This window comes from Papio anubis, chromosome 8 (genome assembly GCF_008728515.1).
Source record: "Papio anubis isolate 15944 chromosome 8, Panubis1.0, whole genome shotgun sequence".
Taxonomy (NCBI): Eukaryota; Metazoa; Chordata; class Mammalia; order Primates; family Cercopithecidae; genus Papio; species Papio anubis.
In genome coordinates, this window is record NC_044983.1 from 108947022 (window position 1) to 109019110 (window position 72089).

The following is a 72089-nucleotide window of genomic DNA, read 5'->3' on the forward strand; positions in this document are numbered from 1 at the left end:
GAAAGAAATTTATTCTGTATTACCCAAAGCCTTGGAGGATATACAGGGACTGTCAGAAAAAAACAGGTTAAATCTTTAATAGTTGTAAGTTATGAGTACACTTAAGGTCCAACTCCATAACGTATATTCGTATAACCAGACCATTCAAAATATTACTTGAGAGTATGCAATCAGTCCGTCAAGATAATTTTATATAATAATCACTGAAAATATAAATCTCATAATACTTTCTCTGCATATTAAACCCTACTAATATTAAAAGCATAAGATGATAATTGTTTTTAAAAGAGATATAAGAAATATAATGCATGCTGAGTGAGTTCAATATTTAAAAGTCATGAGACAAATGAATTTTGAAAAGCTCGTTCTAATTAAGTCATCATGTATCTATGGAAACAACCATTTATTAGTACTCAGAATAGAAAATGAGGTTCACAATTATCTATCCAGAATTAGCCCAAAGGTAAACCTGATGTTGCACATACACACTGACTTTCATAATGTGATTATGTAAATCGTGGCCAGTTCTCCATTTATGGAGAATAGTAGAAAATTAATTTCATTTGGACATTCCAGGGTTTAATTATATTTTTAAGAAATGGGAGATACTACATTATGAATACTCACATTTACCAATCTGAGATTATTTGAAAGTTTGGAGTTTATATGTGTAATGTAAGATTATACCAAGTTTTCTCATAAAACCTAACTTTGATTTATGTCCTTTCATTCGTATTTAATGTTTGTTAGAGATCACAATCACGAATAGTAGGTATAATGGCAATATAAGTACCTTATATCATGTCTATTTCGTACTGATTAGGTCTTAAATTCTCACAAAGCAAAAAATTAACATGATTACAGATAAAGTCATATGAACAGAGGATATTTCAGAATGTTACAAAGCTACTACGTACTGTAACAAGGATGCATGTTATTCTTTTCTAACTCTAAAACATTTTGTACTATTTCAAATGGACAATTATGTACTCAATACATTATATTTTATTTTCAATTAAAACATGAGAGTCATTCGCCAAGATATTTACCCCAATATGGGAAAAATATATAAATCATCAAAATAGTAATATTACAACAGCACGAAACGTTTAAAATAATTATGGATAAACAAAAACTATGCCAATGTTTTCCATTAAATTTTGATCCTCACAAATTTGCCTTAATAGAAATGCATAAATGAGTATTGAAGAGAAAAAATAAAATTCCTAGCTCTTTGAGAAGCCATATGAACAATGCAAACTGAATTATTAAATTTGGCTTGGGAAAACATAGTACTGGTTGACAAGAAAATGTATGTAAACATTTCAATGTATATTTAAAACGTTGATAAAATTTGACATAAATGCATGTTACAACTCTTAATATGTTAGGATAAGAAAAGACCTTTTTAACCATTTAAAATATTTATCAACAATATTTATGACAAGCAGCATTGGACACAGAAAATATTAGAAATTTGTTTTTATTTCAAAATCAGAGCTAACACAAGGATCCTGCCATTGCTACTTTCATTTAACATCTATTTGATGTTGTAACCAACCAGTATGGTAAGAAAATAGAGTAGATACTTAGAAATTGTAAAAAGGAAAAAATAATTATCATTTTGCAGATGTTGTATGTTTCTATGTAAACTTTTACATAGAAAACAAAATTATTAGAAAATATGGAACAATTTAGACATATAAATGAATATAATAAATGTGAAAAAATCAGTTACATTTTCTTATACCAACAAACATGTAGAAAAGATATTTGAAGAGAAAAAATAATTTGCAATAGTATTCAAGACCTCATAATCAATATAACAGATGGATAAGGTCTTTACAGAAAAAGAATAAAACATTGTTCATGAATTAAAGAAAATTAAAGGAGTAAAGTGATAGGCTAAATTTTATAAAAAGTTATGTCTAGTCTTTCTAAGCAGATATGTGGAAACAATGAAATTTCAATTAGAGTTTCAATTTGTTTTATGAAACTTGTTTATATGGGAGAGGCTAAGGGCAAGAAAAGCAACAAGTCTGAGGGATTGCAGTATGACCCCCAATTAATATGATTGCGTATTGTTAAAGAAATCCTTCTCCATTCTAAGGGTTAAAATATATTTCTTAAGCAATAAACAGGATTACTAATTAAAATTAATAAATGTGATAATTGTTAAAATTAAGATATTTTGTTCTTCAAAAGACAATTAGTAATCAGAAAAATGCAAATCAAGACAAGAAAGAAATACTTTTTGATGCTCATTGGCCTGTCACTGCATCATAAAGTTGAACATTTATATATCCTGTGACTCAGTAGTTACCAACCTAGGTATATAACTAAGATAAACTTTTGCATTTTCTCTTTATGAGATGCATGTCAGAACATCATAAGGATGCCATACAAAAAAATAGTAAAAGATGAGGAAATAATTCCAATACTCTATAATAAAAGAGAAGATAAACTGGGATAGTAATAGATTAATACAATAGTATAAATCAATGAACTGTAATGTTGTTTACCAATGCCTAAAACTCAGAAGCACAATTAATTAAGTTCTACCAAATTACACATTAAAGATGTCATTCTAACAAAATTACAGCAATCAAAATTAAATCTGTAGGTCAATTTACTTGTATATACTTCTTAGACACTTAGAGCTAAGATTTTTAAAAATACAAAAAGGAAAGTAGGAAAATAACGAATAGAAAATTGATGGGGGTGGATAATTTGGGTGAGAGGAGGCAGAAGCATGTGATGAGGGAGGACCATATGGTAGATGAAAGTCGTCGTCAAGGTCTTGTCCTGTGGTGGTTTCATGGAACATACTGATTTGTTGTGAAGATGGAAGGAAAAAAAGAAGGAAAGAAAAGAGAGCGGGAGGAAAGGAGAGAGGAAGAGAAGAAGTAAGAAAGAAAATGAATACGTTAGACAATGAAAATGTGCATATTAATGATAAAAATACGTTGATAGAATACTCCTAAGATTATTACTGCTCTAGTTCTGTTCACTCAAGGGTGATAAAGGGATATACCCACCCTCCCCCCACCAATACACACACACGTACAAGTATGTAAGAAGCTTTGGTGAGTAGTTATCAGGCATGCAAAAGCCTTAAGATATTTGATAATTTCTGAAGGAAAACATTTTTTCCATTCAGTGATGGAATATTTATTGAGAATCTACACCATAAGCTAGACACCATGCTAGGTACTGAGGATAAAGTCATGTAAGGTTTGAACATGGTCGTTGCCTTCATGACAATGTTCCCATGGTTTCTATATCTTTTAAAATATACTGCAGATAATTTAGAGATCATTTATTTTCATTTTCCATTTGAGAATGGTGATATTCCATTTATCCAAGGGGACAAGGTAAGGAAATTATTCATCTCTTAGGCTTGGGTGAATCCTCCAAATAAATTAACAGCACTTCAATTCTCACATCAAAACATTTAAATAAATAATTTTAGAAATAATTTTACTTTTTGTAACAGAGGTTAATTTTTGAAATCTAATATGCCTACCACCAAATTTGATAAATTGTATGTATGTCTAGCGAAATTAGAACTTTGGGGCATTTTACATCAAATTAGTCTTAGTGAATAATAAAAATCCTAAGTGCTCTTGTCTAATGGAATATTAACTTTTTAAATTTGAGGTGATCTATGATTTGTAATAACCCAAAGTAGGCATGCACGGTTGACTCTCATTTTTATTTTACATACATTCATTGCTAGTTACCTTTTAAAAATATATGTATATGTATCTCAGACGGTTGAGTGAGACGTGTATGTGTATGTATTTCTTTCTGTTTGTGTGTGTATGTTTGAGAGATGTAAGCAGATCAATAATGCAGTTTTTTTCCTCCCAGGACTATGTTGCAAAAGATAATCAACGTACTGTGATTAAAGCTACTGGAGGTTTTGTGAATGTCTAGTAGGACTGAAATGTCTTACGTGTTTTCCTTACACTAATTTCATAATTTTGCACTATTTTAGATACCAATGACACATTGAATTTTTTAGCATGTAATTATCTTCAATAAAATTGCATGCAATTAAAAGGCAAGTGTAGTCATCACATTTCCTGGATGCTGATGACAAAAGAATCTCTTCCATAGGTCCCCTAGAGGAAAACAATTAGCCCAGAATCCCTTTTACTTTTTTTTTGCCAAAAACCCCCAGCTGTTTGATGACTCTTTGGCTTAGTTTAGAACATTTCACAATTTTTATTTTCTTCAAGAGAGTAACAGGAAACAGATGCTTCATTTGACTCTTCTATAGAGTGAATCTTTCATAAGGAAATAAGTGTTAATCTCAGATGCTCTCAAAAGTCATGGCCTTTGAACCTTAGTCAAGTGCTGGCATTTTGTTTACTTCAAATTAATATAAAAAATCACTTAAATGGTTAGCACATAATTTTGATGTGTTATGGTGAGATTTCTTTTTCTTTTATTGACTCATAATTATTTTTAACAAGAAAACAGTTTGGATGGTACATGTTAAAGACAAAAAATGTGGAAAGTTTTTACATATAGCGAGATGCAGGTATGTGCAGATATCCCCTTCTTCACATGTAAACAACAGTAAGTATTTTTGAAAAGAAAATGTCTTGACAACCATTCATATTTCCTTGGGCTGCCATACTAATCAGTGAGAACATTCCTTGATAAAGTTCATATTATCAACAAACCGTCTTAAGGTCTCTATTTTTTCATGTAGTTTAACTTGTGTCTCATTTATTTTTGTTTATATTCTCTTGAAAGGCAGAAAATATTAACAATATGTTCCAGTGACGGTAAGATGAGCTTTTGCCTGCCTTACCTTTTTCCAATGATAGCTACTTGAATTTACTATGTTTTAAGATTTTGCAATATAAATGTTTGTTGAATAATGAATAAAAGAGATTGTTCTGTGGTAGAATAATGTATCAACATATTAATTGATATTGTTCTCACTAGTATAGTTCATCACTAGAGGGGATTTTTTGTCTCCTCTGTTTCAAAAGGATTTCTAATTATTTCAACAGAGAGTGATCCCTCAGTCTAAAAAGGGGTCTTGTGCTGTGGAGACTCCATTTTAATACAGTGAAATAAATTTTTAATTCAGGCATTCATTTTAACAATATACAGGCAGACTAAATGAAGCTAGTGATAAACCTAGAAGGGAGAGGTTTACACTGCCTAAGAAGATAACAAAAAAGAGAGTGACTCAGAAGGGGGCAACAGTGGCAGATTCTGTGAGTGGCGTGAGGACTGTGACCTGCATCCTGAGCGGTAGGACCTCTGATGCGATGGCAATGGATTCCTGCAGGCTGAACACTAACAGCAGCTGCTCTTTGACAACGCTGAGCAGGGAGAAACTGGAACTGTCATATACAAATGACCATACATGCTTGGAATCAAGTTCCAGTGGCTCCCCATCATGTACTGCAGACTAAAAGCCTCTTCTCCATTTTCCAGGCATCTCATAGAGCACCTCACCGTAAGAATCCTTCTGTGACCTTGGGAAGCAAGAAGGACCACTCCTACTCCACATGATGCAGAAGCACTTCCCCATCCTCTCTGATGGGGCAAAGCTAAGTCAATATTTTTTAGCCTTGGAACCAATAAAATAATGTGAAATTCTTAAATCTCAGCACTGCTCAGCAGATTCTCAACATCACACAAAATCTGTCTGGCATGCTGGAAAAAGAACAGTATGATAAAGACCATATTTGAGCTGTCATCATATAGCAGCAATGATCTATATCATAGCAGTTGAATCATAGGCCTGATTGATCATTTTCATGTGCATTCATCAAGAAGGACCGTAAAGCCTCACTTCACATCTATTATTGTCTATTTTACCTCTAAAAATCATGTTTCTTTTTTCTAGGTGACAAATCTTGGATCAGATTTTTTCTGTAATTAAGATTCAATGTGAAGGGGAAAGAGTACTTACATACAAAGACACATGTAGTAATACAAGGAAAACATACGTTCTGATATTTAGAAATGTCCTTTATTAGAACAAAAATAAGCATCTAAATCTACGTTTTTAAATTTCAAGTTTATTAAAATACAAACTATGCAAGATAAGTGAAAATCTTTTAGGGAGTATATGGAGTGTTTTAAAAAGTGTTTAGAAAATTTAACCGCGGCCAGGCACGGTGGCTCATGTCTGTAATCCTTGCACTTTGGGAGGCTGAGGCGGGCAAATCACGAGGTCAAGAGATCGAGACCATCCTGGCCAACATGGTGAAACCCCATCTCTACTAAAAATATAAAAATTAGCTGGGTGTGGTGGTGCACACCTATAGTCCCAGTTACTCAGGAGGCTGAGGCAGGAGAATTGGTTGAACCCAGGAGGCAGAGGTTGCAGTGAACCGAGATTGTACCACTGCACTCCAGCCTGGCAACAGAGCGAGAATCCGTCTCAAAAAAAAATAATAATAATTTAACAGCATTGTATGCTATGTGTTTCTGATCTAAACAGTTGAGTCTCCCTCTATTCATTAATGCATGCATTCACCATTGGTTATCGAGTGTCTTTTTGATAGGTACATTGCATCTCTTGATTGAGAGGCTGCTTCATATCTTATAGAAGAGAAATTCAAGGTTTATTTACCTAATGATAAATTGTTTGAAATAAGAAGAAAAGAGAAAAGTACAGAGATTCTTAATCGTCTTGAGGCATATTTTAAGCAGTGCATATTGATATAGTCCATTTAACTTCCATCTTGCTTTATTCACATTGCATTTGGATTGTGGCCACAATTGTCAAAACAGAACTGCTTCCTGGTGAGGATGGTGCCAAAAGATGGGAAGAACCAGGAGAGGCTGGAACACCTTGGTGCAGTAGGTCAAAAATAAGTGAGGCTTTTTGGCTGCAGAGTGGCCTCTGGGATTTACAGAGCAATAGAGAGATGATTATTCTCATTTTCAGCACCTGGCTTTGGGGCAGGGAATTGGCATCTTTACAGAAGCTATAGGAACCTACTGCGTAGGAAAGACTAGCACACAAAGTGCTGTGTTGACAAGAATAGTGATGGAGAAAGGGATGTGTTGGCAGAAGTGGAGAAGCAAACAAGGTTGGCTTTGTTCTGGCCTCTGACCCAGGAGGGTGTCTGAGAGATACTGGCTTAGTGCGCAGCCCAGAACTGTTGGAGAAATAAACTTTTCCCATAAAGTGCCAGGCTGTTGTAACTACAATGAGATCCTGAAGGGTGATGCAGGGGTTAGATTATGTGCCAGGGCAGAAGCAATAACAATAGCAATGAAAACTACTGTAGATAGTGAACCCAGATGCAGACTCAGAGATAGTATGTGGAAAGTACAGAGGTTGATGCTACTGATGGGTATAGTGATATTCATGCTTAAATGCCCCAAGAATCTTCCTAGAGCTAAAATCAAGAATGAGGGAACTGTTAGAGCAATCAGAAAGGCAAAACTGAAAGTTATGGCCACTTCAAATTCACCTACAGTCCCCTTTCTCAGGCTGAATGTTTAAAGAAGACCTTGTTACATATGAGAATTCCTGGGCTCCTCCTCCGAGGACTTTAACCCTATTAATTATTGTCAAAACCCCACAGTGGCTTTTGAGATGATGCTACCACCCTTAAAACGTCCGACCTTCTGCCTTCTGTGTACATGTGTTTGCCTTTGAGCCACACTCATCACACAATTTGCACTTCCATAAGCTTATTTTTATAGACTCTTACCAGACCTTGCAAATGTGGAGAGTTGTAGCCTAACTGTCTTCATGGTGTCACAAGCGAGTTCATCCTTTATCCCACCACTTATACTAAGCCCTCTGGTCAACCTGATCCTCAAAGTAGTCAACGAGAAAGCACATTGTCCTAGTCTGTGCTGTAATATTTAATGAAGAGAAGGTAGGTCCTGTTCCCAAACCACATCAGAATGAATAGTTATTCTTGGAATTTGCCACAAGAACAATGCAGGTTTTTCCCTTTTAAGACAGTTGACATTCAGACAGTGTCTCCACTCAAGATCACATACACATATTTTTGTAGAACTATCAGGGAGCAGCTTATCCATACACTTTCCTGAGTAGGGTGGATTGCTTCTTGCATTTCTTCCTTGATTCCTTGAATATTTAAAGTGTCTCTGTACTTGAACTCAAAGCAGAATCGTGACAGGTGCCTTAGCAGTATGATTAAGGCTTACTATCAGCTAGTTTTGGGAAGCTGTTTTTGAATACATTGGTTCTGTTCTTGTGTTTCCCAATGTCAGTGTAAAGTCTTGTGATGGTATCTTTTCTGTTACTTCCCTGCATTTTTGGACCCCTACAACTTTATAAGACCCATATCTACTTCACAAGAGCAGAGTTTCATGTTCACTTGACTTGAAAATAACAGAATGCCTCATGGCCTAGTTCAGAATTGGCTTTGGAATAGTTCTTATTCACCAGGAAAAAGGTAGAGAAGAGGACACACCTTTGTTCTCGCTTCTTTATTATTCTCTTAGATTCCTGATAATCCCTGCCTCCTGCTACTGCCTTAGCTTCCATTCTCATGTACCCCAGGAGAGAAGCCTAATGCAACTCACAGCTGGAGGGAGACCTTGACTATTGTAAATGGCAGTGTGTATACAGCTATATTAGAGGAATCAAACAGCCTCCTATGTCCAAAATTTCTATATTTGATTCTCCAGAGATCTGTTTGCTCTGTGCTCTAAACAGATCTTTGGAATATGATCTTTGGGTATTAGGCACTGCCTAATATGTAAACAAGTGCAGAATTTCTTGAACATGTGCGTTTGGGTGTCTATTTTTTAAATCTGTTTTTCTAGTTTACAGTTGCCTATTTCAGTTCACCAGACAGCAGGTGTTTGGATTCCCTGCTGCCATTTAGTCTCAGCACATGTTCTGCCCAGCTGAGTCATTCTTTTTTTTTCAGCAGGCGTTCCTTCTAAGCATCAGTCAGAGCTTTCCTGGGTCAGCTACCCAATAACAAAGTCAACCATGATCTCCCAGAGCCCTCTGTCATTTAGGTCTCAATGTGGTGCTTTCTATGACCCTTTTGTTAAATGTCGCATATGAGAATAGCAAGAGGTTCATATTGAGACCTCAACTCTTTATTAATCCTCCCTATAGATGTTTGATGTTACACTTTGTCAGTTACTGGACAAAGTGAATTTTAATAGCAATGATGTTGAAAATGTATTTTTTTTTTAATGTGGCTAATCAAATAGTCACCAGTCAGCAGCAAAAGTCAGAGCAAAGGAATGTAGCTTCACGTTGGAGGAAAGACAAAAAAGGAACAGAAAGTCATATAAATCAAGGAAAATGGTAAATTACATCTCTTTTAAGTTACATTAAAATGTAATTCATAATAGATTAACTTTGTTAAGAATTATTCTCATGAGAACTCACCATCAATAAAGACATCCCTAGGCAAGATTCACCTGTCTGTAACAGATGTGTGTTTGTATTAGGAAAAGAGCAATGGGAATTAGGAAGAGAAAAGGAGTGAAGTGGAGAGCATAAAGGAAGTAATATTTCTCAAACTCAGCCTTAGGAGAAATAAAACTGAGTAAAAACAGGAAAGCTAAGTAGAAACCTCCAGGGCTTCAAATATTTTCTTGCCTGTTAGCAAAAGAACGAATATGAGTTGTAACATGTTTTGCAGGTTTCAATTTTTTGCTCAGGAATCTTGCTTTGTAAGTTGATTATTCCTACCTGTAGTTTAAAAGGGTTTAACCAAAATGAAAAGAGCTTTTGGGAGGGTTTTATATTCAGTTTTTTTTTTTCAGTATAAATGTAGGAAGCAATATATAAATGAAATTATATATTTTCCTTCAAAAGAGAAAATGACTAATTATGATTCTCCTGGGCACTTTTTCTACTTTTCCTATTCCACATAACTCTGTGACATGTGTTATTCATTTAAAATATAATTATTGATTAATTTTTATTTAAAAATCCAATCTTAATATAAATCTATGTAAGATTATATAAGTTGGGTTTTTGTTTTTTAGTGTTTTTTATAAATATTGGATTTTTCAATTTTTGTGTTTCTAACTTCTCTGGAATTTTGTGCTCTAGTGGGAATAACAATAGAGTTGGTATTTGAAAACTATGGTTCACATTACTGTGTTGTGCCATTATTGTGAACTCTGTGTGAAAGTGTCCATTTCCTCTTTTATAAAATGAAGAAGATTAATTTTATTTTCCTCCCCCAGCTTTCTTTCCTTGTATATTTAAGAGTCAATGTCAGTGCAGTTATTTCCAAACTGAAATATCATTCTCTGTTACAGGCAATCAGCTAAGAATGCTATAATGCTATTCTTTCCCCTCAGGATGTTGGAAGGAAACCATTAAGTCAAGTGGAACATAGAAATAGATAGCTATTACTTTTTAGTAATGCACAGATTTAGCATTTCTAGGAATAAAACCAAACATTTAAGCATATTCACAGGTATGCATCTAAACCCAGTTATTTGACTAACACTTGCAAAGAAACTTGTAGTATTTTACAGGTGCATCAGTCTCAAGGACATTGTCTGTCCAAACTGCCAGATGGTCAAACATCAGAGGCATCTCTGTACCTGTAAAATGACTATACGTTTATAAACACTGCATTTATTATGCAGGTAATTTTAAAACTTTTGATTTATTTATGGCAGTGCTTTCTTGGTATGTGAATACTGCACATACATATTTTATATTGTTGACATGACTTAACAAGTACTGTCATTTTATATAGTTTGGAAAATACAACAATCAGGCCAAAAAGTATGATTTTCATCCTCTGTATCAAGATTTTCAGGTGCATATTTTATTTCTTGGATTTCTGTGGTTGAAATTATTAAAATCCACTAAGTTTATATTATATTTAACGAGTTATTGTAATTAGAAGTTTTCACAGTCAGGGCTAAGGAGGTACATTCTCAGATATAAGACTTTTATCTTCTTGGTAAAATTTTTATTTTCTTGGGTTATTATAGGACCATCTTAGACAACAGGACACAAAGAGAACTTCTGTGTCTCCCAGAACAAAACAGCATAGGTCTGAGCCATGACCATTTCAAAGGCTCCTAAAGAGGTCAAAACAAATTTGGTATCAAATATAGGAGTTTGTATTCATTTTTGTGGCAGTGTGAAAGTTTCAATAAAAAGCAATCCAAGAATAAACACAAAATAGGCTGACGAGAATTATTTATAACATATATAACTAAGGGTTAATATTTCCAATATGTAAGTCGACAAAAAACTCCAAAAAAGTCATATTTAAAACCATCATGTTGGAAAATATGACAAAATATTGATAGTGTCCAGCATTGCTGAAGATATGAGATAAAGTACTTCTACATGTATGATCAGAAGATGATGAAAGTGAAATTAGTTTCAATTTTTCTTAGGGAAAAATTTTTCCATGAACTGTCAAATGTAAATTAGTCCCACAGTTTGATACATAACTTTAATTATTCCATCAGAAACAACATCCACTAGATTACAAATACATATTATATATGCATATATGTGTATATATTGAACAAGTACACAAATATTAACATACTAAATTAGCACATTCAATGAGGTAATACATTTAAACAATTTAGACAATACAGGCTACATAATGAGTACTCAATTCATATTTGTTGTATTTGTATTAAAAAAAAGAAAACAGTCTTATTCTCTGTGGTTATATACACACACAAAAATAGCCTGGAAAAACATTCTTTAAAATTTTAACACTAGTTACACTAGAAGAGTAGAAATTGGGAGAGGAGTGAGGTAGGATGCAAATTTTCATGTTTTTTTTTATTATTATGAACTCATGTTTAATAATTTTCAGAGAGCATTTGTGGATTTTGTAAATTAAAAAGTTATGATGACCCCCATGATGGTGATGAGGTGATGATTATACTCTAGAAATTCAGGAACTCTTTGCTAAGAAATAACTAAATTTAATTTTAGATAGAACTTTAGATGGAAATGATTATCCCCTTTCTTCAAACCAAACTGGCCTTTTCTACTTCTTCTCTACTGCCCTACACAGAATCATAGCAACATATTATCCCATTTAAAACCCAATAATCTGGCTCTAAAAATGAAATAGGTTTTTGCTATGCAAGCCCTCTGGGAAGCAGAGCTTGTTGAAATTGTATCAATACATACAAAATAATTTTGTTACATATAAGCAGTAGAAAACAAACCTTAGGAGAAATATCAGGGTTAAACAATCTGGTAAGCTTGATTTATCTTTGAAAGTTTCCAATTGACCAGTTGCTCTTTAAAGTCTAGAAAGATGTTCAAAAAAAAAAAAAAATTCATGGAAAATCTCTAGTTCCCTTAAAGTAAAATCTATGAACTATTACTGGGAACTTGTAATTAATCTTACCTATGCTAAGGGAAAGAATCGATTTTTCATAATGCATGCCTTTTATGTTTGAAGTTGGTGCTTATTATAGTGTTGCTATTGAATGTGAATGAACATGACTTAAAAAACCTGATGCAATTAGTAGCCTTTACAAGAAAGTCCTCACATAACAGTCTTTCTTTTGATAGTTACTTGTAATCACTGTTTACCATTCTGCCTCTTAAACTCATAATTATGTTTCTCAAAATGTCTTATGTCATTTTGAATTTTGCTTGAAGAAGTGTTTTCTATTAGTATCTCTTCAGAGCATAATTGAGCCTATCTTTTTCTCAATGTGTCTATAAAACTTTTTATACCCTGGATTCTCTCATGGTCCTAGTTCACCTAGTCAGTCAGTCTTGAATGTATCCATCTGCTGTACATGTCTTCCGACTTACGCAGCTCTGAAGATTTGTGTGGTGCCATAAGCAGTGCAGTATCTGCCAGTCTGACCCATAAGGCTAATTCTGTATTCAGATCATTTAAACTTGCTTAAAGTGTTGTGAAGAAAAGGACAGAAATTTTCAATTTTGTGGATATACTATTTAAACACACTGGGTAGCATTCAGCCTTTTATTCAATCATTTAATAAATATAATGGAATGACTTTCACGTACCAGACATGATTCTGAGTACCAGAGACATAAGTAAACACAATGGACAAAATGTTTTCTTAGAGAACTTACATCCTAGTTGTGGTCATCTTAAAAATAAATAAAGTGAACAAATAAAATAATTAAAAACATGAACAGAAAGTATATAGAAGTGCTATGTTAAAAATAAAATCACTTGAAGCCTTACACCAAATTTGTAAGGGGCATAATCATTACACTATTTATTTATTTATTTTTTTACCGGAAAGGAAACTGAAGCCTAATGTTAATTAGCAATTGACCAAAGAGCAAGTAGATAACCAGTGGTAAAGCCTCGATTTGAATCCAGACCTCTTACTGAAGTTTACCTTTATTTTATTTATATACCATATTGCCAATGCCCCCCCCCCCAACTTTTTATTTTTAGATACTCAGTTGGTTTAAAATGTAATGCCATAAGCGTCTCCCACATAATCATCCCAATTCAAAAAGATTTGATATTGTTACATGTTGTTAGGTATACTTTGATAAAGAATACAATATTTTATCATGGGACAAACTGTAGTTGACTAATATATTAGTCATGCTGCTGATAAAGACATACTTGAGACTGGGAAGAAAAAGAGGTTTAATTGGACTTATTCCATATGGCTAGTGAGGCATCAGAATTATGGTGGGAGGAAAAAGTTATGTGTTACATGGTAGCGGCAAGAGAAAATGAGGAAGAAACAAAAGTGGAAACCCCTGATAAACCCATCAGATCTCTTGAGACTTATTCACTATCATAGGAATAGCACAGGAAAGACTGGCCCCCATGATTCAATTACCTCCCCATGGGTCCCTCCCACAATACAAGAAAATTCAGGGAGATATGATTCATGTTGAGATTTGGGTGGGAACACAGCCAAACCATATTATTCTGCCCTTTGCCTCTCCAGATCTGATGTCTTCATATTTCAAAACCAATGATAGCTTCCCAACAGTCCCCCAAAGTCTTAACTCATTTCAGCATTAACTCAAAAATCCACAGTCCTAGGTCTCATCTGAGACAAAGCAAGTGCCTCCTACCTATGAACCTGTAAAATCAAAAGCAAGCTAGTTACTTCCTAGATACAATGGGGTACAGGTGTTGGGTAAATGCAGCCATTCAAAATGGGAGAAACCGGCCCAAACAAAAGGATTACAGGGCCCATGCAAGTCCAAAATCCAGCAGGACAGTCAAATTTTAAAGCTCCAAAATGATCTCCTTTGATTCCAGGTCTCATATCCAGGTCATGCTGATGCAAGAGGTGGGTTCCCATGGTCTTGGGCAGCTCCGTCTCTGTGGCTTTGCAGGGTACAGCATCCCTCCTGGCTGCTTTCATGGGCTGATGTTGAGTGTCTGCAGTTTTTTCAGGAGCATGGTGCAAGCTGTCAGTGGATCTACAATTCTGAGGTCTGGAGGATGGTGTACCTCTTCTCAAAGCTCTACTAGGCAGTGCCCCAAAAGGGACTCTGTATGGAGGCTCTGACCCCACATTTCCCTTTTGCACTACCCTAGTAGAGGTTCTCCGTGAGGGCCATGCCCCTTCAGCAAACTTTTGCCTGGGCATCCAGAAGTTTCTGTACATCTTCTGAAATCTAAGTGGAGGTTCCCAAAGTTCAATTCTTGACTTCTGTGCACCTGCAGGCTCAACACTGCATGGAAACTGCTAAGGCTTGGGGCTTTCACTCTCTGAAGCCACAGCCAGAGCTCGACATTTGCTTATTTCAGCCACAGCTGGAGTGACTGTGACAAAAGGTACCAAGTCCCTAGGCTGCACACAACATGGGGACCCTGAGTCTGGCCCACAAAACCACTTTTTCCTCCTGGGCTTTCAGGCCTGTGGTGGGAGGGTCTGCTGTAAAGGTCTCTAACATGGCCTGGACACATTTTCCCCATGGTCTTGGGGATTAACATTAGGCTCCTTGCTACTTAGATATCTGCAGCTGGCTTGAATTTTTCCTCAAAAAAAATGGGTTTTTCTTTTCTACTACATTGCCAGACTGCAAATTTTCTGAACTTTTATGCTGTTTTACTTTTAAAATGGAATGATTTTAACAGTAACCAAGTCAACTTTCGAATGCTTTGCTGCTTAGAAATTCCTTCCACCAGATATCCTAAATCGTCCCTCTCAAGTTCAAAGTTCCACAACTGTAGGACAGGGGCAAAATTCTATCAGTCTCTTTGCTGAAACATAACAAAGGTCACCTTTGCTCCAGCTCCCAACAAGTTTCTCATCTCCATCTGAGACTACCCTAGCCTGGACCTTATTGCTCATATCACCATCAGCATTTCTGTCAAAGCCATTCAACAATTATCTAGGAGGTTCCAAGCAATCCCACATTTTTCTCTCCTCTTCTGAGCCCTCCAAACTGTTCCAACCTCTGCCTATTACCCAGCTCCAAAGTTGCTTCCAATTTCTGCATATCTTTTCAGCAACACCTCACTCTGCTGGTACCAATTTACTGTGTTAGTCTGTTTTCATGATGCTGATAAAGACATACCTGAGACTAGGCAAAAAAAGAGGTTTAATTGGACTTACAGTTCCACATGGCTGGGGAGGCCTCAGAATCATGGCGGGAGAAGAAAGGCACTTCTTACATAGTGGCAGCATGATAAAATGAGGAAGAATCAAGAGCAGAAACCCCTGATAAACCCATTAGATCTCATAGACCTATTTACTGTCACAAGAATAACACAAGAAAGACTAGACCCCATGATTTAATTACCGCCCCCTGGGTGCCTCCCACAGCACATGGGAATTCTGGGGGGTACAATTCAAATAGGGATTTGGGTGGGGACACAGCCAAACCATATAAAAATAAGAACTTATAATAATTGTGAGTTGACTTTTTAAAATCTTCTAATGTGTGCTAGACCACTGCTTACTAAATCTTCTGCATTCTGTCCTACAATCCTGACAAAAGCTCTAAATGATAAACAATATTTTTCTCATTGACTAGAAGATGAAGGTATGCCTGAAACAGATTACATAAATGGTCTGTTTTCTGCCCGTGGGATGATCCAAACTCTTTTCTATCAATAGCCTTTGGAATTTTCTATCCACTTTGACTGGAAAGCATCTTTCCCCATCTCCTCCATAATCCTCATATAGCTCCCTCCTCTGATTGGTTCAGGGTCAACTCACATATCATAACATAACATGAGTCTTCCTACTTAGCAGGTAGATCACTACTCTTCATATAGTTACACTCCATTGCTTTCTAGCCAATTATTCTGTAATTTTTTTATATCAGTCTTACTAACTGAATATTTGCTGTTTATGTCTTGTTCTTTTTGCTGTATACTTTCTAAAGACCAGTTACTGTTTGCTTACCAAAATCTTGACTGCTTTAAGCAATGCCTAGAATTTAGTAAGGTATTTCATATATTAGAATATTTTAAAAATATATTAAGTATTGTGATGATGATAAGTTGTTAATCACCTACAGTTTAGCCATTGCCTTTAGTAAGTACTCAGTAAACAAAATTATAAATAGTATCGACATAGAAAACCAGAATTCAGGTATTATTTTATTTAATCTTTGATGAGAATTTCATGAATGTATTTATAGAGACCACAAATTAACAGTGAACCATCATTATACCGTATCTGTATGTAATATGTACTAGAAGTAAAATTAATATCTCAGTATATACACATACACTTTAGCAGCATTAGCCTTACATTCTTGGACATTTTTTCCCCATTAGGCATCTGCCATTTGTATTACTTCATTCTCACACTGCTGTAAAGATACTATGTAAGACTGGGTAAAACAAAAGAAGTTTAATTGACTCATAGTTCTGAATGTCTGAGGAGGCCGCAGAAAATGTACAATAATGGCAAAAGAGAAAAGGGAAGCAAGGCACATCTTACATGGCAGCAGGAGAGAGAGAGAATGTGAGGGAGGAACTGCCAAATGCTTTTAAACCATCAGATCTTATGGGAACTCACTCACTATGAGAACAGCATAGGGGAAAACACCCCCATGAACAAGTCACCTCCCATCAGGTCCCTCCATCAACATGTGGGAATTACAATTTGAGATGAGTTTGGGTGGGGACACAGAGCCAAACTATATCATTCTACCCTGGGCCCTTCCCAAATCTCATATCCTTTTCACATTTCAAAACCAATCATGCCTTCTCAATAGTCCAGTAAAGTCTTAATTCACTCCAGTATTAGCCCAAGTGTCCAAGTCAAAAATCCCATCTGCAACAAGGCAAGTCCCTTCTACCTATAAGCCTGTAAAATTGTAGCAACTTACTACTTCCAGGATATAGTGGGGATACAGGCATTGGTAAATGTTTCTGTTTTAAATGGGAGAAATTGGCCAAAACAAAGGGGCTACAGGCCCCATGCAAGTGTAAAACACAGCAGGGCATGCATTAAAACTTAAGACTCTAAAATAATCTCTTTTGACTTCGTATTTTACATCCAAGGCATGCTAATGGAAGGGGTGGGCTCCCATGGCCTTGGGCAGCTCTGTTGACCCCCATAGCTCTCTGCAGTACACAGGCCCTTTGGCTGCTTTCACCAGCTGCTGTTGAGTGTGTGCAGCTTTTCCAGTCACACAGTAGAAGCTGTCATTGGAGCCTACCTTTCTGGGGACTGGAAGATGGTGGCCTTCTTCTCACAGCTCCACTAAGCACTACCTTAGTGGGGTCTCTCTGTGGGGGCTCTGACCCCACATTTCCCCACTGAATTGCCCTTGTAGAGGTTCTCTATGAGGGCTCTGCCTCTGCAGCAGACTTCTTTCTGCCTGGACATCTAGGTGTTTCTATACATCCTCTGAAATATAGTGGCAGTTCCCAAACCTCAACTCTTGTCTTCTACACACCCACAAAACCAACACCATGTGGAAACCAAGGCTTGGGGCTTGCACCCTCTGATGGAATGGTCTGAGCTGTACTTTGGCCCCTTTAGCCACAACTGGAACTGGAGTGGTTGGGGCACAGGGTGCCGTATTCCAAGACTGCACAGGGGAGCAGTGCCCTATACCTGGCTCAGGAAACCATGTGTCCTCCTAGACCTCTGGACCTATGAGGGGAGGGGCTACTGTGAAGATACCTGAAATGCCCTGGAAACATTTTCCTCATTGTCTTGGTGATTAGCATTTGGCTCCTCATTACTTAGGCAAATTTCCACAGCCAGCTTGAATTTCTCCCCAGAAAATGGGTTTTTCTTTTCTACTGAATAGTCAGGCTGTAAATTTTCCAAACTTTTATGCTCTGCTTTCCTTTTAAACATAAGTTCCAATTTCAAATAATCTCTTTGTGAACACATATTACTGTACACTTTGAGGAAAAGCCAGGTCACCTCTTAAATGCTTTGCTGCTTAAATTTTTTTTTTTTGCCAGATACCCTAAATCATCTCTCTCAAGTTCATAGTTCCACAGATTTCTAAGGCAGAGGCAAAATACCATCAGTCTATTGGCTAATGTGTAGCAAGAATGACCTTTGCTCCAGTTACCAATAAGTTCCTCATTTCCATTTGAGACCACCTCAGCCTGGACTTCATTGTCCATATCACTATCAGCATTTTGGTCAAAACCATTCAACAAGTCTCTAGGAAGTTCCAAACTTTCCCTCATCTTCCTGTCTTCTTCTGAGCCCTCCAAACTGTTCCAACCTCTGCCTGTACCCAGTTCCAAAGATGTTTCCACATTTTCAAGTTATCTGTATAGCAGTACCCCACTCTTAGTATCAGTTTCCTGTATTAGTCTGTTCTCACACTGCTATAAAGATACTACTGAGATTGGGTAATTTATAAACAAAAGAGGTTTAATTGACTAACTGTTCTGTGTGACTGTGGAGGCCTCAGGAAACTTACAATTATGGCAGAAGGCAAAGGGGAAGCAAGGCACGTGGTTCGTGGAGGCGGGAGACAGAGAACAAGGAGGAAAGTGTCAAACGCTTTTAAACTATCAGATCTCATGAGAACTCAGTATCATGAGAATAGCATAGGGGAAACCACTCCCATGACCTAATCACCTGCCACCAGGTCCCTTCCTTAACAAGTGGGGATTAAAATTTAAGATGAGATTTGGTTGAGGACACAGAGCCAAACCATATCACCAACTTTCAGAGAAAAGCATGAAGAAAAGAAAACAGCACTCTAGAGCAGAGATGGTCTCCATGATATTAATAAAATCTTAGTTTCTTTGTTTTCTCTAGGGTCAGTAACTACATTTGTCCCACTTGCTTCTTGTCCATGGCTTGATTTTACATTATAATGTCTGTGATCCATAAGGAAGGAAAAAATTGTAGTGTGAAATAATAATGAGATTGGACAGATTCACCTCCCATAGGATTCTCTTCTACCTCTTTTGGTTTACATGTTCTCAATTCAATCTTTGTCACTATGATTCCATCTTATTTTCATTTAGACATATTTTCAAATTTTGATCCACTGATATCATCTTATCCTATTGAGGGCATTGTTATAATTTCATTCTTGATTTGTGTGTTTTGTGTGATTTTGATGGTAGTTTGGAAGAAGAAGGTAATAAATGTTTACTCACTCATCTATCTTTTATAGGAAATATTAATCCACCTCATCTAATTTGTCATCAAAGTAAGTGATTATAAATGATGATAACTAGTACAGTGAATAGTACAGAAATGTATTTTATTTTTAAACAATGAATCAGAGCTCAGATACCAGATGTAACGATGAATTGAAAGTCAATCACACAAGCAAATAAACCACTCAAAATTACTCTAAAAGAGATACATTCCAGTCCTCAAAATATCAATTTTTTCCTCCTCTATAAATTATAATATGTTTACATAAAAACTGTCTATACTGATGTGTAATTGCATGGTTTTTAAATGATAGGCTAGATGGAAGAAAGTCTCCACCTGGGGTGTGACAAGAATGGTAGCTAGAAATGTGATCACCTCAAGTTTTCCAGTGTGTTTTTGAAAAGCAGTTCTTCACACTGATGCAGCCAGCACCAGTTTTTCTTTTAAAGCAGTAAATTCATTATTTTTGACAATCACCTAACAAGCTGAAAGAGTCAATATTTGCTAGCCATCTATCTATGTTGATAGATAATTATCTCCATATTTATATTATTTACATACATGTATTTTTAAAAAATACCTGAATTTGAAACTAATATGAACAAGTCTACTGCATTCCTACTATAATGTTTTCTTTTTTCCTTTTTTCACTTTACCTCTAGCATATATCTTTTTACTAACAATAATAGTTTGTTATAAATGTCAGATGTATCTGAGACTGTGTCATTATAGGCTATTTAGTTATAATTTATATTACAATTGTTTTTCTTTTTAGAAGTCATTAGTCAAAATTCTAGTCATATTATTTATTTCTTGTACTGTAAAAATCATTGAACTAACATTTATTTCTGAAGATACCTAACAAGCAATAATACGATAATGAATTTTTAAATGATGAAACAATTAACTGGACATTAATATTTGTGTGATAAATCGAATAGGAATGTATGAACAAACCAATAAATTTGATTCATCATTGACATGTCTAAAATAATTAAAATTACTTTTCTTTATTATTGATTTAATATATTTTATGCTTCAACAATAATATAAAACTTTTTAATTTTCCTTTTTTGGAATTGCACAATGACAGCAGTAGTTCATCCTACACTTCACTGTAGGTCAAGACTCCCAGAAATATGAATCTGAGCACTTATAAGCACCCTGTCTCACTCTCTTCCTGGGAGAGGAAGACAAAAATATTACTTCCTACTGTAAATAAATTATCTTTGGAAACAAAAGGAGAATCAAGAATCCAAGATTCTTATTCTTTGGAATATAAATTGTCTCTGGGGGAAAGTCAACTGTGTATCACTTAGTTTACAACTCAAGGTTTATATTCCTTGAAATGTAAACACCTTGAGGAAGATAAATCTCTTCGATGTTCTCACTGTCTAGGCTTATCTTTCATCTCAGGTCTCAAGTTTTGGTAAAATTTGCTCAGAAATATCTAACACTGCAGAAGCATAAAAATATTTTCTGTATCATAAAAATATTATTATTTGTATTTGGTTTTGCTTTTTGTGTTTTGTTTCTGTTTGTTCTTAAGTAAGGAGGTGTTAGCACATTTGATGGAGATGCCCACTGGAAAGAGAGAACTGATAATTCATGAGAACATTAATTCAGTTGCCAGAACAAACTCCCCGAGGAGACAAGAGTTAATCAACTGCAGATCACAAGAGGAAGAATTGGATATTAATTGAAATAGGTGATATTCTTCCATCCATCATCCTGGAAAGGAAAGCAAAGAATGTAAATACAAATACTAGCAACTTAGTAGATTTAGCGATAAGAAAATAAAGGAAATTATTTATGATTACTTATTTAGCTTACTGAAGTTTATCATGTTTATCAGCTAAAAGTGGGGGTGAGGGTAAGAGTGTATGTCGAAAGTTTATGATAAGAAGGGGAATCTAAAACATTTAACTTGGTGATTGGAAGCATGAACTTACTGGGGACATATAGTTAACACATAGTTACAATAAACTGGGGTTGGGCTCTTTCTAGATTTAAAACTGTAGAAAAATATTTAATGATGTGTGATTGTTGATTTTACATGATAACTTGGCTATGCTATGGCAATGATGCCCAGTTTTTCAGTCAAATACTGGCTTAGATGTTTCTGCGAAGGTATTTTGTAGATGTGATTAACATTTGCAATTGGTTTGCTTTAATAAAGAAGATTATTCTCAGTTGTGTAGGTGCAACTCAAGAAATCCTGTGAAGGTGTTAAGAGCAAAAACTGAGATTCCCAGTGAAAAAGGACTTCTGCAAGACCTTAACATAGAAATTCTGCTTCAGGTTTCAGCCTGTTGGCCAACCCTGCAATTTTGTACTCATTAGCCCCAACATTGCTTGATTGTGAGCCTATTTGTGTGTGTATGTGTATATATGAATTTTAATGGGCTTAAGCTTACAAAGCAGTTGAAGAAGAGTTGGAATGGGATGAAAGGTTTGAAGGATATCTAAGTGTTTACTAACGATAAACTGAGTTTCATGTGGTACAATTAAGAGTGTAGAAAATTAAGTTGAAATGTGAGAAATAAAATATTCTATGAGAATAATATTCCAGGTGAAGATACATGAATTGAAAGGTCTTGGTTTCTAGTATTGATTAAGGTAAGCAAGCATATGGAGACTCATGGAATTAACCTTGATAGAATATTAGAATACTGTGGTTGATCTGTCTAGGCTGAACATTTCACTGGAAGTTACAGGGTTTTAGAGAACTGACGTATCCAGTGGCATAGCTGTTCTCATTGGAGTAATAATAATAGCAAAGTAACAATAATAATAAAAAACAAGAAGAAATAAAGCAGCTAATAATTCTATGCAATGTACTATACCCACAGCAGTTATGACACTTAATTTTATGTGTCAACTTGATGGGGCTAAGGAATGCTCCAATAGCTGGTAAAACATTATTTTTAGATATGACTGTGAGAATGTTTCTGGAAGAGATTTGCATTTGAATCAGTAGATTGAGTAAAGAGTTCCTCCCTCACTGATATGGACAGGCATCATTCAATCTGTTGAGGGCACACTGAAATAAAACTAAGAGGCTGCGTGACACAGTTTGGCTCTGTGTCCCCACCCAAATATCATCTCAAGTTATAATCCCCATGTTTTGAGGAAGGGACCTGTAATCCCCACGTGTTGAGGGAGGGAAGTGATTGGATCATGCCAGCAGTTTTCCACATGCTGTCCTTGTGATAGTGAGTGAGTTCTCATGAGATCTGATGGTTTTATAAGCATCTGGCATTTCCCCTGCCTGCACTCACTTTCTCCTGCCACCTTATGAAGAAGGTACGCGCTTCCCCTTCATCTTCTGCCATTATTGTAGGTTTCCTGAGGCCTCCTAGCCATGCTTCCTGTCAAGCCTGCAGAAGTGTGAGTCAATTAAACTTCTTCCCTTTATAAACCTCTTCCCTTTATAATTACCCAGTCTCAGGTAATATTATTTATAGCAGTGTGAGAACAGCCTTGAGGAAGGTAAATTTCTATCTCTTTTCTTGAGCTGGACATCTTCTTCTGCCCCCAGGCATAAAAACTCCTGGCTGCTGAGCCTTCAGACACAAACTGAATTCACCACTAGCTTTCCTAGTTCTTCAGCTTTCAGATGGCATATCATAGGACTCCTCAACCTCCATAACTGAGTGAGTCAATTCCAATTATACAATTCCTCATTCATAGAGAAAATAAATATCTCTATCTCTATATCTGTATCTCCAGCAGTATCTCTATCTCTGTCTCTCTCTCTCTCTCTCTCTCTCTCTATCATCCCCCCTGTTGCTTCTCTTTCTCTGGAGAAATCTAATACAGCACTGTTATAAGCAATTTCAATGTATTATATATTTAATTTACTCAACAAACCTATTAATTAGGTAAAATAATAATTCAGAGTTCATAGATAAGAAAAAATTTTTTTGTGATGACACAAATAGTAAGACCTTAAACAAATATTACTTAATATTCCTATGTGTCAGTTTTATCATCTATAACAAATAAACTGACATGGTAGGCTAGATGAGCTCATCAGAGCTAAAAACACTTACATGGCTTCATCAAAAGAATTGGCCTGGCTAGACCTCACCGCTAGTGTTAGAGAAATAGGAATCAGTATGGATTGATAAGAAATTTAATCTTATAACATCACAAATAAATGGAATTTTATCTAAATACGGAACGGCTTTGTGTATAAAAACATATATTCCCCATTTATATCAGTCATGGTCCTTGGGGAAAACAGATGAGACATATAAAAGGATAATTACAAAAATTTAATTAAGAAAATACACAATTGTTGATAAAGTTATGTGGCCAAGTTAAGGGAAACAAATGAGATAATGAACTACACTTCCAAGCAATAGCATGGAGCTGTTATGAGCTCAAGGCCTGAAAAAGAAAAGTGAGGGAACAAGGATCCAGAATACTGAGAATAGCTCTAGAGGAGAGCTATTGTATGGAAGTTGTGGCCCTTGGTGTAAGGAAGCAGTCAAACTGTGGCTCTGACTATTATTGTCTCCCATACTCATTTTCTGACAGTTAATTCTACTGGTAGAATCAATAGGAGGACAGCGAGCAAAGAAGCTTATTGATGCAGTACACAAAGTTCAGTCTTCCAGGAACACAGGGCAGGGTGGAAAAAGCTGATGAGTGATTTGGAGAAACAAACAGAGAATCTCTAACATATAGAAAGTCCAGTCCAAATCCACATTTCAAATATCTATGGAAAGATAAAATTTAATTCCTAAAATCATTTATATTGAAAGTGGACCAGAATGGCTTGAAAGAAAAAAAAAAAAAAAAAAAAAAAAAAACCATTTGATAAAGCAGTAGAAAAATTTATGATCTTTTTTTCTCTTTTTTGACTGTATTAGAATAATAACTTTGATCCACTTTGAGAGATTTACATTCCACAAATCACTTTCAACGAAAAGCGTATGGAGAAGAAGGCTAAGAGGAGCTAGATACTTACCCAGCTGATACTTACAAAGTGACTGAGGCAAGATACAAGACATCTTTTCTTCTGAAGGCCATGTTCTTTCCATCCCAATACAGCAGGCTTCCACCAGAAGAGTCCTGTACACATGCAGTGACCCCTGCTCCTACTAATCTTTGGTTTCCCACAGTGAGTTCATCTTACCTAAGGCAATTTTTTTTCATCGCTGTAAAATATCTTTCTTATTCTTTTTTTTCTTCCAGAAAATACACTGGAAAAAAGTGTCGGCAGTTAGGAGCTCATTCTCCTCTTAGGTATGTGATACATATGACAACATTAAAGGTGCTGAGAAGTCCTACCAAAAAGTACCTTTCATGAGGCTCAAATTTTCCATGACGTTTTTACCACAGAATCCCTTTACATTTTTATTCTTATAAAAGTTACTAATTGCCACCAAAACTTTGGCTTCCTAGAAAACACACTGCTGGATGCTATTCCAAGTGAAGTTTCAAATTCAGCGAGTCCCCAAATGAATTCATCTGAGCATGTCTACTAGTATCTCCACCAAGCTCCTGGTAACCTAGTTTCAAAATATTAAAGTTTTCTTTTCTTCTGTTCCCAATTGTGTCTACACCTAATCACTCAGCAAAATTGGTTAATTCTATTTTTAAAATGCTTCATACATTGTCCTTTCTTTCTTCCCATTTCTAGGAATACTATCCAATATTGCAGATTCTATCTTTCCAACAAAATTTATTTCAAAGTAGCGCTTCTATTAATTTTTTTCATCTCAGTTTAAACTATGACATTGTACTTTTTCCATTTAAAATCTTTACTGATAAAATTGTTCTAAAAAAGCATACATATTTCTCATTCTGACATTTAAAAGAAATTCTTCAATGCATGACTCTAATCACTTGATTGCGAAGGAATTCATTTATCAGAGGAACGATGTACTAGTTTGCTAATTAGGGTGCTTCAAACTATGAAATATTTTCCCTTTATTAACTCATTTTTTTCTAGAACATTTAGGTGTGTCCAGTATACATCTGGCTTCATAACAGTTTATGTGAACACACAAAGATAAATAAATTAGTGTCAGACTATTGTGCTTATGTGGATATATGTGTTTCTCACCATATAATTCTGGCTGTCTTTCTCAGGGGGGTAAGTTACTCAGTGGAAGCTATGAAAGATTTGAAAAAATACGAAATCCCATATGACAGGAGCTTTTCTATTAAATAAAGCAGCATAACAAATGTAGGTGACTATAATTATAAGTCACATAATACCTGAATTAAAATATTTATGCTGGACATGTATGTTGTGTTAACTGCTTCCATTCTCAAAAATAATTGTCCCCCCAACAAGTTCATTACCTGGTGAGGTTCTATTCATTTTTCAAGATCTATCTTAGGCATTATTCAGCTGAATTCGATCTCATAGTGTGTATTTGGTGAGGCATTACAACTTAGTAGTTTAGACTTCATGATTTAGAATCACAAAGCACATATTCAGGCTCTCACTCTCTTAATTATGAATCTTGCTATGAGTAAGGTAAATTAAAACAAATAAAACAATTTTTCCCAATTCAGAAATGATAGAAATATTTTTACCTCCAGGACTGTTGTGAAAAGTTGATTAATATACTTGGCATGTTGTAACTGTTCAATACATATTAGCAAATGTCAGTGTTTCCATATCATATCACATGCTTTTATCTCTCAAACAGATACTGACTTGAATTTATTAATTTGTTTATTTAGTCTATAATTCTTTTAACTCATAATTTACAAATATTAGTGATACTTAAGATTCTATATATTTATGGAATACATGTAAGATTTTGTTACATGCATATAATGTGTAATGATCAAATCAGGGAATTTGGGGTATACATCACCTAAGTATTTATTATTTCCATGTGTTGGATATATTTCAAGTTCTCTTTTCTAGCTACTTTGAAATATATAATACATTGTTGCCAACTATGGTCACCCTACTCTGCTATTGAACATTAGAGTTTATTTATTCTGGCTGGGCTCAGTGACGCTCATGCCTGTAATCCCTGCACTGTGGGAGCCTGAGGTGGGTGGATCCCTTGAGGTCAGGAATTTGAGACCGGCCTGGCCAACATGGGAAACCTCGTCTCTAATAAAAACACAAAAAATTAGTCGGGCATGGTGGCGGGCACCTGTAGTCCTAGATACTTGGGAGGCTGAGGCAGAAGAATCACTTGAACCCCAGAAGGTGGAAGTTGCAGTGAGCTGAGGTTGTGCAACTGCACTCCAGCCTGGGCAACAGAGCAAGACTCCATCTTGAAAAAAAAAAGGAACTTATTTCTGCTATCTAACTGTATATTCGTATCAAAAAACCAACTCTCCTTAATCCCCTCTTCCACCCACTCACTCTTCCCAGCCTCTGTTGTCTGTCATTCCATTCTCTACCTCCAGGAGAGCAACCTCTTTAGCTCCCACAAAAAGTCAGGATGTGAGAAATTTATCTTTTAGTTTTTACTTTATTTCACTTAACAAAATGACCTCCAGTTACATCCATGTTGCTGCAAATGATGTAACTAGAACACCATTTTACTTTGCAAAATTTTAAAAGTTTTTTTCTATATTTACTTAAAAAGGCACTTATTTTTAAATTCCTTAAGCCTTACTAGAATGTCTGATAGTGATCATAATATTTGTTCACTGCATATATAGATTTTACTCTGCATTATAGCCCCAAATCCTGCTATAAGCTGCAGTGAAAGATCTTTGCTTCTGAGTGTTTTTATTTACAAACAGCTTAGAGCTATTATTCAATATTTAGTTTTTAAGGTTTCATAAAGCTCAGTGGAATTTAGCTCACCCATTTAAACTTTAATCATCAAAAAGCAACACATAGATAATGATTTGTTGCTTTAAAATAGGACCATGAAATGACATAAAATATGTTCATATTCTGATTGAAGTATAAGTGCTTACAAGGTTATTATATTAATTCACTTCATGTTAATAGCATTAATAGACTTTTCAATGCTATATTCTGTATTTAGTTGTATTACAAACTCACATATTGAAGGTTATTGTCTCAATCAGTTTATACTGCTGCAGACAGAAAATTTGGTATATGACATTCTTATCATCCATGTTACCTTTACAGATAAATTTCAAATTTTAAAATTTTATAATCAGCTACTTTTACATATTTAAAAGAACATTCTCTATATCATACTATTGATTTTGATATTTTTCTAACAGATTTGAAAGAAATAAGAAATATCTCAATGAAAGTTTCACCATATTCAAATCTGTTTATAGATGCTTGCTTTATTTTTATTTTTTCACTTATTATTTTGTTTAATTTCCAACTTTTAAGTTCAGAGGTATATGTGCAGGGTGTGCAGGTTTGTTACATAGGTAAACATATGCCATGGTGGTTTGCTGCACCAATAATCCCATCGTCTAGCTATTAAGAACAGCATTCCTTAGCTATTCATCCTGATGCTCTTCCTCCTCCCAGCCCCCACACTTCCACAAGCTTCAGTGTGTGTTGTTCCCCACCATGTGGCCATGTGTTCTCATCATTCAGTTCCCCGCTGTAAGTGAGAACACGTGGTATTTGGTTTTCTGTTCCTGCATTAGTTTGCTGAGGATGATAGATTCCAGCTCCACCTATGTCCCTGTAAAGAACATGATCTTGTTTCAAATGTGTTTTTGAGATGCTTTCATTTGGAATGTAGGCATTTTGGGAAAAAATTTATCATTACAAAGAAAAAAATACTTATATGTTATTTACTCCAACAGATTTCATTATTATTATTATTTTTTTTTTAGCTCCTGCCTACTGAAAAGAGTAACAGAAGCACCGAAAATATTGTTAAGCACTCCCAGGAGCTAATTCTCACATAAATTCTCAAAACAAACAAACAAACAAACAAAAATCCTATGGAAAAATTGTAAAAGGTACCCTAAGGGGAGACATTCTGGGAAATTGCACAACTAACAGGAAGAACGAACTTTAAATCTAAGGAAAAACTATTTTATCAATTCAGATGAAACTTAATAGAGTGATCAAACATCACAGTTTTCTTTGTACAGTCACTGTTTACAACTGTTTCCCCGTGTAATTATTATTAATCTCTCCTGATACTCTCAAAAGTGTCCCAGGTAGGGGGATAAATTATATGACCACATAAAACTTATAGGCCTAATTCTTTAGCTACTAAAGGACTTTTGGGCTGTTTAAAAGAAGGTGCTCCCCAAACTAAGAAGAATGCCAGAATTTAAGAAACTTTTGCTATTCTACCGAAATAAGTTATGAAACTTGAAGACCAAACTTTGAGAACTGATCTCTTTGGTGTGTATATTGTTTGGTCCAGTCTGTGAAAGTTTCATTAAATTGGTGTGATATTCTTTGTCAGAAAAGTGATTGTATCTAATTTCAAAACCAAATCTCTTGAGAACCCTAAGCTAACAATTGCAATAGGAGAGGTTTATCAACTATTTAATTTTATGTTAAGATTTGTTGCACTTAATGGAATTTTTTTCAAGATTTCAAACTTCTAGAAGACATTGAATTAGGAGACATTTGGTTATAAATTACTGTTCTGAGGCAATATTACAAACCTATAAACCATATAAAAATGATGATATTCCTATGTTTGCTGACCGTTAATGCTTCTGGCTTGGTATGCTTGTTGTCATTAATTGACATGTACAACTTTTTATGAAGTGACCTTGATGAATTAACATTAATAGCAATCAAAGGTAAACACAAGAGTTCACTGCTTTTGTTTTATATCGGCATTCTATTTTAATAGTGCTGTGGGCTTTAAGAAAAAGAGTATGTAAGACATAATTTGTGCCTCTACATAAATCATTGTGGCATCAACAATAACAGTCATCATCATCATAATTAATAACTGTACCAGTCAAAGCCCTGGTAGAAAACAGAAACAACACACATATGGGTACTTTTGGGAAAAGTTAAAAGAACTCATTTCAAAAGTTATAGATGAAAGTGCTGTCAGGTGTAGAGAAACAATAGGGATAATGGAACGTCCTGAGATTACTAACAGAAGGTTTGTAGTAACTCCTAGGCACTGCAAGGTGGGAGTCAAAATAATAAATAGCTAGATCTCACTTTTATTTTTCTCCTTCCAGTGTACTACCGGTGCCCCCTATTGACCACAGCTAAGAGGGCATAAGAGGGCATGGGAAACCATAGTTATTCCATATGGGCCTCAGCTTCCGAGGGCAGAAAACATGATGGAGAATAATGTGAAATGACTCTCTTGGAGATAATGTAAGGCGTTTAGAGCAACCACCAGCATCATCTTCAGTAAAATCATCATCATTTTCTTGACTAACGCTTTTGAACCCTTACCTTAACTGCTATGTGCTCCAAAGCAATTATACATTATCTTGTGTGTTTTTGTTTTATTTTATAGACGAAACTCAAATAATTTGAATAAATCACTCAGAGTTGTAAATCTACTCAGTGGTCAAATTTTCATAAATCCCAAATCTGTTAAAGACTTCAACTATGCTCTTTATCACAGTATTCTTCTTCCTTAATATTTAGTTTAGACATTTCTATAAAATATGGGACCAAGATTATTAATAATCGAAAACAACGAGAAATCATATAAGGAAGTATACAGTTCAGTATGTTATAAAACTGCTATATATAGAACATAAGAACTAGTTTAACTGACAATGACACAGTTAATTTTTATTGACCTCAAGTTTGTATCAAGCTTTTCTGATGTTGGCTCTCATATTGAAAATGATGTATTAGTCTGTTCTTACACCGCTATGAAGATATACCTGAAACTGGGTAATTTATAAAGGAGAGGTTTAATTGATTCACAATCCCACATGGCTTAGTAGGCCTCAGGGGACTTAAAGTCATGGTGGAGGAGGAAGACACACATCTGACATGCCCTGAAGACATTTTCCCTATTGTCCCGGTGATTAACATTCTGCTGCTGGTTACTTAGAGGTGAAATTCAAACTGGCTGCTGAAATTTGCATAAGAAAATGGGTTTTTCTTTTCCATCACATCATCAGACTGCATATTTTCCAAACTTTTATATTCTGCTTCCCTTTTAAACTAAATTCTAATTTAAGATTATCTCTCTCAAGTTCAGAATTCCACAGACCTGTAGGGGAGGAGCAAAATGCTACTTGTCTTTTTGCTAAAGCATAGCAAGAATGAGCTTTGCTCCAGTTCCCAGTAAGTTCCTCATCTCCATCTGAGATCACATTAGCGTGAACTCTAGGGAGCTTTCAGTCATGGCCAGAATACAACCTGGAGCTTGCACATTGCATAGCAAAAGCAGGGCGAGAGAGAGTGGAGTCATGGAGGGTAAGGTTGAGGAGGGGTCACACACTTAAGCAAACAGATCTTGTGAGAACTCACTCACTATGGCAAGGAGAGTGACAGCACGAGGGATCTGGTCGCATGATTCAAACACCTCCCACCAGGTCCAATCTCCAACACTGGAGATTACAATTCAACATGAGATTTGGCAGGGACATGTATTCAAACCATATCAGAATGTACTGGGAAATTGGCTCCTTTGAAACTCCATTACTCCAAATTCCTAATTGGTTATATTTTTCACTGACATGTTTAGAATGTTTGATTAGGATTTGTGGTAACGTGGAGTCATAACATATTAGATGTAGATTAACTTTTTCATAACCAGTCATTTTCTTTGAGCAGTGTTTTGTGATTCTCATTGTAGAGATAGTTCAGCTCCCTGGATAGCTTCATTCCTACGTATTTTATTCTTTTTGTGGCAATTGGGAATGGAATTTACCTTTCTGATTTGGCTCTTGTCTTGACTGTTATTGGTGTATAGGAATGCTAGTGACTTTTGTACATTGATTTTGTATCCTGAAACATTGCTGAAGTTGTATATCAGCTATGGAGCTTCTGAGCCAAGACTATGGGGTTTTTTAAATATAGAGTCATGTTGTCTGCAAACAGAGATAGTTTGACTTCCTTTCTTCCTACCTGGATGCTCTTTACTTTTTTTCTCTTGCTTGATTGCTCTGACTAGGACTTCCAATACTATATTGAATAGGAGTGGCAAGAGAGAGCATCTTTGTCATCTGCTGGTTGTCAAGGGGAATGCTTCTAGCTTCTGCCCAATCAGTGTAATGTTGTCTGTAGATTTGTCATTATGGCTCTTATTATTCTGAGGCATGTTCCTTCAATACCTGGTTTATTCAGAGTTTTTAACATGAAGGGTGCCCAAAGCACTTAACAGATCCAATGCTATTCCTATCAAACTACCAATGACACTATTCACAAAACTAGAAAAAAACTATTTTAAAATTCATATGGAAGCAAAAAATGGTCCCAAATAGCCGAGGCTATCCTAAGCAAAAAGAACAAAGCTGAAAGTACCATGTTACACAATTTCAAACTATACCACAGGGCTACAGTAAGCAAAACAGCATGGTACTGGTACAAAAACAGACACATAGACCAATGGAACACAATAGAGAGCCCAGAAACAAGACTTCACATTTATAGCTGTAAAAAGTAAAGTAGAGGTTCCTCTTCAAAGACTTTCTTCCCCATCTAATTAGGAATAAATAGTAACTTCTCTCAGAAGCAAAATTTATTCAAAGACCTGTGCTGACATTCTTAAATATCTGGTAGCCGTAATAAATAAACCAATGTACTTTATGTTCTTAGGTCCCACATTTTAGCCTAAAGATTTGCCCTGGAATGTTTATACTGGTCCAAGCCAGCATTAGTTCATAGCTTGTTCCTCTTTCTTATTTGAAGGTGTTTTTACCTTTCTTAGCATTCCACAAGTTACTTCCTCCTTCCTTTGTTCTCCTCTGCCTTTGCCTCTTTAAAAAAGTTCTAAGTTGCTAGCCAATCAGTACAAATACAGAATGTGAGGTCCCATTCCAGCCAACGGAAATCAGACACAGCAGTAGGGTGAATGCGTCAGGTTATAAATGACCCTGTCTCCTTTGTTTGGTGTACTTTCATGATAAAACTGCTGGCGAGTGTTCCTTTTCTGCAGAAAATCAAAAAATGGCCTTGCTGAGGAAATTAAATTTATGTTCAAGTGCTATTTCTTTATGGCACCAGGGAACAAGCATTTCTAATATAGCCATCTGATCTTTGACAAAGCTAACAAAAACAAGCAATGGGGGAAAGACTGCCTATTCAATAAATGGTGCTGTTATAACTGGCTAGCCATATTCAGAAGACTGAAGCTAGACCACTTCCTTACATCTTATTTAAAAGTCAAGTCAAGGTGGACTAAAGACTTAAAAGTAAAACCAAAAATTACAAAAACCCTGGAAGACAACCTAGACAATACCATCCTGTACATAGCAACTGACAAAGATTTTATGACAAAGACACCAAAAGCAATCACAGCAAAAGCAAAATTTGACAAGCGGTATCTAATTAAGTTCAAGAGCTTCTGAACAGCAAAAGAAACTATGAACAGAGTAAACAGACAACCTATAAAATGGGAGAAAATATTTACAAACTATACATCAGAATCTGTAAGGAACATAAATCAATACACAAAAAGTGGGCAAAGGGCATGAAGAGACACTTCTCGAAAGAAAACATAAAAGCGATCAACAAATATGAAAAGATGCTCGTCATCACTAATCGTCAGAGAAATACAAGTCAGAACCACAATGGATACCATCTAACACTGGGCAAACTGGCTATTAAAGAGTTGTAAAATAACAGACACTGGAAGGCTGCATAGAAAAGGGAATGATCATACACTGTTGGTGGGGATGTAAGTTAGTTTAGCCACTGTGGAAAGCAGTTTGGATACTTTTTTGGACATCAAAAGCAATTTCAACAAAAGCAAAAATTGACAAGTGGGATCTAATTACAATTAAGAGCTTCCGCACAGCAAAACAAAACAAAACAAAACAAAACTATCAACAGGGTAAACAGACAACCTACAGAATAGAAGAAAATATTTTCAAAGTATGCATCTGACAAAGGTCTAATACCCAGCATCTATAAGGAACTTAAATTTACAAGAGAAAAACAAACTATTCCATTTAAAAGTGATCAGAGGACATAAATAGACACTTTTCAAAAGAAGACCTACATGTGGCCAATAAGTATATGAAGAAAAGCTCAGTATTACTAATCATTATAGAAATGCAAATCAAAACCACGATGATATACTATCTCACACCAGTTAGAATTGCTATTTTTAAAAAGTCAAAAAATAAATGCTGTCAAGGTTGTGGAGAAAGGGAACACATATACACTGTTGGTGGGTGTGTAAATTAGCTCATTCATTGTGGAAAGCAGTGTGGCAATTCCTCAAAGAGCTAAAAGTGGAACTACCATTCAACCCAGAAATCCCATTACTGGGTACATACTCAGAGGAAAGTAAATCATTCCACCATAAAGACACATACATGCGAATGTTTGTTGCTGTACTATTCACAATAGCAAAGACATGGAATCAACCTAAATGCTCTTCAGTGATAGACTGGATAAAGAAAATGTGGTACATATATACCATGGAACACTATGCAGCCATAAAAAAGAACAAGATCATATCTTTTGTGGGAACACTGATAGAGCTGGAGGCTATTATCCTCAGCCAACTAATCCAGGAACAGAAAACCAAATATTGCGTCTTCTCACTTATAAGTGGGAGCTAAATGATGAGAACTTCTGAACACGAAGAAGGAAACCACAGACACTGAGATGTGCTAGAGGGTGGAGGGTGGGAAGAGGGAGAGAAGTAGAAAAAAGATAACTATTGGGTACTGGGCTTAATTCCTGGGTGATAAAATCATTTGTACGGCAAACCCCCATGATATGAGTTTACCTATGTAACAAACTTTAACATCTACCCCCGAAACTGAAATAAATGTTTACACAAGCCAACAAAAACCATCAGGTGTATGTGGCCTTTGGGTGGCTAGTGTCCTTTGCCTCTGCTTTCCCAGAAATGCACTTGTGAACTGTGTAAAGTTTATTTTAAAAGAATATTGTACCTGATTTCTAAAAATGTTTTAGCATCTGCCCTCAATAGATGTATATTTATATATTATAAAAGTAATAAATATTTATTTAGCTCTTATACCAGGCACTCTTCAATTGAATTTATTTGCATTAACTTTCATATGTATTAACAACAATCTCAAGTATCCTCAGTTTATATATGAGGAACAACTCAGACGTGGACATTACAGAATAAATTGTTGAAAATCATTCCATCAGTGATTATTAAATATGGAGTTAAAATCTATTCATCCTGCCTTCAGAAATATTCTCTTTAATGTATTTTATTGCCTATACAAATTACATGTGTATATTATTGCCCAAATATACATATTTATAACTGCATACATATATAATTTGTATTGCAAAAGATATAAATTCCAAAATTCAAAAAATAAGAAAATATATGTAATTTCTTCTCCATATCTTCTATCTTCCCTATTTTTCTTTTTTTTTTTTCTTTGAGGGACACAGCCATTTCTCTTGATGCAGACTGGCAAAATTGGTTGGTATAACTCTCTCTACCACTTCAACATGTGGGTTGGGAAATTTTAACTTCGTGGCTTGTGAAGGCTTATTTTAGGTTGGTCAGGAGTTTTTGCATTGGTGCAGGTGGCTTTTAACTGTTGATGTCAGGGCAAGGGTTTTTAATCCTCAGAAAACGTGCCTTTTGTTACTCAGTATTAACATCTTTAAGGGCTATAGAAAGGTTTGTCCACCTTGGAAATATACACATTTCGGGCTGGATAACTATTTATCGATTGGTGAGGGGAGAGCTTTCCTGGGCGTTATAGGATGTTTAGCAAGGATCACTGACCTCTACCCACTGGATTCCCGTAGTACTTTTCCCCCAGTGTAAAAATAAAAAATGTGTTCACATAATGACAAATCTCCTCTAAGAGCCAAAAATAGCCCTCAGTTGAGGAATACTGCTATACAGGAAATTGGTGCTTTTTCTAAACTCTGGGATACGCGTACTTAGAGTCTTCACGAAAGTTAACGTTAGAGTTTAGATGTAGTTTCTTGGAACTTATCTTGTTTGCTGTTCTTTGGGAAACCTGGATCTGTGGTTTGGTGTATTATATTAATTTGGGAAAAAATTGTAATCATTATTGTTTCAAATATTTATTCTGTTGTTTTCTCTCTCCCTTCTCCTTCTGATATTTCTATTACATATACATATATATAATAGTATGTAATACTTTGTAGTTGTTTCAGAATTCTTGGATATTTTGTTTCTTTTTTCTTTTTGCTTTCCAGTTTCTGAAGTTTCTATTGACATATCCTCAAGCTCAGAGCTTGTTTCCTCGGCCATATCCAGTCTGTTATTAAGCTGATCAAAGGCCTTCTTCATTTCTGTTGCAGTGTTTCTAGCATTTGTTTTTTATTACTTCTTAGAATTCTCATTGGTTTGCTTACATTTTTCATCTGTTCTTGAATGTCGTCTATTTTCTCCACTAGCACGATTAGCGTATTTTAAATAGTGATTTTGAACTCCTGGTCAGATAATTCTGCCATCCCTGCCATATGAGTCTGGTTCTGATGCTTGCTCTGTCTCTTCAGCCTGTGTTTTTTGCTTAGTATGACTCATAATTTTTTGTTGAAACCTGGACACAATGCTCTAGGTAAAAGGAACTCTGTTAAATAGGGCTTGAGTGATGTGGTAATAAGTTGTGAAGGAATGATAAGCGTTCTATGTTCTTATGTTTAGGTCTCAGCCCTTTACTAAGCTTTTACTCCTGAGCTGTGAATTTCACAAGGGCTTTACAGGTTCCCACCACCTGATAGGTAGAACAGGATGGTCACAGGGGCAACAGTAATGGCTTAGTGATAGGCATAAGTGCCAAAGTAGAATGGCTCAAATTCAATTCTATATTCAAGCTCAAAGAGGAAAATAAAAAAGGGTTACATAACTTTGAATTTATGTAGCTTATTCATACAGGATATTAGATATCATTTCCCATTCCTTGAACTTATTCCTTGAACTTATTCCTTGACTTTGGATTTTTTTTAATCACATAAACTCTTATCAGAGCATAATTTCCTTTGACTCAGCTTGTGGGTTCACCCATATTAAATGACAGATTACAAAATAAAAGTTAGTGATGGCCTGTATATTAAAGTAATATGCCATTTTTATAAATGGAAGAAGAGAAACAACTTAAATAAATTATTGCAAACTAACAAAGCAGCATTAATATTTTGAGTATGGAGTATTTTGTACCTTGGAGTCAGATTTGCTTAGAAATAGAAAAGAAGAGTGCTTCAGTCTGATGATCAAAATAGAAACGGTACAGGAATAAAAACTAAATAACACAAGTCAGACTGAATTGGAGGAAGAGAGATATTCTTAAGGAAAAGGCTGAAATTTTAAAGGACCGATTAGAAATAACTAAGAGGAAAATGAGAACTTAAAGGTCAGACCACACTGATAAGTACTGCATCTAACTTCTTTTTAAAAGGCCATTAAAAAATAATTATTTTAAATGTAATTGTAAAATAGTGACTGAGGACTAAAAAGACATTTAACAGAAGAAAAAATCCCAAAGAACCCAAAATAGACCAAAATGACTCCCTAAAAGAGAACCAGGGATCTGGAAATAATTTAAAGCTATCTCTGAAAGCTAAGGTTCGAGAATTCATACTAATTGCAGACCTACTCATTAAAGATTGCTATCAACATACCAAGAGGTTAAAACTTCTAGACATATTTGAGAGATGAAGCTCAGAAATCAGAATATAGCCATTGACAGAGGAGATTCTGGCATTACCTATACCCTGGAGGGACATGCCCAAGCCAAGAGAAGACACAGCAATGGTGTCAATGAGTGATAAAGCCTGTCTGGATTGGTTGTTGATCTAAAATGAAAATACCTCCTGGCTGGAATGATACAGTTCTGAAAAGTGAAGATAAGTCACACTTGTTAGATGTGTTTGACATTGAATGTTGATAATTTCTGAAGTTCTCATGGATTCACACCCATTGTAGTGAGAGACCCTTGGGATGGCAACTGAAAACACCCTAGCTCATTTTTATTTTGAATTGACATCCAACCACTGAGATACTCTCCAAGATATGTGACTTAGAGGAACGTAGGGCCTATTCTTTGACTTTTCTCTGCCACTCATGCCCTTCCCATAGATGCCCACATGGCTCACTCTCCCAAGTCACCTACCTCAAGTCATGATTAAATGGTTACCTTGTCAAGGAAGCTTACCCTGACTGCTCTTTTTAAAATTGTCATCTGAAGTCCATAACTCCAATATGACTATCCTCTTTACCACATATATATGATATGTATATTATATTATATTATATAAAAATGTATATATGCATATATTATATTGTATATAATATAATATATATTATATAGTATATTATATATAATATATGTTATATTTAAGATATATATTATATATAAATAGCACTTTCTAAAATTTTACAGAATTTATTTCATTTCTTATTTTATATTATACTCTAGAATATAACATTCATGACAGCATAGAATTTTGGTATATTTTATTCATTAATATACTTTAAGAATTTAGAAAAGGGCTTACATACAGGAAGCACTCAATAAATATTGTTTAACAAATGGATGTATTATCTACAACAGTTGGAAACAAACTAATACAATTTCTAGGGCTTTGCAGGAACTAGACAAGTTCAAGAAGAAAATTTTAGCCCCTATCAGTCATCAAGAACTTCTTCAACAAATAATTAACAGATTAAGAGAAATCGAGAATGGTTTTAAAATTTACATTAAGACTTGAAAACTTCAATCATTAATTCAAACGGGGAAAAAGGACTTCATTTTGAACTTTAGCTCCTTTGAATTTTTAACATTCTTGCATGTCAACTTAATATCTGAATTCTAATTTCTCCCTAAAAATAATAGAGGGTTTATATTAAATTTGAGGACATTTATATATGTTGGTTTCATTTTTATTTTGAATTGCATTTTTACATCGTACTACCAAAATATGTTATTTTTGTTCATTGAAGAAATTCCAATTGACATAGTTTGTCCAATAATGTGGCTGACTTGAATTTGAAGAAGTTTCAGCTGACAATAGAGTAATCTTGGAGTTACTTTAATAAATAGACTATTTTGATTCAATGCAGAACCTTTTGAAAGAGGTGAATCTAAACGGAATACTCAGGCTTTCAGAAGATACTCAAAAGAGTACTGCTGCTGTTTGGAGAGTGGCCCATGAAACGTAATGCAGTACAGTTTGGATAAACTCCCAGTACTTTGGACCAGGGGGACACCACGAAGCCCTGCGTCCATGGGCTTTTTTGTTATGCTCAAAGTGTCAAGGGAAAAAAGAAATACAGTAGGAAAGAAAGGGAACACTTCATCCCCATGCATGATGTGTTCCTCCTATAAAGGGATCCCCAGGCTCCACCCTTAAACTTTCTACCCTAAAGAAGAGTAATAAATTACCCTTTCAATAAATTTGAAAGAAATAAGTGGACATGATTGGTTCAGATCCTACCTTTTCTTTTGGAAGCACGTCAGCCCACAGATAGCATAGTACTTCCCTGCTCCCTTCAGGGGAGAACTTTTCAGGTCCTCCATGACTATGACTGGTTAGGGAATTTTGCCTCAGTTTGGGTATTTAGGAGACTCATTTTGTACTAAACTAAGCTATATCCTTCCACATTAGCCTTTACTAATAACAAAGATTATGTGTTAGCCTTGGCTTTTACTTTTTGCTGTTCAGACTTAGGTGAAGGAGAGGCTTGCTGTTTACTGCCATCCTCTTAATGAATCCAATACGCATTTTCTTGACAATTACCTAATTGGGTGAGAGTTTCTCATTTTGAGAATTATGCTGGCAAGAAGATAATCCCATCTGTTCCATCTTCTCTCCCAGCATCTCAGATCTTACTTCTTTTGACCTCTGCTGCAGCCATTGAGTTGTGATCACTCTAAGCATGGCCAGTTTGATGAGCTGATGGCTCTCTTTGTGAGAGTCAGTGAAAGGGTGAGACAGGTTACTTCAGTCTTGCCAAAGTTATTCCATGTGGCACTGAAAGTTTAAGTGAAACCTTTTAAATTATTAATTGGGCAACTGTATCATGGGATAACAAGCAAAGAATGAAAAGACTTTAAATGTTCACTTTCTGAAGTAATTTCAATATATTCCTTTGTAAGACGTTCCTGAAACTCCTCACAACTTAGAAGAAAGCCCCACTCCTACTCATTGAAAGCAATCTCAATCTCTAAGTGTATTCTTATACTGCCCTATATTTATTCCTATTATTCTGGAATATTATCCATACTTTCACATTTAGTTAATGCAGGTTATGAGGAGTTTGTACTTTGCTACCAGAGTTCATTTGAAAATATATGAGGACGTTGGTTATTGGTTATTAAAATGACCGGAGAACATTATTGATGTTTTTTTGGTGGACTGAGGGATATAAATTTTACCACAATAAGAACAACTCCATCCAAATTCCAAAAGCACCCCATTAATCAAAAATTGATAAGGTTGTATTAAGTTGCTTATTATGAACAGTTCCATGATGATCATTTCTATACATGTCTTTTCCTGCTTATGTATGCAGTGGTGAAATTGTTGGGGTATATGATATGCTTTTGTGCAGCATTAGTACCAATCAGTTTCCCTAAGTGGTTGTACAAAATTTATACTCCCATTAGCAATGTATGAGTGTTATCAGTAGCACTACATCCTTGCTTCCAGTGGGTATTTTTTTCTCCTAAATTTGTCTCTTTTGATGTGTATACAGTGTTACCTCTTTAATTTGATGTATCTGATTACTGACTACTGTGGTTGAGCAAATTTCCACATGGCTTCAGGTATTTGACTTAAACTCTATTTTGAAATTCCTGTTCAAAATTCATCTCCCACTTTATATATATTATTTTTATTCTTTAATAGCAATCATTTGATTAGCCAAAGTTTAACTATTTACCAATTTTTAAATTTTATATTTTATGGAAAACTTTTTCTGTATTATGCTTGGGAATGGAAAGCCTACTATAAGATCATTGGGTAATTTACATATATATGTGTGTGTGTGTGTGTGTGTGTGTGTATTCCAAAATATCCAGTTTGAACTACATATTTGGAGGGAAATACCCATGTAGACATAAACACACCTGGAATTTTTATGTATGATATGAGGAAGGATGCAAAATTATTTTTCCTATAAGCATATTCAATTTACATAGAACCATTTGTTAGAAGAACATTCTGTCTCCAGTGTCTGGAGGTGTCATCTTTGTCATAAATCAGATGCACCCGTATGTGGGAAAGGGTTTTTGGAACTGTTAATATATCCTTTTCCACTGATGTATTTGTCTGTATTTGGAATAAGATCATACTGTCTTAGTTATGGTAACCTTTTGAAGGTTTTTGTATATGATTGTGTAAGTGCTATTAAATTTTAAAGCCATTTTAATTTTCTATTTTGTATACTGAAGATGTACAATATGGTACTTTGATATATATGTACAGAGTGAAATGATTGATAAAGTCAAGCTGATTAACACGTCCATCACCACACATACCTTTTTATTTTTAATTTTTTTATAAGAGCACCTAAGATGTACTTTTAGCATATTTTTAGTATACAATATTATTAACTGTAGTCTTCATGCTGTATATTATATCCCTAGACTTATTTATCCTACATAACTGTTACTTTTTGTCCTTTTACCTAGATGCCCCCCAATTGCCATCCCTCCCACTCCATTCTGCAGTTCTGTGGTAAGTCCTAGGTAATCACTCACCTACTATGTATTCAACTTTTTTAAAGATTTCACATTTAAGAGAGATAATGCAGCACTTTTCTTTTGGTGTCTGGCTTATTTCACTTAGCGTAATGTCATCCAAGTGTATTTGTACTGCTGTAAATGGCAGAATTTCCTTCTTATTTAAGGCTGAATAATATTCTATTATATGTCTACATCACATGTTATTTATCAGCTAATCCACTGATGAACATTTAAGTTGTTTTTACGCTTAGTTACTGTGAATAATGCTGCTACGAATGTGAGTGTAGAAATATTTCTACCAGGTGCTGATTGTTATTTCCTTTGAGTATGTACCCAGAAGAGGGATTGTTGGGTCATATGGTAATTCTAGCTTTAATTTTTTAAAGTACGTTCATACTCTTTTTCATCATAGCTGTACAAATTTACATTCCATTTACATTTAGTGTACAAAAGTTCCCTTTTCTCTACATCCTTGTAAATACTTATTATCTCAACTTTCTGATTATCCAACATGCTTGATGTGCTGTCTTGTTGTGGTTTTCATTTGCATTTCCCTGATGATTAGTGATGTAGGGTATCTTTTCATATACCTATTTGTCCATTTATATGTCTTCTATGGAGAAATATTTATTCAGATACTGTGCCCATTTTTAATATGTTTATTTTTATCTTTGTTACTGAGTTGTGTGAACTCGTTATATGTTTTAAATATTAACCTCTTATCATATATATGGTTTGCAAATATTTTCTCCTAGTCCACAGGATGTTGTTTCATTTTGTTGATTGCTTCCTTTAGTATGCAGAAGTTTCTAGTTTGATATAGCCCCACTTGTTTATTAATGCCAGTAAAATCATTTTATTTATACTTTTTCTTTTGAATTTTTATATAAATTATAGAATCAACATGTTTCTTTATTAAGAAACAAACACCTGAGATTTTAATTGGGATTGCATGAAAACTATTAAAATATTTAGGAGGAATTGACTTCTTTAAAATATTTATACTCCCAGTCCATGAACATTTACACCTTCCTTAATTGTTCTCAATATTCGGCATAAAGATCTTCATTTGTTCATTCACTAACTGTTCCCAGCTGTGAAAGGCAGTATAATAATCTTCAAGGATGTCCACTTCTTAATTCCTGGAATTTGTGGATATGTTCTTACCTTACATGACAAAAAGAGACTTTGCACATATGATTAAATTAAAGGTTCTGAGATGAGGAGATTATTCTGAATTATCTGGTTTGGTCCAATATATCCACTAGGATCCTTAAGAGAAAGGCAGGAGCATCTGAGACAGAGAAAAAGATTAGAAAAAGGAAGAAGAAGTTGGAGTAATGTGGAGCCAAAAACCTACTCAAGGGCAACCTCTAGCAACTGGAAAAGGCGAGCTTTCCTAGAGCTTCCAAAAGGAGCACAGCCATGCTGATTGCCTTTGGAATTCTGACCTCTAGAACTGTAAGAAAATGATCTCATATTGTTTTAAACCACTAGGGTAATAAAAATTTGTTACACTTGCCTTTGGGAACCAATATACTGTTTAGTATAAATGTGCTGAACATCCTTGAGTAGTTTATTTCTCAGGATTGATATTTTTGATGCAATTGCAAATGACATTGTTAATTTTACTTTATAAATATCTGTTGTTATAAAATAAAAATGCAATTGTTGTAATATATTTGTCTTGTTTCTAGTGGCCTTGCTAAATTTATTTATAAGTTTTAATACATATTTTAAGCCTCAGCCTGAGTCTAACTCCATCAAATGTGAATGCTTTATTCTATCAAATCACTTTTAGTGATCTGTTAGAACCAATCACAAAAATAACAAAAAATAAACAATTACCTGACTTTTAATTATGTCCCATTAATATTGAAGGTAAAAACAATCTGCATTCATGTGCAGAACATCTTTTACTATAATAGGAGAGTGATTTTTCTAATTGTTTTGAAATTATTATATTACAAACAAGGTAATATATTTCAATTGAAAAGCATAAAAAATTAAAAATAGATTAGCCAGTGATCCATACTATGAAATATGTTGACATAAGCATAGGGAAAGAGATTGAACTTTTTATTTTTATTCAAAAAGAATGATATTCAATGTAGAAAATTATGGAAAAATTGGTACAATTAAGTACAGTGCAGCATAGGTAAAATTGTGGGAAAACAACTATTTAATACCTGTGTCTGAACTCTAGCTCTGTCCTAGCTGCAACAGACTACTAATTGTAGTTATATATCTTTAGTGAATGTCTACCCCTTTTAAGTTACTTTACATTTTTAAAATTTGTTTACAACCTTTGAAATATAACTGCTCAGACACTGATTAAGAAACTTGAGATGGTGTGATATTAGGTGTCACCTTGATTGGATTGAAGGATGTCTAGATGGCTGGTAAAGTATTGTTTCTGGGTGTGATTGTGAGGCTATTTCCAGTGGAGATTGACATTTGAGTCTGTAGGCTAGGAGAGGAAGATCCACTCTAGGGACCATTCACTAGGGACCATCCAATTGGCAGCCACCCTGACTAGAATTAAGCAGGCAGAAGAAGATCAGTATATTTGCTTGCTGAGTTTTTTGACTCTCTTTCTTCTTCCAGTGCTGAACTTTTGCTTCTGCTACTCCTGCTCTTGGACATTGGACTCCAGATTCTTCAGCCTTTGGATTTTGAGACTTCCACCAGCAGTTTCCCAGGGGCTCCCAGGCCTTCAACCACAGACTGAACATTGCACTGTCGGCTTATCTGGTTTTGAGGCATTCAGACTTGGACTGAGCCACTACCAGCCTTTCTCTTTCCCCAGTTTATTGATGGCCTGTTGTGGAATTTTATCCGGTAATTGTGAACCATCTCTTTTTAAGAAATTCCCTTATATATATATATATACATATACCCTACTGGTTCTGTCCCTCTGGAAAACCCTTACTAACAGAGATGACAAAATTTAAATAATGCAAATAAGCAAAACAGGAAAACCAACTTAGGGCTCTGTTTCTAATTTCCTGGCTCTTTATTCTCTATCAATTATCACTGAAAATTGATGAACTGATATCAGCAGAACTCAATTGTTCTTGGTGTAATACAGGCTATTTAAAATACCCACTCTGCCATGTATATAGCTAGTATATTTATCTCTTTGCAATTGTAGAAAATCGGAGGTTCTAGATGGTGAGAAATCACAAACACATAATTTTCTTAACAGCAAATGAGGCAAATGCTAGAACCATAGTAAGTGAATTTGAGTCTAACGTCAAAAATATTTTGGTTAATAAAACTTTCGAACAGATAATTGTAAGCATTTAGAAAGGTATCAAATAACCCATAATAATTAATTAGGATTAAAAAATTACATCATTTAATAACTTATTTTTGATAGACAAATACATAAGGGATCTGTTCTTTCATTTCATCATTTATTCATCATTATTCAGCAAGTAATTATTTAGTGCTATGCACTCTTCTAATTACAGGGGATGGTCTTGTGACTAACATGAACAACATCCTGCCTTTTTGGTGAAATATGAAAAAATATAAAAACATAATTGTCAAATATAAGTATATATATACATGATCTATGATGTATGCTATTCAAAGTCAGGTAGTGGCAAATATGAAAAACAAAAAAGAAGCAATATAAGAAGATAAAAGGTTACATAAGGGACATGTTGTTTCAGATAAAGCAACTGAGGAAGATATCTATGGGAATATCATAGTTGAACAGAGTATGTATGCTATGTAAGGGAAGAATATTTTATGTAAGAAAGTCAGCAGTTGTAAAATTTTTGCAGAAAGAAAATGTCTTATAAGACTAGGAAGAGGGAGCTGCAGATCAGATCACATACAGACTTATAGGAAAGACATTGATGGCTGCAGGAAGTATCTTAAAGGTATTTTAAAAATTATTTTAGTTCCTGTGTAGAGGATAGCCATGGGTAGGACAGCAGAATCAAGGAAACCAGATATAAAACACTAAAATTAGAGAGTAAAATAATTTTGGCATAACTGTTAACAAATTATTTTTCGTATCTTTGAGAAATGCATGGAGAACTCTGGACTTTCTGGTATTACAGTTAGTTTCACTTAATAATTTCTGAATGAGAATTCCAAGAGAGCATTGGTTAATGATTCAAAGCCAACTTGGAATGAACTGAGGCATGAGACTTGGTTCTTCATATTATCTTGTTGGGCATCTTTATCAGTGATTCAGCTGGGTACATGAAAAACACACAAGCAAAATCACAGATGACCTGAAGCTGGCAGTGACACATTGAAACATGTACATAGGCCTACTATGTTATCATAACAGACTGGAAAATGTAGTCACATTTTTGGAAGAGACTTTGCTTCAGAAAGACAAATCAAACATCAGACAAAAATTCCAGACAAAGCCACGATCAACAACCCCACAAAATCTCGAATCCCATGAAAGGTTTAAGCAACAGCAGAGAGACCTGGCTATAGGTCCAGTACCAAAGCGAAAACAAGACAGAGCACCATCGGTGTATCAGGAATTTTCAGAAATTTCTGTCAGTAAAAGAGAAAACAGTTTCAAATTGTACACAGAAGAAAAACCCCAAAAACCACAGTTCAAATCAACAGCAGAAATATACTGTTATTTTCATACGAATGTTTCAAGGGATATGTAAGTCAAGACTTCATGGAAATTAGATTGAGCCTTCTGGCATTCACTAGGTATTAAGTGGAAAGCTGTAGTATGAGTGGGTTGGCTAGTCAGTGTTAGCACTGAAGAATGAGGAAAATGTTTCAGGGAATTAACAACATCCACATAATCCTTCCTCTTCCATACACTCAACAGAATTAAATACATAGAACAAAAACTGACTAACAAAAATTATCTACTTAAAAAGATATGAAAACAATTGGAAAGCAAACCCATTCCATGAAGAAAAGCCATCAAATCAAAGGTAAACAAATATTTAACCCACAATGAATCTGATTTAACAGAACAAATTCAAGAAGTCTTTAAAAAATATATATAATTCATATCTTATACAGAATTCCAAAAGATATTTTAGAAAAAGAATCAATTAGAAATATCTAACTGAAGATACTTTATTAAATTAACAAATGGTGAAATGGAACATAGGAAAAATATCCCAAAGCACAGCACAAAAATATAAGAAATTAGGGAAGCTATGAGAAAAATGTTTAAACATATAGAACGTATTTCCAGAAGGTTCAGACTTTATAATAGAAAAGAAAAAAGATTGGGAGAATAGAATGCAGATAATGAAACACAACTTTTAAAAAATGAAGAAAGAAATTATGTAACTAATAAATGAGAAAAAAAAATCCTCTATACTCAGTAAAGAAGAGATATTTTTTGCTGCAATAAGAAACGATCTCAAAGTCTCAGTAACATAAAAATACAATGGTTTATTTCCCGTTCATACTATATATCCATCTTTGGTTAGCATAGGGCTCATGTCAATTTCATCCTCACTCAGGGACCCAGGTGAATGCATTATCCATCATATAAACTATCACTTGTAGCAGTTGGGAGAAACAAAGGTAACAAATTGCATATAGTCTCTTACAGAATATTTTTCATGTTTGAAAGTAGCAAATAGTACTTCTGTGCACTCTATTAGTGTACACAATTCATAAGATCAAGTCATCACTTCAAAATGGAAAACAAAGCAACAAAAACAAAAAGATATGCAAAAGGAATAAAGAAAGTGATTATTCCAGAGGCAGAGAATAATCAAACTATTATACATATTACTGGTATTCAAGAAGTAGAAATATGCAAATGAAAAATAACATATATATGAATAAAATATATTTAAAATAGATTTCAGTGTACAGATCGAAAAGGCACCATTCATTACAGGGAAATTTAAAGTAAATTATCAGCACTTAAAAATATTCTGTTAAGCTGAGGGTATCCAGTCACAAAAGAAATGTGTATACTGTTAGACAATTATATTGAATTCAGATATTATCACAATGAAACAAAGTTCTGAGAAAAGTAAATGTACCCTAACTATTTTATGGTCAGAAAAGTATTCGTTCAGCCATAAAGCCATAGGCATTATCATGTCAGCAAACATATCTTTGAGCATTAATTGAGAAAACTACTGAAAAACACTCATATGTGGATGACCAATAAATCCCTAGAAATAAAGAATGGAGGAATTTGGAGAACCATAGATTAAAAAATAATTGATGAGAAAATTTATTCAATCTAGAACCAAGCAAACTAATTTTTAAAATTACGGTTACATAGGAAAAAGTAAATATTATGTAACATGACAATTTAAAATGATAATACTGATAAAGTTGTGGGAGTAGTGATAAAAGAAAGAGAGAAGCACAGCCATGTTAATTATCTCATTTTCATAACTGAGAGTAAACAGATACAGTAAAAAATGTAAATTTTTAAAACTCATTTCAATTCATTTCATATAATTGTATATCAGTTAAATATGTCATAAATTAATACTTTATATAAGTATAGTGATTTTTTATATAGCAAAATGTTTTTACATAAAATCACCTGGGATATTAAAGTTGATATAAGGATATAATATAGTTTATATGTCCCCTCCAAATCTCATGTTAAAATGTGATCCCCAGTGTTGGAGATTAGGCCTGGTGGGATGTGTTCGGGTCATGCTGGTGCATCTTTCATGGCTTGGTCGTGTGCTCATGATAGTGAGTTATCCTGAGATCTGGTTGTTTAAAATTGTGTGGCACTTCCCAAACCCCACTTTCTCTCTTACTTCTGCTTTTGCCATGTGAGACATCTGCTCCCCTTTCGCCTTCCACCATGATTGTTAGCTTTCTGAGGCCCTCACCAGAAGCTGATGTGAATTCAGCCCATAGAATCTTGAGCCAGTTAAATTTCTTTTCTTAGAAATTATAAAGCCCCGGGTATTTCTTTATACACAGCCTAACAGAGGATGCATCAATTAAGAATGCATTTCATTTACGAATACAGCTCAAAAATTGAGAAAAAACATCCTTATGAACTGTATTTTAAGTATACACAAGTTTTATCCCTTACTCAAATGATTGGAAATTTGTCACTCCAGTTGATTCACAGTTGCTCCAAATTATTATAGTTGACATCCAGATTTCCAGTGAAGCCTTTCAAAGATACAGCCTTCATCTTTACAGTCAAACTGTTTATTTAGGCTTACAAACACATAAGGAAGCAATGGAAGGAGTAAGGCAGATGAAGGTCACTTCTCTCTTTCAAGGCACTTGAACTTAGCACATACCATTTCTTACTTTCAGCTGACACTTAGTATCCACATGGAGCCACATTGGAGAAAGAAATGTAGTCTTTCTTCTGGGTTTCCATGAAGAGACAATATAAAAAATGTTTGACAAAAATATTTTTAAGTCTGAAAAAAAAGACAAAGTAGACATAAAAACTCTTTTACCCTACTCATAAACAAGTGCATGTTTGTCTGTAATAGAATGGATATTTTCTGTTTTCTTATAGAACACTAGTGATGTTTGAACAGATAGAATTTACATTCAACGAATTAATCTCTTTAATACATTTCAGATTTTGGATTTTCATAATGATAAAATAGTTTGTTCTTGAGATTTTAGTTGCAAATTAAAGATTAAGCATTTTGTAGTTTGGAAACATTTCTTCTTTGATATTTTTTCTTGCTTTTAGAAAAGATAAACAAGTATAGTATTTTATTTCTTATGTTGGTAACACTATTCTGTTTTAATAAATAAATATACCTGAGATAAATGTGTTTCTATAAAGTAGACATGACAATATCACACGAAGATTTTATAAAAGAATAACTGAAATTCCAAATGGAAAAACACAAAGTAATTTGCCCTATAATTAAGTTCAAATTTCACATGAGAATCAATCTTAAATCATGAAATACCACACAGCGATTTCTAACAAATGGACTTTTTAGACTTTTATTTTTGTGTGTGTGGTTCCTTTCAGGTCTTCTCCACTTTATGTAAGAATATTCCAATTCAGACTGGATGTGGTGGCTCATTCCTGTAATCCCAGCACTTTGGAAGGCCTGGGCTGGAAGATCACTTGAGGCCAGTAGTTCAAGACCAGTCTGGTCAACATAGTGAGACCCTCGTCTACTAAATAAATAAATAAATAAGCTGGGATTGGTGTCTGCCTGAGGCAAAAGGAACTCTTGGGCCCAAGAGTTCGAGACTGTAGTGAGCAATGATTGGGTCACTGCACTCCAGCATTTGTGACAAAGTGAGACTCCATCTCAAAAAAAAAAAAAAAAAAAAAAAAAATTCTAAATTCATTTATTAAATTCACTAACGTTTGGAATGGCTGGAATTATCTCACTTTTTTTTTTTTTTAATAGCTCTTTAACTTGATCTTGGTTCCTTCAAGAAAGTGGGAATTTTCTCCCCGAACTCTGGACATGAAAAGTTTCCAGATAGAGAAGTAATGAAGCCCAAAGAGCAACTTTTTAAACTTAGTGTTTCAGCTTAAATTTAGAGATTTTCAGAGTGGACCTATTCTTTACAATAAATAAAAACATTTAGGAAAACAAAACAAACAAACAAAAAACACTGCCCATCAAGTTCTAAAAGAGAAATATACTTTATCTTAAATGCTTTTTGAAATTTTCCACATATTTTCTTCTTTCAAGCCATTACCCAGATTATTATACATACAGTGTTTTACATGAGCAGAGGCTTTATATGTCCTTAGTACTGCAGAAAAAGGGGTTGGCTGGCATTATTGAGGGCATAATATATTGCCGGACACTGTACATAATACAGTGTATATATTGTCTCTGGAATAAATTTCCATTTAAACTTACACTTTAAGTTCATTTAAATATTTTACTTTATTGTAACACTGCATATTTTCTTTTTCTTTCTTTCTTTTTTTTTTTTTTTTTTTGAGACAGAGTTTTGCTCTTGTAGCCCAGGCTGGAGTGTAATGCCATGATCTCGGCTCACCACAACCTCTACCTCCCAGGTTCAAACAATTCTCCTGCCTCAGCCTTCCAAGTAGCTGAGATTACAGGCATGCACCACCATGCCTGGCTAATTTTGTATTTTTAGTAGAGATGGGGTTTCTACATGTTGGTCAGGCTGGTCTCGAACTCCCAACCTCAGGTGATCTGCCTGCTTCAGCCTCCCAAAGTGCTGGGATAACAGGCGTGAGCCACTGAGCCCAACCATATTTTCCTCTTTAATTCACTGTTGCCTTTGTTATTAAGCCTTATAGTTTTTGCCTCTGTTAATTTCACGTTACATTTGGGCTACAATAAGGATACAGGGTGTGTGTTGGTGCATTAATTACAGTAAATTAATACTGATGTGAACAATTCCTGACATTAATTAAATAACCATATAATCCTTAACTTTTTTGTGAAAGTGGAACTCATTAATTGGGTTATTTAATGACTGTCAACATAATTATTTTACTTTAATACTATATTTTTAAGCACCTTATTTTAATTACATGCTAATATGAAACTAGGAGAGATCACCAATTATTTCAGTACCCCTTCTCTTCTTCTTCTAAGGAAATAGAATATTTAGCTGGACATATGACCACCTCTAACAAGATCATAGTCTGGAGAGGCTTTGTGACTACTGGCAACTAGTGGGTTGTAAAAGAAGTTGGTATGTAGTATTTTTAAGAACCTTCCTAAAAAGGCACTGAGTAGCCCTATGATTCCATTATTTTAGATCTTTTTTTCCATTTTATTGCCTCAAACATAGTTTATCTCTAAAACATCAGAATGAGGTTCAGACCCTGGGCAAGATGGAGTCATAAACTGAATTTCTGAAGCCTTTTATAATGAAAACCACCATAAAAGTCCTAGATGGCATTTCTACAGACTTTTATCTGACAGATCAATCAACTTTTTCTTTGCCATTTATGCCTACATAATTTGGGGGTTTTCTATTACTCACAAGTATAGCTACATATAAATTATATACACAGTATTCCTCCTAGAAGAATATGTAATTTAAACTACTCTTCCTTAATGTAGGTATGCTAGTGTTGTCTAAAATGAGTCCTTATCTCATACAAAGTCAATTTGTAATTCGCCAATTCAAGGAAAAAATTGGTAGTGACATCAGGAAACCAAAAGATTCACTTTACTCAGAACAAATGTGTTTATTTCCCAGTATAAGGAATCCTTTCTTTATCTCAGAGTTTGATACTGACTGAAGTCCTTTATCTTCTCTCTCTAAACTGTTTTCCAAGGTGATCTTAACCAACCTGATATATTTTAATAACACTTATATGATGGTGATGAATCTAAGAGTTATCAGCACAGCGCCTCCTCGTTCTGAACTACAGACATCTACATCCACTTTCCTACTTCACGCATTCATTCGGTGTTCTAATAGTTATTGCAAACCAGGCATCAAAAAATAATGCTTGCTTTCTACATTCATATTCAGGGAACTGCTTAATCATGTGTTTTTCATTTTTCTCATCCTTTCTTATCCAGCCTGTTAGTAAAATTTTAGTGACTTTATTTACAAAACAAATCTCATACTCCCTTTTCCTATTTCTATTACTTTAATAAATCTATCCATCAGTTCCTTTCAGGGATTAACAGACTGGCATTTTATCCCAGCTTCCTTCCTTAAAATTCACCCCTTTTAATTTATTTCCCATAAATCAATTCATTCATTTCCTGTACTGCAAATTGATCTTTCACAGACAGATAATTAAATGCTGGGGAAATGCTGTTTAAACCACCAATGGTTTCCCATTAACCTTAGAATGAAATCCAAAGTTCATGTAATAGTCTACAAAGTCCAACATTAATTAAGGTCCTGTTGTCTGATTTCATTTTCTAAAATCCTCCAATGTCCTCACCAAAGTGTGATCACATTGGCTTACTTTCCAGTTCTACAACTATCCAATTTCATTCCTCAGGTTTGTACATAAGCTAATTCCTCTTTCTGGTCTATTTATTTCCCAGATTTTGGCATGTCTGGCTACTTCTTATCATTCAAGTATCATATTGAACATCACCCCAGTGGGGCTTTTCCTGGAAATTCAATTGAATGTGACCATCCATGCTTTATCTCAATTAACATATTTTCTTTTTATTATGTAATTTACTATTATTAATCAATCTTGATTTTTTTTTTTTCATCTTTCTTCACTAGAAGGTAAGTTACATGGAAGTAGTAATCTTGTCTTTTTACTTATCCCAGTGTCATTGGAACCTAGAACAATGACTGGCATGCAACAAGTAAATGAATAGTTAGAATAAATAAAGCAATAAATTACTTGGATATATGGTACCTATTGTTCTGAAGTTCAAACTGTTAGTTGAGGATGTTATCCATATTGCATATTACTAATTATAACCTCTATAGTAATGACAAGCAATGAAATAGTTATTTCCATACTTTGTGATCCTCTTGATTGATGCAAATGATTTTTTCAATACAGAGAATATTTTCAGTGTACTGTAGACAGAGTCACTGGTTTGAGACACTAGCCAATGAAAAGGTTACTCCCTCTTAATTGGTTGAAGGCAGAGCTAACTGTGCACTGAGTTGCTGAGGGTGAGGATTAGAATGAAAATCTGTTCCTGGTGCTAAAGTTTCAACTATTAAACCACTTTTTTTTGTCCACTAATTTCTGATGCAATTGAGACCCAAGAGTTAGATTTGTTCTCTTATCCTTGCGGTAACTGGTAGTTATCAATAAGTATTCCCATTTGCAGAGATGAGTACAGTTGAGGGCTAAAATCTTGGCTTCCAGTTCTCTACTATGCTTTTGTGAGGTTAATCTATTTTAGAATAACCTAATATTATTCATAATTTTAAGCTATCTTTAATGACATTGCTGTCGTTAATTAAAATTTGTCAGTGGCAACATAAAATTTTGCTTTCTAATTTACCATAAAAACAAGAAACACTAATTACTTGAAAATAAGTTCAAATTTTGAACTTTTTTTAATTTCTCTAAAATCTAACCCCCTATTCTACCTTCTCTCCCAATCTATGGGACCATATTTAAAATTACTCATATACTTGGACTTGCAATTAAGCTTAATCCAATCAACATTCACAAATACATTGTTTTAGTTTCTTCATATTTTTTTTTCATTTTTATTTGGGTAAATATTTTGAATAATTTCCAAATGACTCACATTTGAAACCACGGAATTATCTTTAATGTATCTTTAAATTCACTTTTTATTGTAACAATTGTTTGAATTGTGAGTCAATTTTCTCTGATTTTCTGTTTAGTGATGTTTTATTTTCTTTTGCTGTGGTTTTTTTTTTTCTGCGCTTTATTCTGTATGTATGTTTTTTCTGCATTCCATGTCAAATTTTAGTAGTATATAATACATAACTGAATAAATTTGACAAATGCTCAGTAAATATTCAACAATTCACTACAAGCAGTATATTCTTTAAAGTGATTCTTATTATTTTATAAATGAGAAAACTGAAATTCACTCAAATGCGCTCAATTTGATTTCACATACCTCAGTTATATCCACTATTTTATGGAGGAACATTATTTTCCTAGAAAAAAAATATTACATAGCACTTTAGGTTTCATGAGATAGACGGATGACAAGTTCGTCCTTCTTCAGTTTAGGCCATCAGAATCAGACATTTTCTCATAACCTATATTTAGGGTAAAATGTCAATACTTGTGGGAAAATTTTTTAAAGATTTAATAAAGAAGTTTACACACTATACAGTATCATGGAAACATTTAATTAGACATAATATCTATTTCATTTGATGATAAGCATACAATCAGTCAAACTTTATATAGCTGCTATTTGGTCTGTTTTAGAGCTGACTCATTGTATTTTAAGTGCTGAACAGCGAGATATAACTGGTAAAGCTTATCTGGTACTTAGAACTTAGCAAAATACAAGAATTCACAGTAAGCAGGAATAGCTTCTTTTTAGAATACATTCTCTTGAAATAGTAGGAGACAATCCAATTTAGCTTACTGAGAGATAATTTTAACTCCTTAGTTCACCTAACTACATTTTTACAGTTATATGACTTTTTAAGAAGTAGACTTATTAATGTTTTAAACATACCATTTAAATGAATAATTATAGCAAAATTATTCACATTGATTATCACCAATCAGAAAGTCAAGGAAGGTAAAGCTACTGAATTCAAAGTTCCTATTTTCACTCGTTATATCCTTCATAACCCTTAGATGATTCCAAGTGTGTGTACAACACAAGATTATAGGTAAATCTAAAATTTGTGTAAAAGAGTTGTTTTGTGTAAGAGTAAATCTTTAAACATTTCAAAAAAATGAAGACATAGAGTCAGTGAAAGCATGTGAAATAACATCGGCATGAAGGAGCATTTTTGTTGTTAAATACCTTCTCTGTAAACTCATTGTTTTAATTATTGATGTCTTATTGGCAAGACTGGCCATTATAATATACTCAAAGTTCTATATGTAAACCTTCATTTAGTTATAAATATTCCAAACACTGACTTATTTGCACACACAAAAGTCATTATTGAAATGTTGTCCTTCAATTCTTGCTACTGTAGTTACTTAGGTCAAGAGATTTGATTTCAATTAACACCTTAGAAGTAAAATACTTGGCTTGACAAAAAAGTAAAATCATAACCTTATATTGTATAATAATGCCTAAGCTGTGGATACTACTTGCAGTGTCATTTGGAGAGGTTGTCTAAATTCATTTAAATTTAATGGCACATAGAAAGTAAGAACACACAGAATACTGAGAAATGACTTCTAATTATCTGTTGTCTCATACAACACAGTGTAGTTGCATTCAGAGGTGACTGGATCATAATTCAGCCTTGGAGTTAAGTGTGTGCTTCATCTACGGGACAAAATCTTAAAGAAGCTGATTATGGCTGTGAAATGCAGAGGAAAAACTGACTCAGCATCAAGTATTTACTATGTCCCCCTCCTTAAGTAAACAATAATCTTTATTAGGCAGAAAATTATTGAACCTCAATGAAATTAAATAGGATTCCTTGTGAAGTTAACTATAACTTTCATTTATCTAATCCCATATTAAAACCAATGAATTTCCTATTATATATTCAAGTTCCACAAGGGCAATATTTTATTAAAAAGTTACTGAATATTTCAAAATGAAAAATAACAACTCAGATAAAGTGTTCCACTTAATGACAGACTGCCTGTATAGTATTATAAAATGATTTGATTAAAAAAGCATTATTTTGTTTAATTAAAACATTATATTTTAATATCAACCCTGTGAGTGCATATGGTCACAAGCTATGACTGTGGGCAATGGAGGCCAACATACCGAATCTCTATTTTGCCTTACAGCATTTTTAGCTATATGACCTTGAAAAATACCATTTATACATTTGTAAAATTCGATAAAATTCATTGCTTACTCTATAGGGTATTTGTGAGACTTAAATTCATAATGAATATGAGTTACCTACCTCAGAATACTTAGAAAGAAACCGTTTACTTCACAGTTTCTCTTGACTACCTCTTTCTTTTTCTCAACTTTCCTATTAGATGAAGTACCATGCCATGAAATGTGGAACGTGGCTTCCTGAACAATGGCAGAGGTTCTGAATGTTGAAATCTGAAGGTGCAGGGAATTTGTTCACCATGGATTGAAAGTTAACCAAAGAGAAATGGCAGATAGGAGAGAGTCAGACATGCAGTTTCCTTCTAGTCCTTCAGTTCTTCATGCTGAGTAAGCGCACCTGCCAAAAACTTGAGTGAGTTTTTTCCTGGACACTTAACAAACCAGGTGCCAACAGGGAAATATGTTATCATGCAGCTTTAAATATTTCCCTGTTTCCTTTCCCATTTACCTCCACAATACCCACCCTAAACTCATACCTTCCAAATTATCCTGCTATACAACACAAACTCAGACACACACTATCTAGAAATAGTCAATATTTTGTGTTTTTCAGGAATTATTATTATAATTATTTAACTTTTTACAGTTGGAGAATGGTTGCATGGAATTAAAAATTTTATAATATTTCTCCTTACTATGAAAGTAGGATTATGAGAAATTTTTGAAGTGTTAAGGTGATGGTTTTCAAATAACCTCAACTGATGTAGGGAAACTAAACATTAATTGTATCTTTTGTTTGTGTTTTACTGTGACTCAGTGAGACAATTAGATTCAATAACGAGTTTCACAATCTTAGTCAAATGGAAGTATATGCTTATTGTCATTTGTAATAATTAATAAGACAGATGTGTTTTAATTTGCCATCTATGTTTTTAGTGAAGCTCATCTGTTCCTTGTTATTTTTTATTTTTAAAAATTTTGTCCCTTTTACACTTTTTGAATTAATAATTTTTTATTTTTTTCTTTATTTAGCTTATTTGTTATATTCAGTAAGAAGGTTTAAGACATAATGTGAAATGATAGATGAAATTTATTTACCATTTCTCTTTTTGGCTTTTAAGTTTTTCCCCATTCTTGAGAATAAAAGTGTGCTTTAAGCCCTTGGCAGTAGTTACACAAATTATAGGCATAGGAGGACAGGTTTCTTAAAAGATATTTTAAGTCTGAATTTTTTTACTTCTAAATGTTTATTTAATTTCTTTTCCTTCTTTTTCCAGTGGACACCTGCATGTTGAATTATTTCTTCTGAAGCAAACTTACTACAGAAGAAAACAAGAAACTACAATGGAAAATTAAAATCACCTGAAATGATGAACAGTTAAGTTATAAATGAATGCTAACAACAGAAAACAGTTAGCATAATGTCTTATGGAGTTTAAATATATGTAGAAGTAAGATGAGTTTAACAATAACACAAAATCTGAAATGGAGTAAACACATTTTGAATGTTCTCTAACAGTACTGGATAAATTGGCAGAGAGAATAATTTGTGTTCAATATAATAAATAAAACACAGAAAATGTGATGTCTTGTAATATTTAGTAGACCCAGTAAAAGAATATTGAAAGAATGTAACTAAGAAGCCAAATAAAGAAAAAAAAATTAATTCCAAAGGTGTTGAAGAGATGAAAATTTAAAAATATATAAATAAAAAAACAAGGAATAGGTGAACCTAACTAAAAACATAGATGGCCAACTAAAATCCCACTATTTTAGTAATTATTATGAATTACCATAGACTAAATACTTCAATTGTGACTAAGATTGTCAAACTCAGTAAAACACACACACACACACACACACTCACACATGCTTTCTTTATACGTGACACTCTTAAAACAGAAAATTGAAAGACATAAAATACAATATGAAAACAACAAACTAAAAAAAAAAAAACTGATGTACTTTGAGATCCGCCAAGGTGGGTGGATCATGAGGTCAGGAGAACAAGGCCATTCTGGCCAACATCATCTCTACTAAAAATACAAAAATTAGCTGGGTGTGGTGGCGTGTGGCTGTGGTCCCAGTTACTCAGGAGACTGAAGCAGGAGAATTACTTGAACCCAGGAGGCGGACGTTGCAGTGAGCTGAGATAGCGCCACTGCACTCCAGCCTGGGAGACAGAGTGAGACTCTGTCTTTAAAAAAAACAAAAAACAAAAAAACTGATGTAGCTATGCAAATATAAATCAAAATAAACATTAAGGAAAAACATTACTAAGGATAAAGAATGCTAATTTGTATAAAAAAAGAGTTCAGTCCAATAGGAAATTGTCACAATTCTAAATATATATGCACTCAATAACACATCTTTAAATATACATATGGCAAGTGAAAAGGATGGATAAAAACCACTGAACTTACCATTCCATAAAAGCAAATTTTCAAACCTGAAAAATAAAAATAGAATCAACTTTTTCAGAATGCTGAAAATTTAACCAAAGGCTTACAACAACCTGAGAAGAATTTAGTCAAGAAAAAAATGGTTTAAACCTTATAAGAACAGAGAGTTTTGTGGTGTTTTAACTTACCTCATTTCCTACTCCTTAGCTCAACAGTAGACTTAAAAAATAACATCTTGCATTCCTGGTACAGGAGGGAGAAGGGCAGAGCTGAATTTATTTCAAAGCCTCATTTCAAAGAACAATCGTTATTTAACCTGTCTGGTGGCACCCCAGAAGACACCTGAAAGGCATGTCTTTATTTGATTTCTCTCAAACTCATGCAGTGCTGAAAGCATTTCTTCAGAGATTAGAGGTAGCTTATTTGATTCTTTAACATTGTGACTGCCTGAGGGATGGATCACAGTTGGGGCAAACAATAGACTGACCAAAAACCGTAAAAGGTAAGGCTGAGTAATGAGATGTTCATAGGGCCTTGAAAATTTCCCACATAGTTTAGGAATTTAGAAGGCCATGCACAGGTATAGTACTTGACAGATGCTCAGGAAGATCTCAAAAGCCCCTAAACTGTCACTTCTGACTTATATCGATGTTCTATACAAGCAGGAAGTGAAGACTAAATGAGCCAAAACTTTCTAAAATGCATATGGAAATTTAGTGATAGACCAAAATCATTAAAATCAGGGATCAAAGAGAAAAGATTATTATTGGACTTATAGAAATAAAAACAGATTATAAAATAAGACTATGAAAAATTACAAGACAAATATTAGATAAACTACACAAAACAAAATAGATTCTAGAAAGGCATAAATCACCAAAACAGACTAATGAATAAATCAGAATTCTAAATAGAATTAGTAATCAACACATTTTATTAAACAAAAATCCCAGAACCATATGAGTTCCTTAATGAATTGAATTCTACTAAAGGTTTAAAGAATTAACACTTATCCTTCACAAACTCTTGAAAAGGAAATAGGAGGGTGTGGTTCCTAATGTTTTCTATGAGGCCAGCTTGAATTGCTTTGATATTCAAATCAGGCAAAGGGATCACACCCAAGGAAAATTACAAATCCAATATCTCTTATGAACAAATTCCTCAACAAAGTAATACAATCCAAGTCATAAAGCATATAAAAATGATTATATATCATAATCAAGTGGGATTTATCACAGGAATGCAAGATAGTTTCACCATATAAAAATAATGGTAATAACCAATATCAATAGAATAAAAGATGAGAACTATATCATTATCGCAATAGAAGCAGAAAAAGCATTTCACAAAATCCAAAACCTTTTCATGGTAAAAACACACACAAAACCAGGAGCAGAAGAGAACATCTCCAAGCTGATATAAAGCATCTACAAAAAAGCCTACAGCTAACGTCATACTAAATAGTGAAAGACTGAATATTTCACCACTATGATCAGGAACAAAACAAGGATAACCCCTCTCTCAACTCTGTTCAACATTGTTTTGGAGACTTTACCCAGCACAATTAGACAAGAAAATAAAATAAAAGCCATCCAGATTGAACAAGAAAAAGAAAAATTATTTCTACTTGTAGATCATGATATTGTATATATAAAATCTTAAGACAGTAACTAAAAAACTGAAAATTTAAAAATGAGATTGGCAAGTTTTCAGTACACAAGAGCAATACAAGGCCTCACTTGCACTATATATACTGTAGCTATGAGCAAATGTAAAAAGAAATTATGTAAACATTTCCATTCATAATACCTTAAAAAACATATTAAAAATAAATCTTAACAGGGCTCAATGGTACAGATCTATAGTCCCAGCTACTCTTGAGGCAGAAGTATCATTTGAGGTCAGGAATTTGAGACCAACTTGGGCAACATAGTGAAACCACAAATCTAAAATAAAGTAATTAGTTAATCTATCAAAATCCACAACTTGGTCTGAAAACTATAAAATAGTGCTGAAATAAAGAATAAATAAATCAATCAAAAGACGTTTTGTATTCATAGATTGGAAAATTCAATATTATTTAGATGAAAATATACCCTAAATGGATCTATAGATTCAATGAAGCCCTTATTAAAATCCCAGATGATTTGTTTGCATAGTTGACAAGCTGATCCTAAAATGTATATAAAATTCAACAGACCCCAAAACATCAAATGATGTTGAAAAGAAAGAACAAATTTAAACGACTTATGTTTCCAAATTTCAGAACTTAATACAAAGTTATGAACAATGTGGTACCAGCATACACATAAACATTTAGATTAATGAATAGACTTGAGAGTTCAGAAATAAATCCATACATATATGGGTAACTTATTTTCAACAAAGGTGAGAAGATTATTCATTGGGGAAAGAATAATATTTTCAACTAAAAGTACTGAGACAACTGGAAATCTACATTCAAATGAGTGAAATTGGACCCCCTACCTCAAACAGGTACAAAAATGTTAACTCAAACTGCTTCAATTACCTGATTATAAGACCTTAATCTGTAAAACTCTCAGAAGAAACCTAAGTGTAAATCTTTATGATCATAAATGAGGAGTTTTTAAAATATAACATCAAAAGTAGGAGGAAAAACAAGAACAAAACAGAAATACTGGACATCACTAAATTTAAAAGTTACGTGTTTCAAAGGACGTCATCATGAATGTGAAAAAGACAACCTTTTATAGAATGGGAGAAAAATTTTGCAAGCTATCTTATAAGGGACTTGGATCCACAATAGGTAAAGAATGGTTATCACCCAATAATAAAAAGACAACCTAATTAAAAATAAAAAAGATTTGAAAAGCCATTTCTCCAAAGAGGATATAAAAATATCTAATAAGAACACGAGTAAGCACATGAATAAGCACCCAACACATTAGTCATTAAGGAATAGGAAATCATTTGTTTTACTCATTAGCTGATTTATTAGAAAAATCTCTAGAGACTTTAAGTGCTTAGTTTTTATACCTTATTAGTTTTGCTTGTGTTGCTGGGGAGTACGTCTGTGAAACTCCTTGCACTGTCATAGAAATGGAAACCTTTACAGGGCTTCTTTTTGACATGATAAACATGTTCCGGAATTAGTAGGACTGATGTTTGCAGCGTCTTGTGAATATACGAAGGATCGCTGAATTGAACATTTTTAAATGGTGAATTTTAAAGTATGTAAATTTTATGTCAGTGTGTGTATAAAATTAACAGAGCAAAAGAAGAAACAGACAAACTCAAAATCATATTGGTGACTTTAATATACCACTTTATATGTCAGGAAAAGCAAGATAAAAACAATCATAAAGATACAATTCTGAAAAGTACTATTAAATTTTTTTAGCAAAGTTGCATGTAGAGAACTTTATTCCCATTGATAAGAGCCTTCACAAATTAGAAAATAGGTTGAGATTAGTAATCCAGGTCAATTATATTTTAAACTGATGAATAATGATGATATGGAAATGCTCACTTGTAGATTGTAATTAAAGTTCTCCAAGAGATAGTCATCACTTTAATGCTATTAAAAAAATAAAATTTGAAATTAGCTAGCCTCAACACTTCCAACTCACAAAGAAACAAATAGCAAATCTCACCCTCTTTCCACTTTTCCCCAACAAGAAGGCAGAAAATAATGGAAGATAAGACAAATAAATGAAATAACAATAGAAAAAATTAAGAAATCCAAAAGCTGATTATTTTAAAGATTAATATAATTTATTTAAAAAATAAAAAAGGAAAACATTGTGAAAAGTTCTATTAACAAAAATTAATAAGATGACATTGTGGAAAACTATATACCAACATATTTTATAATGTAAAGAAAATGCATACATTTCTTGAAAAAATGATTACATCTTATCTAACACAAGAAAAAATAGAAAATTAGAGTAGTTCACTATTTATTAAGAAATCTATTTTCTACACAGGAAATTTCTATCTCAATTACATTCACTAGTGAATGTTCCCAACATAAAACCAAATAACACTTATATTAAAAAAACTTTTCTAACTAAAACAGAAAAGGGTATTTCTTAAAAATTGTTATAAAAATCACCATTTTACATAATCTTGTTGTCAAAAGGTTGGTTCATGTTATAAGGGAAATTATTAATCAATTTTTATATACATAAATTACCAATATACTTAACATATTGACAAACCATACCTAGATACATAGTGTTCTATAATCAAATATTGACTTTCATATTATTTCTACTTTGGGCATATTTTTTCTTTTAAAACTTTTATTTTGCAACTAAAAGCCTTTTTTTCTATATTACCAATGAGTAAAAGTTGAGATATGTATTTTATAATGTGTATCTTATTATAGTAATTACATTGTTTAGGTCTTCTCTGTAATTATGTTTCATTTGAAATGTCTTCAATTTACAGTAATCAGTTAAAGTCTTTTGAGTAGGTATTGTCTGATTTTCTATCCTTTCCTTTGCTTCTTGTAGTTTCTACTTCAGAAACTTTACTGCTATGTAATTTGTTGGATAGATATTTAGAACTGGTACATAATCATTGTGATTCCTAACCTTTAACACTGTAAATCTGTCTCATTTAATGCTTTGGAGGATAAATTCTACATTGCCAGATAAACCTTTATTTTCTTTATGTTTGCATTTGGGATATGTTTTGTTGATCATTTTATTTCAGCCTCTCTAAATCAATTTATTTTAGGTTTATCTCTTGCTTAAAGCACATAAATGTAACACAGAGAAAAAAAACTTTGAGGATAGAAAGTTAATATGGTAAGACAACAAATAACAACAAAAAACGTAAATTGAAACTTTCCAACAGATGAAAACACTTCCTTCCAAGAAGCTCAAAATGGAGGCATTCAACTATAACATTTATACTATGTGTATAATATAAATGTAATCTAAACTGTAATTGAGAAATTGCTTAAAGAGGACAAGAAATTCAAAATCAGAATATAAATGAAGAAAATGTCAATTGAACACTAAGTTTAAAAAAAATTGAAGAAATGACAAAGTGATCTCAGAATTAAAGATAAATTGTAAAATGTTCAATGTAAAATATACATGAAAAAAGCACAGTAAGGAACACAGTGGTAGAAATGAAAAGAGCAAATAAAAGGACAGTGGTAGACACAGGCAACAGACAAATATTTCAAAATTTGAAGCTCCTGAAGAAGTAAAATAATACAATGTAATAAAAATGTACACATACACATATATAATTTTTATGTGAAAAAATATGTTCTAATACTCTAAAAATTTACCAATGAATAAAACCAATCAATAAAATGTAAATAGACAATTTGGGTATGTATTTTTATAATTAACCAAACAGTATTTAAATGCAGAAACAGTCAAATCATATTATTTACTCAAAATTTCTGTAACAATTTACCTTATAATGGTAGATATTGAGTTTTAGTATTTTTTACTTAAAAAAAGTATACAAAATATGTTCTATGCCATAAAACATTGAGTTAACATTGGCAATTTAAGATAAATAAGATGTCCTGAAAAACCTTTGGGGTTTAATTAACTTAAATTCTCCCAAATATTTCTGTTTATATCCCAAATATTTCCGTTCTATGTTACTAATTTCCTAATCTTAGCATAATTATATCATTTAATTGCTTTTAGGTATAAGTATTTTTTTTGTTGTTTCAGCAGCACATTGTAAAATTGTTTTTAGGAAAAAATCAGTGCGCTAAATAGTACTTCACATGTTAATAAAATAAATATGATTTTTATTAGATCAATGCATAGAAGAAAATCTGTGAATCGTACTGCCCATGTATGATGTCAGATGTTTGCAAATCTCCTTTGGGAGAGTGAACAAAATAAAAGAGCTAAACATCCTAGAGGAATATGAGTTGAGAGGACAATAACAGAAATATCTGCAAAAGAAGGACATGGATGACTTTGGAGAAAACCTGTCTAATTCCTTCAATGGGAATTGGTGGCAAGTAATATTCTTATGTTTTCTTCCAACTTTATAAATCAGACTTAAGCATGTAACTAAATATACGATTATGTTATATTATTAGGTATACATTAGTATATTAGTTAAGATGTAACTAAATAAAAAGACAAAAATTATTCCATTCAGCTTCTAGTTCAACTTCTCTAGTTATTCCCAAATTCCTTTTTGCATCTTTCAGTTTTGCCTCACCCCAGTTTGAAGGGGTTAGTGGAGGGTGAATGAAAGTTTGTTGGGGAAAACTGAGGAAAAAAATGATGACAGTGCAAATAATTTTTCTATTATTTTTAGAAGATCCCATTTTAATAATCCCAAAATCTATTTCTGTTTGCCTGTCTCAGGCATCATTGTTGGCGTCGCTATGTCACCACTGAGATGAGATATCCTGAGGTAATCTATGAACATTCTGCTAATTTTTAATAAGATAAAAAACTACTAATGCAATGTGTATGCTGCTGAGTAAATGTGAGTTTACAGATAAGCTAGTTCATATATATAAAAACATATATATACATAGTAAATGATCACATTTCCTCAGCCATCTGTTCCTTAAATATTAGGACTTAGGCACAGTTTCAACATCTGTGTATTCACATATATTTCTGTACAGTGCTGGTAAAATGCTGACAAAAGGGGAAAACAACAACAACAAAAAAAACCAGTGGAATTTCAAACGACTTTGCTTTTTTGAATTTATGTAGATTTATCTCCTGCTTCTAAAGTACATCTGTTGTTGTATTTACTGAAATTGTAAAACTAATCAAAATTCTTTTGAGAACAAAACTGCATTTAAATTAAATTTCAAATGCTGTGTAAATTCTTAAACTTATTTTCAAACAGATGTACCTCATTGAACTAGAGTTTTAACTATCAGTAAGATACTTTGCCATAAGCAATACACGGCCATCCAGTTTTTTTTAAGGTACTACTAATAAACCTCAAATAACTAAGGCAATCACTTCCTGTGAACATTTTTTTCTAATTGGGAAAAAACTGCACATACAAACACACACACATCATCACCCAGATAAATAAGCAAATGTAATTTCTGAAATTAATATCTCTGAAGAGCCTAACAAAGATAGAATTCTCTCTAAACTTGCAACTTAAAAAAGAGAAAAAATAATGGAAAAGAAAGGAAGAGAGAATTTGGATGGAAAGAGCAGCATGTGGAGACTTGCATCATGAACTTTTGCTCCAAGAAAGACTGTAGGAATATTCCAGGAAAGCCGAGATAATCCACAGACCCTTTGAAGGAAGAAAATTTCTCCTGCAGGACCTGGGAGACAGTCCAAATACTGTGTGCCCAAATTGTGAAAGCAGGAAGTGGGGATCATCTGCCCTCAATCACACACCTTCCCTGGTGTGTGTCCAGATCACAGGAGAAGAATGTGACCTTACCTGGAGCCTAGACATTTTAGAGAGCCAAGTGAAATACAGGGGTAGAGGTAGCAACAGGCAAAGTCCTGTGGGCTCTCTGGGTCCCCAGGGAAGCCATTTCTGGCTTGTCTCAGGGGTCCTTGGGGAGGGCTGCAGAGGAACTGGGAAAAGATCACAGAAAGAAGGAAACCTCCAGCTGAATTTTGTAACAATTCCAACTGAATGCAAAGATTCTTGGCCAGAACTCAGGAGGGCATGGATCTGGTGTACAGACTCAACAGGCAGGGAGACACAAAAGCCCTGTTTGGTTTCTCAGTCAGGAGGCTAGTAGCCTGGGGCAAGTTCCCAGCCCTGCTCACCTACTTCCTGCAAACAAACTCAATGCTGTTGAGGTGGCCACAGTGTGAGTAAGACTGGCCTTTGGGGTTGAGTGGGAGCTGGGTGAGGCCTGTAACTGCTGCTTCCTTCCACTTCTCTGACAACCTGCATGACACAGTGAGGCAGTCATAATCCTTCTGGGAATATAACTCCATTGACCTGGAAACCACACTCTCATACCCCCTTAGCAGCCACAGCAAGCCCCACCTAAGAAGAGTCTGAGCTCAGACATGCCTATCACTGCCCCCACCTGGTAGTTCTTCCCTACTGACCCTGGTAGAGGAAGACAAAGGTCATATTCTCTTGGCAGTTCCAGGGCCTTGCCTATACTACCACAGCTGATGCTCTCTTGAAAGCATCACCTCCTGGCAGGAGGCCAACCAGCACAAAACTAGTGCATTAAACAACTAAAACTAAGGACCCTCACAAAATCCATTTTACTGCCCTGCCACCTCCACCAGAGCAGTTGCTGGTATTTGTGGCTGAGAGACCTGAAGATGGTTCACATCACACAGGACACTGTGCAGACATCTCCCAGTACCAGCCCGGAATCTGGTAGCCCTGCTGGGTGGCTAGATCCAGAAGAGAAATAACAATTACTACAGTTTGCCTCTCAGGGAGCCACATCCCTAGGAAAAATGAGAGAGTACAACATCAAGGGAGCACCCCGTGGGACAAAAGAATCTTTACAGAAGGCTTAAGTCCTGTATCTTCCCTCTGACATAGTCTACTCAAATGAGAAGGAAGCAAACAAGCAAAAAACCAATTCTGGTAATATGACAAAACAAGGTTCTTTCACACCCCCCAGAAATCACAGCGGCTTACCAGCAATGGATCCAAACCAAGAAGAAATCCCTGAATTGCCAGAAAAATACTTCAGAAGGTCAATTATTAAACTAATCAAGGAGACACTAAAGAAAGGTAAAGTCCAACTTAAGGAGGTAAAAAAAATAAGATATGAGAGGAGAAATCTTTAGTGAAATAGTAGCATAAATAAAAAAACAATCACAAGTTCAGGAAATAAAGGACACTCTTAGAGTAATGGAAAATGTACTAGAAAAGGCTCCACAACAGAATTGAACAAGCAGAAGAAAGAATTTCAGAGCTTGAAGATAAGGTTTAAAATAACTCAATCCATCAAAGTCAAAGAAAAAAGAATAAACAAACAAACAAAAAATGAACAAAGTCTCCAAGAAGTATGGGGTTATGTTACATGACCAAACCTAAGAATAACTGGTGTTCCTGAGGAAGAAGAGAAATCTAAAAGTTTGGAAAACATGTTTGGGCTAATAATCAAGGAAAACTTTCCTGGTCTTGCTAGAGATCCAGAAGTCAAAATATGAGAAGCTCAAAGAATACTTGGGAAACTCATTGCAAAAAGATCATTGCCTAGGCATATAGTCATCAGGTTATAAAAAGTCAAGACAAAGGACAGAATCTTAAGAGCTATGATGCAAAAGCACCAGATAAACTAAAAAGAAAAACCTATCAGATTAACAGCAGATTGTCAGCAGAAACTCTACAAGCTAAGGAGATTGGGGGCCTATCTTCAGCCTCCTTAAACAAAATAATTTTCAGTCAGTAATGTTCTATCCAACAAAACTAAGCTTCATAAATGAAAGAAAGATACAGACTTTTTCAGACAAACAAATGCTGAGAGAATTCGCCACTACCAAGCTAGCATCACAGTAACTACTAAAAGGAGCTCTAAATCTTGAAACAAATTCTGGAAACACATCAAAACAGGACCTCTTTAAAGCACAAATTTCACAGGACCTATAAAACAAAAATACAATAAAAACAACAACAACAAGGTGTTCAGGCAACAAATAGCACAATGAATGGAATAGTACCTTACATCTTAATATTAACATTGAATATAAATGGTCTAAATGCTCCACTTAAAAGATACAGAATTACAAAATGGATAATTTTACAACTAGGTATCTGCTGCCTTCAAGAGACTCACCTAACACATAAGGACTCATATAGACTTAGGTAAAGGGGTAGAAAAAGACATTCCATGTAAATGGACATCAAAAGTGAGCAGGAGTAGCTATTCTTATATCACACAAAACAAACTTTAAAGCAACAGCAATTAAAAAAGACAAAGAGGAACATTAATTATATAATGATAAAAGCCCTTGTCCAACAGGAAAATATCACAATCCTAAATATATATGCACCTAACACTGGAGCTCCCAAGTTTACAAAACAATTACTACCAGACCTAAGTAATTAGATAAACAACATCACAATAATAGTGGAGGATTTCAATACTCCACTGACAGCACTAGACAGGTCATCAAGACAGAAAGTCAAGAGACAAACAATGGATGTAAACTATACCCTAGGACAAACAGACTTAAAAGCTATTTACAGAACATTCTACTCAAGAACCACCGAATATACATCCTATTCATCAGTGCATGGAACTTTCTCCATGATAGACCATATGATAGTCCACAAAACAAGTCTCAATAAATTTAAGAAAATTGAAATCACATCAAGGTCTCTGTCAGACTAAGTGGAATAAAATTGAAAATTAACACAAAGGAACTTTAAAAACTATGCAAATTAAATAACTTGCTCCTGAATGATCATTGGGTCAACAATGAAATCAAGATGGATATTAAAAATTATTTGAACTGAATGATAATAGTGACACAACCTATCAAAACCTCTGGGACACAGCAAAGGTACTGTTAAGAGGAAAGTTCATACACTAAATACCTATGTCAAAAAAGTCTGAAAGAACACAAAAGACAATCCAAGGTCACACCTCAAGGAACTAGAGAAACAAGAACAAACCAAACCCAAACCCAGCAGAAGAAAAGAAATAATCAAGATCAGAGCAGAACTAAATGAAACTGAAACACAAAAAGACAATACAAAAGATAACTAAAATGAAAAGCTGGTTCTTTGAAAAAGATAAATAAAATCAATAGATCATTAGCAAGATTAACCAAGAAAAAAAGAGAGAAGATCCAAATAAGTTCAATTAGAAATGAAATGGGAGATATTACAACCAATACCACAGAAATACAAAAGATCTTTCAAGGCTACTATGAACACCTTTATACTCATAAACTAGAAAACCTAAAGGAGATGCATGAATCCCTGGAAATATACAACCTTCTTGTCTTAAATCAGCAATAATTAGAAACACTAACTTGACCAATAACAAGCAGCAACATTGAAATTATAATAAAAAATTACCAACAAAAAAATGTCCAGGAGCAGATGGGTTCACAGCTGAATTCTATCAGACATTCAAGGAAGAACTGGTATCAATCCTATTGACACTCTTCCACAAGATAGAGAAAGAGGAAATCCCTCCCTAAATCATTCCATGAAGCTAATATCGGCCTAATACCAAAAATCAGGAAAGAACATAACAACAACAAAAAAGTGCAGACCAATATCCTTGATGAACATAGATGCAAAAATTCTTAACAAAATACTAGCTAACCAAATTAAACAGCATATCAAAAAGATAACCCACCATGATCAAGTGGGTTTGATATCAGAGATGCAGGGATGGTTTAACATATGCAAGTCAATAAATGTGCTACACCACATAAACAGAATTTAAAACAAAAATCACATGATCATCTCTTGCATGATTATCTCAGTAGACACAGAAAAAAGCATTTGACAACATTTAGCATCAAAATTGGCATACGAAGGACATACCTCAACGTAACACAAGTCATCCATGACAAACACACAGCCAACATAATACCGAACAAGGAAAAGTTGAAAGAATTCCCTCTGAGAACTAGAACAAGATGAGGATGCTCACTGTCACCACTTCTATTCAACATAGTACTGGAAGTCCTAGCCAGAGCAATCAGACAAGAGAAGAAAATAAAGGGCATCCAAACTAGTAAAGAGGAAGTCCAACTGTCACTGATTGCTAATTATATGATTGTATACCTAGGAAACCCTAAAGACTCCTCCAAAAAGTTCCTAGAACTGATAAGTGAATTTGGCAGTTTCAGGATACAAAATTAATGTACACAAATCAGTAGCTCTCGTATACCAACAGTGACCAAGCTGAGAATCAAATAAATAACTCAACCCTTTTTACAATAGCTACAGAGAATTAAATACTTAAGAATACACCTAACCAAGGACATGAAAGATCTCTACAAGGAAAACTACAAAACACTGCTGGAAGAAATCATAGATGACACAAACAAATGGAAACACATCTCATGCTCATGGATGAGTAGAATCAATACTGTGAAAATGACTATACTGCCAAAAGCAATCTACAAATTCAATGCAATTCAAAACACCACCATCATTCCTCACAGAACTAGAAAAAAAAATCCTAAAATTTGTATGGAACCACAAAGGAGCTTGAATAGCCAAAGCAAGACTAAGCAGAAAGAACAAATCAAATCTGGAGGCATGATATTACCTGACTTCAAACTATACTGTAAGCCCATAGTCACCAAAACAGCATGGTAGTAGTATAAAAATAGGTGTATAGACTAATAGAACAGAATAGAGAACCCAGAAATAAACCCAAAACCTTACAGCCAACTGATCTTTGACAAAGCAAACAAAAACATAAAGTGAGGAAAGGACACCCTATTCAACAAATGGTGCTGGAATAATTGACAAGTCACATGTAGAAAAATGAAACTGGATCCTCATCTCTCACCTTATAAAAAATCAACTTAAGATGGATCAAATACTTAAATTTAAGACCTGAAACTATAATAATTCTGGAAGACAACTTCAGAAAAACCCTTGTAGACATTGGCTTAGGCAAAGATTTTATGACCCCAAACTCTAAAACAAAAGCAACAAAAACAAAGATAAATAGCTGAGACTTAATTAAACTAAAGAGCTCTGCACAGCAAAAGTATCAATCAGCAGAGTAAACAGACAACCCACAGAGTGGGAGAAAATCTTCACAATCTATATATCTGACAAAGAACTAATATCCAGAATCTACAAGGAATTCAAATTAGCAAGGAAATAAAAAGAAATAATTCCATCAAAATGCTCAACATCGCTAATGATCAGGAAAATGCAAATCAAAGCCACAGTGCAATACCACCTTACTCCTGCAAGAATGACTATAATAAAAAATTCAAAAAATAATAGATGTTGGTGTGGATGCAGTGAAAAGGGAACACTTCTATACTGCTGGTGGGAATGTAAACTAGTTCAACCACTATGGAAAACAATGTGGAGACTCCTTAAAGAATTAAAAGTAGAACTACCATTTGATCCAGCAGTCCCCATTAATGGTTATCTAGCCAGAGGAAAAGAAGTCATTATATGAAAAAGATACTCTGCACACCCATGTTTATAGCAGCACAATTCACAAATTAAAAAATATGGAACCAGTCCAAATGCCCATCAATCAATGAATGGATAAAGAAATTGTGATATATGTATATATCACATGTCATATATGAATACTACTCAGCCACAAAAAAAGAATGAATTAATGGCATCCTGGATGGAACTGAAGACTATTCTAAGAGAAGTAACTCAGGAAAGGAAAACCAAACATTTTTATCTCTCATGAGTGGGAGCTAAGCTATGAGGATGCAAAGACATAAGAATGATATAATGGACTTTGAGGACTCAGGGGGAAAGGGTGGGAGGGGGTGAGGGATAAAAAATTACAAATTGGGTTCAGTGTATACTGCTTGGGTGATGTTTGCACCAAAATCTCACAAATAACCACTAAGGAACTTACTCATGTAACCAAATACCACCTGCTCCTCAAAGACCTATGGAAATAAACAATTAAAAAAAAGAAGAAGAAAGGAAGATAGGAAGAGAGAAAACAATGAAGAAAAAGAAAAAGAAATGAAGGAGGAATAAAGTTGGGGAGTGGGAAGGAGGAGGAGATAAGAAAAGGGTAGGAGGAAGAAGAACAAAGGCAGTGAGGCGAGGAGGAAAGATGAGAGTGAGAGGGAAAGGATGTGAAGGAGAGATGGAAGATGGAGATAAAAAAAGAGAAGGAAAGAGAAAGAGGGAGTTAGAGAAAGGACCATAGAGAATGTTAGGCTAAAGAAAAGACAGAGAAGTAATGGAAAGGAAAAACAATTCACAAAAACTGAACTTATTCAGTGGTTCGTAACAGGAATATTTGGAATTTTTTAAAATGTTATCATTTGTTGTAAAATATTGTTACGGGATCATTGATGGTGTTGCTTTTCTGGCTGGAAACTTGTGTGGCTGGTGGCAATTTTACCCAAGTTTTGCTGAGGCCCACTGGGCCTACTCAGCCTGGAAGGCTGAGCTTAGCTCCTTCTACTGCCCTGTATCCCACACCTCTGAAGACACTGGGGCGGAGTGCTGAGGGGTGTGTGAGCAAGCGAGTGTGGGGTCCGGCCACTGTGCACGGTAGGGTACACCA

General features: G+C 34.3%; 1 long non-coding RNA gene across 2 annotated transcripts; it reads left to right on the forward strand.

The window, feature by feature from the left end:
* The first annotated feature begins 22921 nt into the window (after window positions 1-22921).
* On the forward strand, window positions 22922-30010 carry LOC103887050. 2 transcript variants are annotated; one of them, XR_004185907.1, is made up of 5 exons: window positions 22922-23168; window positions 24393-24768; window positions 24928-25029; window positions 28282-28410; window positions 29611-30010. It is a non-coding gene; the product is annotated as an uncharacterized LOC103887050 (long non-coding RNA). The 2 variants fall into 2 exon arrangements; XR_002523944.2 differs by having other exon boundaries at window positions 28282-30010.
* The last annotated feature ends 42079 nt before the right edge of the window (window positions 30011-72089 follow it).